The sequence below is a fragment of the Ranitomeya imitator genome, chromosome 2 (assembly GCF_032444005.1).
Source record: "Ranitomeya imitator isolate aRanImi1 chromosome 2, aRanImi1.pri, whole genome shotgun sequence".
In the NCBI taxonomy this organism is placed as follows: Eukaryota; Metazoa; Chordata; class Amphibia; order Anura; family Dendrobatidae; genus Ranitomeya; species Ranitomeya imitator.
In genome coordinates, this window is record NC_091283.1 from 150,303,079 (window position 1) to 150,375,167 (window position 72,089).

Genomic DNA, 72,089 nt, shown 5'->3' on the forward strand with positions numbered 1-72,089 from the left:
TAAAATTGAGCAATTGATTGTAAAGTAACTGAGTAGATAGATATATATATTTGCTTTTGTGTAAGTATATGTGATTTAAAGGAATATATATATGATTTAAAGGAGTATATATGGTTTAAAGGAGTATACATGCAAGTGAGATCTACATGATATACATATTTCTATCACAAGCCCCCCTTAGATATCACTTGCCCTAAGCCTAGCCTCCTGTCCCAAAGCGCTGCAACTCTTTTGTGCTGCCGGCGAACTGACGAAAGCCTAATGCTTACGCCCTACACCGTACAGACTTTCGCAATGGGCAATCAGGAGATCTGTCCCTAGACGGGGGTAGAAACATGCATGGTCTCATATTGGCGACTCTGTTCGATCAGTTCCACATATTCGTCGTCATCAGGGTTGGAGGAGCCATCAGGTGGGTGAATCTGAATTCGGATAGGTTCGTCCAGGAGGAGATGCGGCATCAGGTTTGTTGTTTCCTTGACTGTCTTTTCCATCATCAGGATCATTCTGGCTTAGGCGTATCTTCTGGTACGGGAGCCTTCTTGCAGTGCGATGCGTGGATCCAAGTGGGCCTTCCCTCTAGTTTCACAGAGGTTGGTGTCGTCAGCAGCACTTGGAAGGGACCGTCAAATCTGGGGTCGAACGTTCTCCTCACAAACTTCTTCACCAACACCCAGTCTCCTGGTTTCAGGGAGTGTGAACCGGGTACCGATCCTGGATCTGGTAATGAAGAGAAAACTCGAGAATGGATGTTAGCAAGTTTCTTGGTGAGTTCAATTACATAAGCAGACAAAGTATCATATTGCATTGTCAACTGCTGGGGGAAGAATACCCCTAACCGAGGGCTGGACCCAAACAGAATCTCATGAGGTGACAACTTTTCTGGGCCCCGGGGAGTGTGCCTGACACTAAACAGTGCGATGGGGAGTGTTTCATGCCATGGTTTGCGTGTCTCTTGGGCAACTTTTAACATCCTGTTTTTAGGTGTCCCATTCAGTCTTTCTACTTTCCCGCTACTCTGGGGGTGGTAGGGAGTGTGTAGGCCTAAGTCTGACCCTACTGCTGACCAGATCTCCCTTGTGAGGTTTGCTGTGAATGCGGGCCCCTGATCACTCTATCACTTCTGGGACCCTGTATCTGCACATGATCTCTGAGAGTAGCTTCTTTGCAGTAGTCTTTGCTGACTTATTCCTCACTGGGAAAGCTTCTGGCCATCCTGAAAATACGTCCACGACCACAAGGGCATTTTGGAATCCTCCACTTGGCGGCATCTGGATGTGGTCTATCTGGATCCTCTGGAAGGGGTACAGCGGTCTGGCGAGATGATGTGTGGGAACTTTCTCCATTTTTCCAGGGTTGCATTTGCCGCAGGTCAGACAGCTGCTAGTGAACTTGGCTGTTAGGGTGGAGATCCCTGGAGCGAACCAGTAAGCACCAATCAGATCATTCTTCTGTGTCTTTGATCTGTGCGTGGGCCCATGTGCCCACTGGACCACCATAGGGTACATGCTTCGGGGTAAACAGGGTTTGTAGTCCATTGAGTATACCCTTCCTTCTTGATGTGTTGCACCCTTCCGTATCCAATTCTCCTTCTCCTCCTTTGGGGCTTATTCTTGCAACTTCTTGAATAGATCCCAAGACGTCATCTCATCTGGTGTCTTGTCCTCAGTTGCCACGTAGTAGCCGTCCGGCTCTACGACCTCTCCCATTTCTCCATACTGTCTTCCTTTGGCGGCTTCTTTGGCTGCCATATCCGCCATGTTGTTGCCCCGTGCCTCTACTGTGTTCAGTTTTCCATGTGCTTTGACCTTCAGTACTGCCACCATTTTTGGGAGTTGGAGTGCGCTCAGTAGGTCTTTAATAGCTCCATGATGCTTTACGGTTGTTCCACTTGCTGTGATGAAGTCTCTTGCAGCCCAGATGGGTCCGAAGTCGTGTGCTATGCCATGCGAATACCTTGAATCGGTGTAAATGTTCACAGTTTTGCCTTCTGCAATCTGGCAAGCCTTCGTCAGCGCTATCAGTTCTGTTTCTTGGGCTGACAGGCTAGGTGGCAGACTCCTGGACCACAGGATTTCTTGTTTGCTGGTCACTGCACATCCCGTGTGAAATCTTCCTTCATCATCTGCAAATCTGGAGCCATCTACATAGAGGATCAACTCTGGGTTGGCCAGTGGCTCTTCTGCCACATTGGGTAGTCCTGCTGTTTCCTGTTGCATGATGCTGAAACAATCATGATCATCCGGTCGGAGCAAATCCAGATCGTTGTGGAAGGTATCATGCAGATTTTGATCTGGAAGGTTCGTATCTGTATCCCCCCTTGGGAGTGGGAGTAGAGTGGCCGGATTGAGGACTGTACATCTGGAGATGGTGACGTTGTCAGGCAGTAGTAGGGAGCACTGTAGACGAAGATGTCTTGCGGTGGAGAGATGTTTTGGCTGGGTTTGATTGAGAATTGCTGAGATGTCATGTGGAGCCAGGATTTCCAGTGGATGTCCAAGAATGATGTCAGCTGTTTTGTCCAGGAGGGCGTGTGCTGCAAATACTGCTCTCATGCAGGAGGGGGCTCCCCTTGCCACTGGATCCAGGCGAGCTGAAAAATAGCCTAGAGGTCTCTGTCTTCCCCCGTGAGTCTGTGTCAGGACTCCAGTAGCATGGCCTTCTTTCTCCATCAGGTAGAGACGGAACGGCTTCTCGTAGTCAGGTAGGCCTAGCGCTGGCACTGAGACTACTGAGTCTTTTAGCTTCTTGAACGAACTGAAGGCCACATCTGTTAGCAGGAACGGAGTTACGTTAACGCAGTCATACAGAGGTTGCATTAGGACTGAGGCATCAGGGATCCAGGTTCTGCAGTACGATACTAGACCAAGAAAAGCTTGTAGTGCCTTTGGAGATGTTGGGGGAGCCATCCTCTCCACTGTGGTCTTCCGGTCATCTGTCAGGTGTTTAGTCTGGTGAGCAATGCAGTGCCCAAGGAACGTAACTCGCTTTAGACACCACTGGACTTTGTTCTTTGAGACCTTGCAGTGTTGTTTCACCAGGTAGAGTAGGAGAGACACGGAATGTGCTTTACACGTGTCAAAGTCAACTGCACAAAGGAGTAGATCGTCCACGTACTGTAGCAGGGTCACTTCTGCATGTTCTGTGATCCAGTTGGCGAGAACTGTGGACATTGCTTTGGTGAATTGCAAGGGGCTGTTCTGGGCCCCCTGGGGCATCACCGCCCATGTGTACTGTGCCCCCTGATGCGTGAAGGCAAACAGGAACTGGTCATCTGGATGGAGGGGAACACTGAAGAAAGCATTTGCCAGGTCGATCACCGTGAACACTGTTGCTGTGGAAGGCACATTTGAGAGCAGGGTGTGTGGATTCGGCACAATTGGAGTTTCAAATACTGTAGCGTCATTCACCGCTCTTAGGTCATGTACCATTCTGAACTTGGCTGGCTCTCCTTTTACAGTCTTTTTCTTGACAGGGAAAAGCGGGGTATTGCAAGGAGAGGTGCAGGGGACAACGACCCCTATTTCCAGGAACACCTTCAATTGGTCTGAGACGGCTTGACTCTGTGGGATGGACAAGGGATACTGGGCCTTACGAGGATATGGAGTACCTGGCTTGAGTGATACCCGCATCGGGGCAACTTGAAGTTTTCCCACATCTTGGGGTCCCTTAGACCATAGACTTTCTGGTACTACGTCCAGTACCTCCTTGGGTAGGCCTTCATGGGTTGTTTGAGGTTCCTGTAAGGCTGCCAGCATGACTGACTCTTCCTGGGTCAGAGGTGAAGAAAGGGTCACGGTCCCATCTTCCTGGAACACTATGGTTGCTTTTAGTTTCTGTAGAAGGTCTGCCCCCAGTAGGTTGAGTGGGCAGGTTCTTGACACCACAAACTGGGACAGGATAGAGTGTCCTGGCTGAGTGCACACGCTCAGGGGCTTTGTAAGCTGAGAATTTCTGACTTGACCGTCAATGCCTACACAAGACACAGAGGATTCTGATAGGTAGGTAGGGTCAGGGAGTTCCACATGTCTCATCACACTTCTGGCTGCACCAGTGTCCACAAGAAAAGACCTGACAACGCCATCCACTTTCAGGGTAATTTGAGGGGTTGGTCCTGCTGAAGGGGTTTTGCATGTCAGGAGCGTGGTGTCTTGCGGACCTGGCTTGCCCCTGTCCTATGGATGGGGCGCTTCACTGTCCACCTTGTCTGCTCCTCGGCTTGCTCCTCTGGGCAGGGTCTTGGGTTGTGATGGAGCTCTGCACCGGCTCTGGTAATGACCCAATTTGCCGCAGTTGAAACATCTGACGTTCCTTCTGTCTCGGTATTGCGGTGGCTCTTCAGAGTCTATGGCCGCCATAAGGGGTGTTGTCTTCTGCACTCCTGGTTGGGACTCGATCCCTTTGGCTACGGTGAGCAGGGTGTCCATTGCTATTGACCTGTACTCGGGCCTAGCCACTATCAGTGGCTTCTTGATTGGTTCTCTGAGTCCATGCACAAAGGCCTGTGCCAACATCTGTCTGTGTATCTGATCATGAATGGTGAAGCCCAGGTCCTGGAAAACCTGCATTACTCTGCCATGGAACTTCTCCACAGTCTCTGTCTTCTCCTGACTCATATCATGTAAGCTGAGGGCCTGTCCAGCCAGCCTGCCTTTGGCCCATTCTCTGAGTTGTTCAATCATCTTCGGCCCTGACTCCCAGGCATGTACGTCTAAGTCTGCTGAAAGTTTGAAGTGTTCTTTCATGATTGGCCAGAAGGCATCACCTGCCTTTATCTCCATCACGGCCCACAGATCATTCCAGGTGGCTGCATATGTGCGCTGGTTCTGCTGCATTCTTCTGTAGAATGGCATGGGGTGCATCTCTGGATCTGGAAGATTGTTGAGGATACTGGTCACCTGACTTGGGGTGAAGTGCACATAGTGTAATGGTGGTGCTTCTATCTGCCCCTGTCTCCTCGGTGCCCGTGGGTTTTTCTTTCTAGTACTGGGTAGCATGTATGAAGTCCCCTCTTCATCCTCATCAGGGGAATAGTTGTGATAGAGTGCACTGGGGTCATGCAGTGGCTGATAAGTGGTCTTGGATATTGTCTTTTTGTGAGAGGATGTGTACCCACCCTGCTGAGGCTGTGGAGGATTATAGTTCCATTGTGGTGTGAATGTTGGCTGCTCTGACCGGGGATACTGATCACCATCTGATGGTGATGCCTGTCTCCCCCCCCCCGTCCCCGGACCTGAGCTGCCTGCTGCTGGGTTTGCCTGGGGGAAGCCTGCTGCGGCTTGGGGGGTGCCTTCTACTGGGGGATCTCCACCTTCCTCCCCCGATACCATGACTGTCAGAGGCTGGGCTGTATTGGGAACATAGAATGTGCCTTGTGCTGTGAGCACTGGATACAGAGACATCACACTGCCTGGACTCGGCACCTGCCCGACAGGCAGCAGATCAGGAGAAGGAGAGTGTGACACACAATGAGATATGAGGTGCGCAGAAAGCGGAGATGAAAGATGGGAGGGATTAACTGAGTGAGGAAAAGATGGGTGATTTAGAGGAATGTGAGAGTGCTTCAGAGAGAGAAAGAGAGAGGAGGAGGTGAAAAGTATGTTGAAGGAGGTGGGTGTGGTGTAGGAGGAGGAGATGAAGAAGAAGAAGAAGGAGGTGGGTGTGGTGTAGGAGGAGGAGATGAAGAAGAAGAAGAAGAAGGAGGGGTTGATGAAAGGCGTATAGGAGGAGGTGTGGAATAATGAGAAGGGTGAGGAAGAGAAGGGGAGGAGAAAGAGGTGGAGAAGTAAGAGGAGGAGGAGAGGGCAGTGCAGAAGACGGAGAGGAAAAAGATGGAGGAGAAAGACAAGAAGAGAATTCCTTCTTCTTTGATGCAGCCCGTGCCGGCATTGTCAGAGTAACAGTGCCATCTCCTTGTACCAAGTTTGGGCTGGGCGCACCACATGCTGAGCAAGTCTCCCTGTACAATGGATTCTGCTGGGTGCAGACTGCACACACCCAATATTTTTCATCCCCATATGGGGGAGGTGCTGATGGTTTAACACCTTTCCCTACTTTGTACACATAAAAATCACTTCCTTACTCCTTCACATATCTTTCGGTGCTCCCCAAATGTTGTAAATCTGTAGCCACCTTATACCATGCTGTTGCAGTGGGCAGCAAGTTAGTATCAACTAGCTTTCCTTTCTTTCTTTTTAAGACATCATGCCACTCTGCAGCTCTAAGCCTGCCTCCCTTATGGATTTCACATACTTTCATGAGCTGCCTGCAATTCTTCACATATCTGACACCTTAGTGCTCTGCTACTATTTGAGGAGCCGTTTTCTCATCAGGAAGCAAAAGGCTCTCCTGTTGCTTGGCCAATCTATTCCCCATTGCAAAAAGAGAAATAAAAAACACAACAATAAAAATCTAAAGGAGGTAAGTATATAAAAACACGAAAAATAGAAGAAAAAGGGAGCTTTCAAAACATTGATGCAAGATGTTGAAATCAAAACATAAAAGAACCATCAAAAACTCGGTACACGATCCAAAACTGAGGATCTTTACAGAAAAGGAAAAAAAAAAAAAAACAAAAAAAAAAACATTTTAAACAAAAAAAGTGAAGAGGCAGAAAAGAAAAGAAACTTTGAAAAACTTAAAAAAAGGTCTAAAAACTTAAAAATGCAACAAAAAAACAGAAAATAAAATTAAAACGGCTTCTCCCCCCCCCCTTTTTTTTCTTTTTCTCCGTACTCTGCGCTCAAATGCAATCAGAGACACACTTCCCCTTTTTATCAGCAGCTGCTGTTTTACCCAAAAATCACGTATGTCACATAAAAAATGATAGATATCATTTAGTTTCACCTCTTCAAATAAATGTCATACCATAGCCAGATATATGCAAAAACAGAAAACTTAGCAACAAAAAGAAGAGGAAAAAAAGACAAAAAACGGTGGTGACCGTGTGATTTACAATGCATATATTTCTCCTAACTGCATGGAGGAGGGGAAGTTCTAAATAGAGAACAGACGGGGAGAGAGAGGAAAAAAAAACTTCTTTTTCAATTCTATGCAGTTAAGCAATAGTACGTGACATTAAGAGACAAAGAACATTGACATCCAGGAGATTCGATACCCTCTTTATTATTCTGTGACACGTGCAGGGTGCGCTGGGAAACAGACTACTGCCAATCGCACCGAGCACACCTATGCCCGGGCCACCTGAGTGAGAAACACAACAGATGGGAATTCTACTACCCCGGTCCGACCTATCTAACTAGATAGTCGGCACTACGGGAATCTGCAGTAGCCCTCTAAGTTATCACTACCCGTGCCTGGAGCCTGGGACCACCTGCCCCGGGACTACCTGTCCCTCCTATGCACGGGAATCCTGCAATAACTTATCGAGTGATTTGACTTCCTGCGGTCTGTTACCCAGCAACCACAAACAGTCACTGTTCCTTGCTTCTCCCGGATGTTACACAAACACAGAACATATAAATGGCACACAGCAGACACCTTGACTTATATCCCAGGGTTTAGGTTCAGACTCGGACTTTTTACACTACCTGGGAATGCGGTGGTGACCACACCTGACCGGCTAAAGGTACAGACCCGGACTGGGCACAGGGGACATTCATGTAAGATGATAGAATTTTCTTACCTTACTCTGATGGAGCTGCAGTCTCCGTCCCGTGGGCCAAGGCCGTGGCCGGCACCCTCGTCTGTCCGGTCAGCAGGATCCCCTCCTGTGATATCTTCGTCGAGCCGTTGGGCGCCATTTGATATGGAAATTTGGGTTGGATAAACCTACCCGTGTGTGCTGCGGCCGCTCCCAATTATTATTTCTGAGCCCTTAAAGAATGAGTCTGACATGTGGTGACAGCTTGACATTCAATCAAAGACCGAAGATTTATTTCCTGATACATAGTTTTTATAATAACATATAGAAAGGAGTGGTTTGGGCGGTTAGTTAATTAACATACAATTCAGTTATTGGTTATCTGATATATATGGAACATTGTGATTAATGCGCATATGACTGCTGATTATGCAACTAAAATGTAGCTCTCGGTATTTAGGGCAAAGTTGAGGCATCTGACCAGGACTTAGTACATTTGGCACTGTTGATCTGCCATTTCAAAAGACTCAGCGGTATCAGTCCCGAACATCTGGTCCAACTTCCCGTTTTTTAAGGTGTTTGAGACATAGCGGAAAGTACCGAGCACAATCTGGCCTAGCTCATGTGGTAAAATTGAGCAATTGATTATAAAGTAGCTGAGTAGATAGATATATATATATTTGCTTTTGTGTAAGTATATGTGATTTAAAGGAATATATATATATGATTTAAAGGAGTATATATGGTTTAAAGGAGTATACATGCAAGTGAGATCTATATGATATACATATTTCTATCACACATGTCATCTGTGGGGCGCCAGGGTGTGGGAACACTACAGCTCGTTGCCACAACTACCACCCTGGCCGCCTTACATGGGAACTCTTTGTTCTGTGTAAAGTATATTAGAATTATACATCATGTTCAGCTCATAGATTATCAGGATAGCACTGCTTGGTCAGCACTCATTCTGTTTCTCAGTAATGGTGGTGCTCATTTTTAATGGGTTACATAGGATCAGTTTGACCTAGATGCATCTACAGTGAACAGTTCTGCATGATTCGGATAGACTTTAGTTTTCCTATGAACATACAGTTGGTTGAGAAAGTATTCACCCTACTGGCTTTTTACCCATTTTGTTACATTACAACCTGTGTGTAAATATTATAGTAATTGATTTGTGTGTGAGGAATCCGCACTAAATAGTCTTGGCAAGTAAGAAACATAAAGGCATCAATTAAATTTATGGGATCAAATAAATAATTGTCATGTGCATATGTTTTCACCCCTTTTGCTATGAAGCCCCTAATTGCTGCAAGCAATTCCCTTCATAAGTCACATGCTTAGTGACAGGACGTCCACCTGTGTGCAATCTAAGTGCCACATGTCTGTCAGTATATACACACCTTTTCTGAAAGGCCACAGGGGCTGAAACACCATTAATCAATTACCATTAATCACAATTAATCTGCCTAGAAAGGGCCTTCCACCAAATCGCTCAGCCTGGGCAAGGAGGGCACTAATCAGAGAGGCAGCACAGGGACCAAAGTTAACCCTGAAGGAGCTGCAGAGTTCCCAAGCAGTGACTGGAGTATCTGTCCATATGACCACAATAAGCCGCATACTCCATAGTGGTGGCCTTTATGGAAGAGTGGGCAGAAAAAGAGCCTTCACTTACACACAAACATTGTAAGGCTCATTTTGAGTTTGCCAAAAGGCGTGGGAGACTCCCCAGATGTATGGAGGAAGGTGCTTTGGTCAGATTAGACTAAAATTGAACTTTTTAGCCACCAAGGTAAACGCTATGTCTGTAGCCAAACCAACATAGCTCATCACCCCAAGATCAACATCTCCACAGTGAAACATGGTGCTGGCAGCATCATGCTGTGGGGAAGTTTTTCAGGAGAAGGGACAGAGAAAATGGTCCGAGTTGAGGGGAAGATGGATGGTGCGAAATACAAAGATATTCTTGAGCAAAACCTGTTTCATTCTGTCAGTGATTTGAGATTGGGACAGAGGTTCACCTTCCAACAAGATGATGGCTCAAAGTATACTAGTAAAGCAACACTCGAGTGGTTTAGGGTTATAATTATGGTGATATTACTTCCTGCAGCAAAGTGCAAAGGGGGACAGCCATGAGGTCCAGTGTGCCCCCAACACATGCCAACATCTATGTGGCTGTCTTCGAGGACAGGTTTGTCTCCAGATCGTGTTGCCGAGGATGATTGAATCTTTGCCTTGGAGTCAATTAATTAGATTGAGTAGGATAGTATCTGATGAGTCAAAAATTGACGAGAGACTAGAGGGGATGTACAATAAATGTATTTCAAAGGAATACCCTGTAGTGGAGGTGACTAAATTTAACGCTAGGGCTTTGGTCTGTAATTGAATTGCAAAACGCTGCGGAATATGTTGGCGCTATATAAATAAAGATTTATTATTATTATTGGACCTAAAACGTAAGGACCCTTTGAAAGACAGGTGTCAAACTTAGAAAACAGTGAGGATTCCGTTTGTATCCACCTATTGCTCTATTCGTGGAGCGATGATTGAGATACTTAGGAAACACTGGTCACTTTTATCTAAGGGAAATCTGACAATTGAAAATGTTAATCTTCCACCCCTTTTGTTTTATAGACGTGGCACTAATTTGAAGGGCAGATTCGTTTTGTTTGACATTGTATTTATTTTTTTATTAGAACCAAACATTAACCCCTTAATGACCGCCAACACTTCTTTTTACTGACCTGAGATATAACAGACTAGCATCCACATACAGGTGACAATCCAGCAGCTGTCGGCTGTACACTATAGCTGACAACTTGCTGCATCAGCCACGATCAGTGTTGGCTGTTGTGAATTCTGTGGCTGAGTTCACTTCTGTGGTCACAAGTGGTATTGCAGTCTCTGGGCTTCCTCCCTCAGGTGTTTTGGTGAGCTCGTTGGCTGCCTTGCTATTTAGCTCCACCTGAGTCTGTCTTCCTTGCTCCTTGTCAATGTTCCAGTGTTGGATCTGAGCTACTGCATCTTTCCTTGGGCCTGCTGCTCTGCTAGATAAGTGCTTCTAGTTTGTTTTCTGTTTTTTTCTGTCCAGCTTGCTATTGTCTTTTGCTGGAAGCTCTGAGAAGCAGAGGGGTGCACCGCCGTGCTGTTAGTTCGGCACGGTGGGTCTTTTTGCCCCTTTGCGTGGTTTTCGTTTTAGGGTTTTTTGTAGACTGCATAGTTCTCTTTGCTATCCTCGCTCTGTCTAGAATATCGGGCCTCACTTTGCTGAATCTATTTCATTCCTACGTTTGTCTTTTCATCTTGCTAACAGTCATTATATGTGGGGGGCTGCCTATTCCTTTGGGGTATTTCTCTGAGGTAAGTCAGGCTTGTATTTCTATCTTCAGGCTAGTCAGCTCCTCAGGCAGTGCCGAGTTGCATAGGTAGTTGTTAGGCGCAATCCACTGCTGCTTATAGTTGTGTGAGGATAGATCAGGTACTGCAGTCTACAGAGATTCCACGTCTCAGAGCTCGTCCTATTGTTTTTGGTTATTGCCAGATCTCTGTATGTGCGCTGATTACTGCACGCTGTGTTGCCTGATTGCCAGCCATAACAGTACAAGGAGCCACACCAATGATTCCCAATAGAGGGAAAAAAGAAATCCTGACATCATTTTTTTTTCTTAGCTCTGTCTTCAGTCTTTTTTTTCCCCTAGACATTAGAGTGCTTCAGGACACAGCTGTGGACATGGATATTCAGGCTCTGTGCTCCTCAATGGATAATCTCGTTGTAAATGTACAAAAGATTCAAGATACTATTGATCAGAAATCGATGCTAGAACCAAGAATTCCGATTCCTGATTTGTTTTTTGGTGACAGAACTAAGTTCCTGAGCTTCAGAAATAATTGTAAGCTATTTTTGGCCTTGAAACCTCATTCTTCTGGTAATCCTATTCAACAGGTTTTGATTATTATTTCTTTTTTGCGCGGCGACCCACAGGACTGGGCGTTTTCTCTTGCACCAGGAGATTCTGCATTGAGTAATGTTGATGCATTTTTCCTGGCGCTCGGATTGCTTTACGATGAGCCTAATTCAGTGGATCAGGCTGAGAAAAATCTGCTGGCTTTATGCCAGGGTCAGGATGATGTAGAAGTATATTGTCAGAAATTTAGGAAATGGTCAGTACTCACTCTGTGGAATGAATCTGCACTAGCGGCTTTGTTCAGAAAGGGTCTCTCTGAAGCTCTTAAGGATGTAATGGTGGGATTTCCTATGCCTGCTGGTTTGAATGAGTCTATGTCCTTGGCCATTCAGATCGGTCGTCGCTTGCGCGAGCGTAAATCTGTGCGCCATCTGGCGGTACTGCCTGAGAGTAAACCTGAGCCTATGCAGTGCTACAGGACTATGACTAAAGTAGAACGGCAAGAACACAGACGTCTGAACAGACTGTGTTTCTATTGTGGTGATTCTACTCATGCTATTTCTAATTGTCCTAAACGCACTAGGCGGTTCGATAGCTCTGCCGTTATTGGTACTGTACAGTCCAAATTCCTTTTGTCCATTACCTTAATGTGCTCTTTGTCATCGTATTCTGTCATGGCGTTTGTGGATTCAGGCGCTGCCCTGAATCTGATGGATTTGGATTATGCTAAACGTTGTGGATTTTTCTTGGAGCCTTTGCGGTGTCCTATTCCGTTGAGAGGAATTGATGCTACACCTTTGGCCAAGAATAAGCCTCAGTACTGGGCCCAGCTGACCATGTGCATGGCTCCTGCACATCAGGAAGTTATTCGCTTTCTGGTACTGCATAATTTGCATGATGTGGTCGTGTTGGGGTTGCCATGGCTACAAACCCATAATCCAGTATTGGATTGGAACTCTATGTCGGTAACCAGCTGGGGTTGTCAGGGAGTACATGGTGATGTTCCATTTTTGTCTATTTCGTCATCCATTCCTTCTGACATCCCAGAGTTCTTGTCGGACTTTCAGGATGTATTTGAAGAGTCCAAGTCTGATGCCCTACCTCCGCATAGGAATTGTGATTGTGCTATCGATTTGATTCCTGGTAGTAAATTCCCTAAGGGTCGTTTATTTAATTTGTCCGTACCTGAACACACCGCTATGCGCAGTTATGTGAAGGAGTCCCTGGAGAAGGGACATATTCGCCCATCGTCGTCACCATTGGGAGCAGGGTTCTTTTTTGTAGCCAAGAAGGATGGTTCGCTAAGACCGTGTATTGATTACCGCCTTCTTAATAAGATCACTGTTAAGTTTCAGTATCCCTTGCCATTGATTTCTGACTTGTTTGCTCGGATTAAGGGGGCTAGTTGGTTTACTAAGATTGATCTTCGTGGTGCGTATAATCTGGTGAGAATCAGGCAGGGAGATGAATGGAAAACGGCATTTAATACGCCCGAGGGTCATTTTGAGTATCTGGTGATGCCGTTCGGACTTGCCAATGCTCCATCTGTTTTTCAGTCTTTTATGCATGACATTTTCCGTGAGTATCTGGATAAATTCTTGATTGTTTACTTGGATGACATTTTGATCTTCTCAGATGATTGGGAGTCTCATGTGAAGCAAGTCAGAATGGTTTTCCAGGTACTGCGTGCTAATTCCTTGTTCGTGAAGGGATCAAAGTGTCTCTTCGGTGTGCAGAAAGTTTCATTTTTGGGGTTCATCTTTTCCCCTTCTACTATCGAGATGGATCCGGTTAAGGTTCAGGCCATCCAGGATTGGACCCAGCCGACATCTCTAAAAAGTCTGCAGAAATTCCTGGGCTTTGCTAATTTTTATCGTCGCTTCATCTGTAATTTTTCTAGCATTGCCAGACCATTGACCGATTTGACCAAGAAGGGTGCTGATTTGGTTAATTGGTCTTCTGCTGCCGTGGAAGCTTTTCAGGAGTTGAAGCGTCGTTTTTGCTGTGCCCCTGTGTTGTGTCAACCTGATGTTTCTCTTCCGTTCCAGGTCGAGGTTGATGCTTCTGAGATTGGTGCAGGGGCGGTTTTGTCACAGAGAGGTTCTGGTTGCTCAGTGTTCAAACCATGTGCTTTCTTTTCCAGGAAATTTTCTGCTGCTGAGCGTAATTATGATGTGGGCAACCGAGAGTTGCTGGCCATGAAGTGGGCATTCGAGGAGTGGCGTCATTGGCTTGAGGGTGCTAAGCATCGCGTGGTGGTATTGACTGATCATAAGAACTTGACTTATCTCGAGTCTGCCAAGCGCTTGAATCCTAGACAGGCCCGTTGGTCGTTATTTTTTGCTCGTTTTGATTTTGTGATTTCATACCTTCCGGGCTCTAAAAATGTGAAGGCGGATGCTCTGTCTAGGAGTTTTGTGCCCGACTCTCCGGGGTTATCTGAGCCGGCGAGTATCCTCAAGGAAGGAGTCATTGTGTCTGCCATCTCCCCTGATTTGCGGAGAGTGTTGCAGAAATTTCAGGCTAATAAACCTGATCGTTGTCCGGCCGAGAAACTGTTCGTCCCTGATAGGTGGACTAGTAAAGTTATCTCTGAACTTCATTGTTCGGTGCTGGCCGGTCATCCAGGAATCTTTGGTACCAGGGAGTTGGTTGCTAGATCCTTCTGGTGGCCATCTCTGTCACGGGATGTGCGTGCTTTTGTGCAGTCCTGTGGAATTTGTGCTAGGGCTAAGCCCTGCTGTTCACGTGCCAGTGGGTTGCTTTTGCCCTTGCCGGTCCCGAAGAGGCCTTGGACACATATTTCGATGGATTTCATTTCTGACCTTCCCGTTTCTCAAAAAATGTCGGTCATTTGGGTGGTCTGTGATCGCTTTTCTAAAATGGTCCATCTGGTGCCCTTGGTTAAATTGCCTTCCTCCTCTGATTTGGTGCCTTTGTTCTTCCAGCATGTGGTTCGTTTACATGGCATTCCTGAGAATATTGTTTCTGACAGAGGTTCCCAGTTTGTCTCGAGGTTCTGGCGAGCCTTTTGTGGTAGGATGGGCATTGACCTATCTTTCTCCTCGGCCTTCCATCCTCAGACTAATGGCCAGACCGAACGAACCAATCAGACCTTGGAAACATATCTGAGATGTTTTGTTTCCGCTGACCAGGATGATTGGGTGTCATTTTTGCCGTTGGCTGAGTTCGCCCTTAATAATCGGGCCAGCTCGGCTACCTTGGTCTCTCCATTTTTCTGCAATTCTGGGTTCCATCCTCGTTTCTCTTCAGGACAGGTTGAGTCTTCGGACTGTCCTGGTGTGGATTCTGTGGTGGACAGGTTGCAGCAGATCTGGACTCAGGTAGTGGACAATTTGACCTTGTCCCAGGAGAAGGCTCAGCTTTTCGCTAATCGCAGACGCCGTGTGGGACCCCGACTTCGTGTTGGGGATTTGGTTTGGTTATCTTCTCGTCATATTCCTATGAAGGTTTCCTCTCCTAAATTTAAACCTCGTTTTATTGGTCCGTATAGGATTTCTGAGATTCTCAATCCGGTGTCTTTTCGTCTGACCCTCCCAGACTCCTTTTCCATACATAATGTATTCCATAGGTCGTTGTTGAGGAGATACGTGGCACCTATGGTTCCATCTGTGGAGCCTCCTGCCCCTGTTTTGGTGGAGGGGGAATTGGAGTATATTGTGGAGAAGATTTTGGATTCTCGTGTCTCTAGACGGAAACTCCAGTATCTGGTCAAATGGAAGGGTTATGCTCAGGAAGATAATTCCTGGGTTTTTGCCTCTGATGTCCATGCCCCAGATCTTGTTCGTGCCTTTCATGTGGCTCATCCTGGTCGGCCTGGGGGTTCTGGTGAGGGTTCGGTGACCCCTCCTCAAGGGGGGGGTACTGTTGTGAATTCTGTGGCTGAGTTCACTTCTGTGGTCACAAGTGGTATTGCAGTCTCTGGGCTTCCTCCCTCAGGTGTTTTGGTGAGCTCGTTGGCTGCCTTGCTATTTAGCTCCACCTGAGTCTGTCTTCCTTGCTCCTTGTCAATGTTCCAGTGTTGGATCTGAGCTACTGCATCTTTCCTTGGGCCTGCTGCTCTGCTAGATAAGTGCTTCTAGTTTGTTTTCTGTTTTTTTCTGTCCAGCTTGCTATTGTCTTTTGCTGGAAGCTCTGAGAAGCAGAGGGGTGCACCGCCGTGCTGTTAGTTCGGCACGGTGGGTCTTTTTGCCCCTTTGCGTGGTTTTCGTTTTAGGGTTTTTTGTAGACTGCATAGTTCTCTTTGCTATCCTCGCTCTGTCTAGAATATCGGGCCTCACTTTGCTGAATCTATTTCATTCCTACGTTTGTCTTTTCATCTTGCTAACAGTCATTATATGTGGGGGGCTGCCTATTCCTTTGGGGTATTTCTCTGAGGTAAGTCAGGCTTGTATTTCTATCTTCAGGCTAGTCAGCTCCTCAGGCAGTGCCGAGTTGCATAGGTAGTTGTTAGGCGCAATCCACTGCTGCTTATAGTTGTGTGAGGATAGATCAGGTACTGCAGTCTACAGAGATTCCACGTCTCAGAGCTCGTCCTATTGTTTTTGGTTATTGCCAGATCTCTGTATGTGCGCTGATTACTGCACGCTGTGTTGCCTGATTGCCAGCCATAACAGTACAAGGAGCCACACCAATGATTCCCAATAGAGGGAAAAAAGAAATCCTGACATCATTTTTTTTCTTAGCTCTGTCTTCAGTCTTTTTTTTCCCCTAGACATTAGAGTGCTTCAGGACACAGCTGTGGACATGGATATTCAGGCTCTGTGCTCCTCAATGGATAATCTCGTTGTAAATGTACAAAAGATTCAAGATACTATTGATCAGAAATCGATGCTAGAACCAAGAATTCCGATTCCTGATTTGTTTTTTGGTGACAGAACTAAGTTCCTGAGCTTCAGAAATAATTGTAAGCTATTTTTGGCCTTGAAACCTCATTCTTCTGGTAATCCTATTCAACAGGTTTTGATTATTATTTCTTTTTTGCGCGGCGACCCACAGGACTGGGCGTTTTCTCTTGCACCAGGAGATTCTGCATTGAGTAATGTTGATGCATTTTTCCTGGCGCTCGGATTGCTTTACGATGAGCCTAATTCAGTGGATCAGGCTGAGAAAAATCTGCTGGCTTTATGCCAGGGTCAGGATGATGTAGAAGTATATTGTCAGAAATTTAGGAAATGGTCAGTACTCACTCTGTGGAATGAATCTGCACTAGCGGCTTTGTTCAGAAAGGGTCTCTCTGAAGCTCTTAAGGATGTAATGGTGGGATTTCCTATGCCTGCTGGTTTGAATGAGTCTATGTCCTTGGCCATTCAGATCGGTCGTCGCTTGCGCGAGCGTAAATCTGTGCGCCATCTGGCGGTACTGCCTGAGAGTAAACCTGAGCCTATGCAGTGCGACAGGACTATGACTAAAGTAGAACGGCAAGAACACAGACGTCTGAACAGACTGTGTTTCTATTGTGGTGATTCTACTCATGCTATTTCTAATTGTCCTAAACGCACTAGGCGGTTCGATAGCTCTGCCGTTATTGGTACTGTACAGTCCAAATTCCTTTTGTCCATTACCTTAATGTGCTCTTTGTCATCGTATTCTGTCATGGCGTTTGTGGATTCAGGCGCTGCCCTGAATCTGATGGATTTGGATTATGCTAAACGTTGTGGATTTTTCTTGGAGCCTTTGCGGTGTCCTATTCCGTTGAGAGGAATTGATGCTACACCTTTGGCCAGGAATAAGCCTCAGTACTGGGCCCAGCTGACCATGTGCATGGCTCCTGCACATCAGGAAGTTATTCGCTTTCTGGTACTGCATAATTTGCATGATGTGGTCGTGTTGGGGTTGCCATGGCTACAAACCCATAATCCAGTATTGGATTGGAACTCTATGTCGGTAACCAGCTGGGGTTGTCAGGGAGTACATGGTGATGTTCCATTTTTGTCTATTTCGTCATCCATTCCTTCTGACATCCCAGAGTTCTTGTCGGACTTTCAGGATGTATTTGAAGAGTCCAAGTCTGATGCCCTACCTCCGCATAGGAATTGTGATTGTGCTATCGATTTGATTCCTGGTAGTAAATTCCCTAAGGGTCGTTTATTTAATTTGTCCGTACCTGAACACACCGCTATGCGCAGTTATGTGAAGGAGTCCCTGGAGAAGGGACATATTCGCCCATCGTCGTCACCATTGGGAGCAGGGTTCTTTTTTGTAGCCAAGAAGGATGGTTCGCTAAGACCGTGTATTGATTACCGCCTTCTTAATAAGATCACTGTTAAGTTTCAGTATCCCTTGCCATTGATTTCTGACTTGTTTGCTCGGATTAAGGGGGCTAGTTGGTTTACTAAGATTGATCTTCGTGGTGCGTATAATCTGGTGAGAATCAGGCAGGGAGATGAATGGAAAACGGCATTTAATACGCCCGAGGGTCATTTTGAGTATCTGGTGATGCCGTTCGGACTTGCCAATGCTCCATCTGTTTTTCAGTCTTTTATGCATGACATTTTCCGTGAGTATCTGGATAAATTCTTGATTGTTTACTTGGATGACATTTTGATCTTCTCAGATGATTGGGAGTCTCATGTGAAGCAAGTCAGAATGGTTTTCCAGGTACTGCGTGCTAATTCCTTGTTCGTGAAGGGATCAAAGTGTCTCTTCGGTGTGCAGAAAGTTTCATTTTTGGGGTTCATCTTTTCCCCTTCTACTATCGAGATGGATCCGGTTAAGGTTCAGGCCATCCAGGATTGGACCCAGCCGACATCTCTAAAAAGTCTGCAGAAATTCCTGGGCTTTGCTAATTTTTATCGTCGCTTCATCTGTAATTTTTCTAGCATTGCCAGACCATTGACCGATTTGACCAAGAAGGGTGCTGATTTGGTTAATTGGTCTTCTGCTGCCGTGGAAGCTTTTCAGGAGTTGAAGCGTCGTTTTTGCTGTGCCCCTGTGTTGTGTCAACCTGATGTTTCTCTTCCGTTCCAGGTCGAGGTTGATGCTTCTGAGATTGGTGCAGGGGCGGTTTTGTCACAGAGAGGTTCTGGTTGCTCAGTGTTCAAACCATGTGCTTTCTTTTCCAGGAAATTTTCTGCTGCTGAGCGTAATTATGATGTGGGCAACCGAGAGTTGCTGGCCATGAAGTGGGCATTCGAGGAGTGGCGTCATTGGCTTGAGGGTGCTAAGCATCGCGTGGTGGTATTGACTGATCATAAGAACTTGACTTATCTCGAGTCTGCCAAGCGCTTGAATCCTAGACAGGCCCGTTGGTCGTTATTTTTTGCTCGTTTTGATTTTGTGATTTCATACCTTCCGGGCTCTAAAAATGTGAAGGCGGATGCTCTGTCTAGGAGTTTTGTGCCCGACTCTCCGGGGTTATCTGAGCCGGCGAGTATCCTCAAGGAAGGAGTCATTGTGTCTGCCATCTCCCCTGATTTGCGGAGAGTGTTGCAGAAATTTCAGGCTAATAAACCTGATCGTTGTCCGGCCGAGAAACTGTTCGTCCCTGATAGGTGGACTAGTAAAGTTATCTCTGAACTTCATTGTTCGGTGCTGGCCGGTCATCCAGGAATCTTTGGTACCAGGGAGTTGGTTGCTAGATCCTTCTGGTGGCCATCTCTGTCACGGGATGTGCGTGCTTTTGTGCAGTCCTGTGGAATTTGTGCTAGGGCTAAGCCCTGCTGTTCACGTGCCAGTGGGTTGCTTTTGCCCTTGCCGGTCCCGAAGAGGCCTTGGACACATATTTCGATGGATTTCATTTCTGACCTTCCCGTTTCTCAAAAAATGTCGGTCATTTGGGTGGTCTGTGATCGCTTTTCTAAAATGGTCCATCTGGTGCCCTTGGTTAAATTGCCTTCCTCCTCTGATTTGGTGCCTTTGTTCTTCCAGCATGTGGTTCGTTTACATGGCATTCCTGAGAATATTGTTTCTGACAGAGGTTCCCAGTTTGTCTCGAGGTTCTGGCGAGCCTTTTGTGGTAGGATGGGCATTGACCTATCTTTCTCCTCGGCCTTCCATCCTCAGACTAATGGCCAGACCGAACGAACCAATCAGACCTTGGAAACATATCTGAGATGTTTTGTTTCCGCTGACCAGGATGATTGGGTGTCATTTTTGCCGTTGGCTGAGTTCGCCCTTAATAATCGGGCCAGCTCGGCTACCTTGGTCTCTCCATTTTTCTGCAATTCTGGGTTCCATCCTCGTTTCTCTTCAGGACAGGTTGAGTCTTCGGACTGTCCTGGTGTGGATTCTGTGGTGGACAGGTTGCAGCAGATCTGGACTCAGGTAGTGGACAATTTGACCTTGTCCCAGGAGAAGGCTCAGCTTTTCGCTAATCGCAGACGCCGTGTGGGACCCCGACTTCGTGTTGGGGATTTGGTTTGGTTATCTTCTCGTCATATTCCTATGAAGGTTTCCTCTCCTAAATTTAAACCTCGTTTTATTGGTCCGTATAGGATTTCTGAGATTCTCAATCCGGTGTCTTTTCGTCTGACCCTCCCAGACTCCTTTTCCATACATAATGTATTCCATAGGTCGTTGTTGAGGAGATACGTGGCACCTATGGTTCCATCTGTGGAGCCTCCTGCCCCTGTTTTGGTGGAGGGGGAATTGGAGTATATTGTGGAGAAGATTTTGGATTCTCGTGTCTCTAGACGGAAACTCCAGTATCTGGTCAAATGGAAGGGTTATGCTCAGGAAGATAATTCCTGGGTTTTTGCCTCTGATGTCCATGCCCCAGATCTTGTTCGTGCCTTTCATGTGGCTCATCCTGGTCGGCCTGGGGGTTCTGGTGAGGGTTCGGTGACCCCTCCTCAAGGGGGGGGTACTGTTGTGAATTCTGTGGCTGAGTTCACTTCTGTGGTCACAAGTGGTATTGCAGTCTCTGGGCTTCCTCCCTCAGGTGTTTTGGTGAGCTCGTTGGCTGCCTTGCTATTTAGCTCCACCTGAGTCTGTCTTCCTTGCTCCTTGTCAATGTTCCAGTGTTGGATCTGAGCTACTGCATCTTTCCTTGGGCCTGCTGCTCTGCTAGATAAGTGCTTCTAGTTTGTTTTCTGTTTTTTTTCTGTCCAGCTTGCTATTGTCTTTTGCTGGAAGCTCTGAGAAGCAGAGGGGTGCACCGCCGTGCTGTTAGTTCGGCACGGTGGGTCTTTTTGCCCCTTTGCGTGGTTTTCGTTTTAGGGTTTTTTGTAGACTGCATAGTTCTCTTTGCTATCCTCGCTCTGTCTAGAATATCGGGCCTCACTTTGCTGAATCTATTTCATTCCTACGTTTGTCTTTTCATCTTGCTAACAGTCATTATATGTGGGGGGCTGCCTATTCCTTTGGGGTATTTCTCTGAGGTAAGTCAGGCTTGTATTTCTATCTTCAGGCTAGTCAGCTCCTCAGGCAGTGCCGAGTTGCATAGGTAGTTGTTAGGCGCAATCCACTGCTGCTTATAGTTGTGTGAGGATAGATCAGGTACTGCAGTCTACAGAGATTCCACGTCTCAGAGCTCGTCCTATTGTTTTTGGTTATTGCCAGATCTCTGTATGTGCGCTGATTACTGCACGCTGTGTTGCCTGATTGCCAGCCATAACAGTTGGCACCGTCCATATCTCTTTAACCCCTTAGATGCTGCTGTCAATAGAGACAATATCATATAAATGGTTAACATAGTGTGGGGGCTTCCTCTTTATCCCCAATGTCACCCTGAGATCATAATTGTGTGGTCCTGATGTTTGCCATGGCAGTTCACATCCAAATAATGGCCTTAGGGAATGTATCCCCTGGAATGTAGCCACCTGGCTTCCACACTTTCTTTCCTGTGACACCCCCACCCTTATCATGGGTGATTTCAACATCCCTATTGCCTCTCCCCTCTCCCCATCGGCTTCTCACCTTTTGGCTCTAACCTCCTCTTTCGGCCTCTCGCAGCATACTAACTCGCCAACACATGAAGATGGAAACTCCCTTGACTTGGTCTTCTCCCGGCTTTGCTCAGTGGATGATTTCACAAACTCCCCTCTCCCACTCTCTGACCACCACCTTCTTTCATTCTCTATCAAGAACTGCCATCCCGCTCAGGTCACCCCCACTTTCCACACTTATAGAAACATACAGGCCATTAACACCCAGGAACTTATGAAGAACTTGCAGTCCTCATTGGCCCCAATCTCCTCCATCTCATGTCCTGATTCTGCATTGAAGCATTACAATGAAACCCTGCAAAGTGCTCTGGATGAAGCTGCTCCTCCTATACATAAAACAACTCGGCACAGACGGCAACAACCGTGGCACACGCTGCAAACACGTTTCCTGCAGCGGTGCTCCAGGTGCGCAGAACGTCTGTGGAGAAAATCTAATCTACCCGAAGATTTCATCCATTATAAGTTCATGCTAAAGACATACAATTCTGCCCTTCACCTCTCCAAACAAACCTACTTCAACACCCTCATCACCTCCCTGTCCAATAACCCTAAACGTCTCTTTGACACGTTCCAGTCCCTACTCAACCCAAGAGTGCAGGCCCCAACCACGGATCTCCGTGCTGACAATCTGGCCAATTACTTCAAAGAAAAAATTGACCATATTCGACAGGAAATCATCTCCCAATCTCTTCATACCATGCACTGTCCTCCCTCCCCCACTGCATCTAGTTCACTCTCTGACTTTGAACCAGTTACAGAAGAAGAAGTAAGCAGGCTCCTTGCATCTTCTCGCCCGACCACTTGCACCAGTGACCCCATTCCGTCACATTTCCTCCAGTCCCTTTCCCCGGCTGTCACCTCTCACCTAACAAAAATATTCAACCTTTCCCTCACTTCCGGTATTTTTCCCTCCTCATTTAAGCATGCCATCATACATCCATTACTTAAAAAACCATCCCTCGACCAAAACTGTGCCGCTAATTATAGACCTGTCTCTAATCTTCCCTTCATCTCTAAACTCCTCGAACGCCTGGTCCACTCCCGTCTTACCCGCTATCTCTCAGATAACTCTCTTCTCGACCCTCTTCAATCTGGTTTCCGCTCTTTACACTCTACTGAAACTGCCCTCACTAAAGTCTCTAATGACCTACTAACAGCTAAATCTAATGGTCACTACTCCATGCTAATTCTCTTGGATCTCTCTGCAGCATTTGATACTGTGGATCATCAGCTCCTCCTCACTATGCTCCGCTCCATCGGCCTCAAGGACACCGTTCTCTCCTGGTTCTCCTCCTATCTCTCTGACCGATCCTTCACTGTATGTTTCGCTGGTTCCTCCTCCTCTCACCTTCCCCTTACTGTTGGGGTTCCTCAAGGATCAGTCCTAGGCCCCCTCCTCTTCTCTTTGTATACTGCCCCTATTGGACAAACAATCAGTAGATTTGGCTTCCAGTACCATCTCTATGCTGACGACACCCAACTATACACTTCTTCTCCTGATCTCACGCCTGCCTTATTAGAAAACACCAGTGATTGTCTTACCGCTGTCTCTAGCATCATGTCCTCCCTCTATCTGAAACTAAACCTGTCAAAAACTGAACTCCTCGTGTTTTCTCCCTCTACTAACCTACCTTTGCCTGACATTGCCATCTCCGTTTGCGGTTCCACCATTACTCCAAAGCAACATGCCCGCTGCCTTGGGGTCATCCTTGATTCTGACCTTTCATTCACCCCCCACATCCGATCACTGGCTCGCTCTTCTTACCTGCATCTCAAAAACATTTCTAGAATTCGCCCTTTTCTTACTTTCGACTCTGCAAAAACTCTTACTGTTTCACTTATTCATTCTCGTCTGGACTATTGTAACTCTCTACTAATCGGCCTCCCTCTTACCAAACTCTCCCCGCTCCAATCTGTCCTGAATGCTGCTGCCAGGATCATATTCCTCACCAACCGTTACACCGATGCCTCTACCTTGTGCCAGTCATTACACTGGTTACCCATCCACTCAAGAATCCAGTACAAAACTACTACCCTCATCCACAAAGCACTCCATGGCTCAGCACCACCCTACATCTCCTCTCTGGTCTCAGTCTACCACCCTACCCGTGCCCTCCGCTCCGCTGATGACCTCAGGTTAGCATCCTCAATAATCAGAACCTCCCACTCCCGTCTCCAAGACTTTACACGTGCTGCGCCGATTCTTTGGAATGCACTACCTAGGATAATACGATTAATCCCCAATCCCCACAGTTTTAAGCGTGCCCTAAAAACTCATTTGTTCAGACTGGCCTACCGCCTCAATGCATTAACCTAACGATCCCTGTGTGGCCTATATTAAAAAAAAAAAAAAAAATTAATTAACTGGTTCATGCAGCTTTACATGAACACCCAAGCCTTACACTATGGCTGGTCCGAATAACTATAGCAATTGTTACCATCCACCTCTCGTGTCTCCCCTTTTCCTCATAGTTTGTAAGCTTACGAGCAGGGCCCTCACTCCTCTTGGTATCTGTTTTGAACTGTATTTCTGTTATGCTGTAATGTCTATTGTATGTACAAGTCCCCTCTATAATTTGTAAAGCGCTGCGGAATATGTTGGCGCTATATAAATAAAAATTATTATTATTATTATTATATCCACAGTCAGTAAACGCTGCGGATTGGACACTGCGTACAGCCGCAGCGTCCAATCCGCAGCAGCCAGATGTTACAGCATAGAGGAGGGAATTTTATGAAATCCCATCTCCACTAAACGTGCAGGGAGGCCTCCCGTTTGCTTGCGTATACGCACATTGGGCGCGTCGATCTAGAGAGCAGCATGTCAATTTATCTTGTGGAGATGCTACGTCTCCGCAAGATAAATATCACAGTCCAGTGTATAGGACGCGGTGATTCCGCACAATTCAATGAACACATGCGGAATTCACCGTGCGTGCAAAAACCGGAAGCGCTTTTGATGGAGCGGACATATGCTGTGTCCAAAGCGCTGTGAATACTGACCGTGGAAACATACCCTTAGGCTGCCGTCACACTAGCAGTATTTGGTCAGTATTTTACATCAGTATTTGTAAGCCAAAACCAGGAGTGGAACCATTAGAGGAAAAGTATAATAGAAGCATATGCACCACTTCTGTATTTATCACCCACTCCTGGTTTTGGCTACAAATACTGATGTAAAATACTGACCAAATACTGATAGTGAGACGGCAGCATTAGAGTTTGCTGGCTATAATGACCTGTTCAGAAGTTAGCGACATTTAGGTGGTAAAAATACATATTTTTCATTCCTGTCATGTCACTTTGCACTAATTCCTGAAAACCACCTGAAGGGTTAATAAACTACCCGACAAAAGTTTTCAATATGTCAAAGGGTGCTGTTTTTAAAATGGTATCACTTTGGGGGTTTTTCCAATATATACGACCCCCAAAGTCACTTAAAACATGGATGGGTCCCTAAAAAAAATACATTTTGTAAATTTCCATAAAAAATTACTGCTACATTTTTAAAGCTCCTAAAATGCTGACAAAATAAAATAACATTTTACAAATGGTGCTGATGTAAAACAAACATGAGGGAAATGTTATGTATTAATGTTTTGCTATGGTACAACTATCTGGATTAAAGGAACAATTATTCAAAATTTGAAAGTTGCTATTTTTTAACATATTTGTCAAATTTCTAATATCTACTATATAATTGTCTAAGGGTCACTTCCGTCTTTCTGTCCTTCTGTCTTTCTGTCTGTCACGGATATTCATTGGTCGCGGCCTCTGTCTGTCATGGAATCCAAGTCGCTGATTGGTCTCGCGCCCGCTGCCTGTCATGGCTGCCGCGACCAATCAGCGACGGCCCCAGTCTGATTAGTCCCTTCCCTGCAGTCAGCGCCCGGCACCCGCTCCATACTCCCCGCAGTCACCGCTCACACAGGGTTAATGCCAGCGGTAACGGACCGCGTTATGTCGCGGGTAACTCACTCCGTTACTGCCGCTATTAACCCTGTGTGACCAAGTTTTTACTATTTATGCTGCCTATGCAGCGTCAATAGTAAAAACATCTAATGTTAAAAATGATTAAAAAAAATTAAAAAATCATTATATACTCACCTTTCGCGACGCTCCGGTGACCGCTCCAGGCAAGCGGCAGGTTCCGGTGCCACGGACAGTATGGGAGAAGGACCTGCCATGACGTCACGGTCATGTGATAATGACATCATCACAGGCCCTGCGCGCCGGCGCGAGGACCTGCCATGACGTCACGGTCATGTGACCGAACTACAAGGGGCCCTCGGAAGGTAAGTATATGTTTATTTTTTATTTTTTAACCTGTGTCATACGTGGCTGGGCAATATACTACATAGCTGGGCAATGTACTACGTGGTTGGACAATATACTACGTGGTTGGACAATATACTACGTGGCTGGGCAATATACTGCGTGGCTGGGCAATATACTATGTGGCTGGGCAATATACTACGTGGCTGGGCAATATACTACGTGGACATGCATATTCTAGAATACCCGATGCCTTAGAATCGGGCCACCAGCTAGTATAATATATAAAGCTGAATGTATGTATGTGTGTGTGTGTGTGTGTGTGTGTATGTCCGGGATTGGCATCTGCACCGTCGCAGCTACAGCCACAAAATTTTGCACAGTCACACGTCTGGACCCCGAGAGTGTCATAGGCTATGTTGTGAGGCGAAATTTTAACCCCGCGCGTTCCAATTCACCAAACAATTTTGCCCCTATCTACATAATGGGGAAAAAATGAAAGGAAAAGTGTTGGAGGCAAATTGACAGCTGCCAGATGTGAACAAGGGGGACTTAAAGAGTGAGAGCGATGGCGCCAAAGAGTATATACCGTACAGTTGCTAAGGTGGGGTCCCGACATGGGATACTCACCACACACAGGGATATGAACACATACAAAATGCGCCACACACTACCACGTGCTTGAACACATATACCACCCTCAGCACACATTTCACCACATACACCAACCTCGCCACATAAAAGTCGAAACACAAAAGTCGCCGGTCAAAACTCGCCACGCGCAAAACTCGCCGCATGCAAAACTAGGCTCACGCAAAACTCGCCACACGTGCAAAACTCACCTCATGGAAAACTCGCCACACGCAAAACTTGCACACGCGGAAAAATTGCCACATGCACGAAAGTTGCAACACATGCAAAAGTTGCCTCACACAAAACTTGCACATACTGAAAATGCACCACACATAAAACTAAAAATCTAATTAATAAGCAGACAAACTACAAGAGCAACAAATGTACCATATAGGAAATACGGCAGCTGTCAGTCACATGACCTGTCTATTATGTGTATGTGTGAGCTTCCTGTTGGCTGGAGATTTATCAGGCTGCCAATTTAGCTTACAAATACTGAGGTAAAAATACTGACCAAATAACGTGTGAATGCGGTCTAATATAGGAGGAGATGACATACAGATATATACTATATACAGGGGAGATGACACACAGATATATAATATATACAGGAGCGATGACAGGTATATACTATATACAGGAGGAGATGACACACAGGTATATACTATATACAGGAGATGACATACAGGTATATACTATATAAAGGAGGAGATGACACACTGGTATATACTATATACAGGGGAGATGACACACAGGTATATACTATATACAGGGAAGATGACACACATGTATATACAATATACAGGAGGAGATGACACATAGGTATATACTATATACAGGAGGAGATGACACAGGTATATACTATATACAGGGGAGATGACACACACATATATACTATATACAGGGGAGATGACACACAGGTATATACTATATACAGGAGGAGATGACATACAGGTATATACTATATACAGGAAGAGATGACACACACATATATACAGGGGAGATGACACACAGGTATATACTATATACAGGAGGAGATGACACACTGGTATATACTATATACAGGGGAGATGACATACAGGTACATACTATATACAGGGGAGATGACACACAGGTATATACTATATACAGGGGAGATGACACAGGTATATACTATATACAGGGGAGATGACACACACACATATATACTATATACAGGGGAGATGACACACAGGTATATACTATATATATAATTTTGGTTTTCATCCTCGCTTTTCTTCTGGACAGATTGAGCCTTCTGATTGTCCTGGTGTTGATTCTGTGGTGGACAGGCTGCAGCAGATTTGGACTCATGTGGTGGACAATTTGACGTTGTCTCAGGAAAGGGCTCAACGTTTTGCTAACCGCCGTCGGTGTGTTGGTCCCCGGCTTCGTGTGGGGGATTTCGTTTGGTTGTCTTCTCGTCATGTTCCTATGAAGGTTTCTTCCCCTAAGTTTAAGCCTCGGTTTATTGGTCCTTATAAAATTTCTGAAATTATTAATCCGGTGTCTTTTCGTTTGGCTCTTCCAGCCTCTTTTGCCATTCATAATGTTTTCCATAGATCTTTGTTGCGGAGATATGTGGTGCCCGTTGTTCCCTCGGTTGACACTCCTGCCCCGGTGTTGGTTGAGGGAGAGTTGGAATATGAGGTTGAGAAGATTTTGGATTCTCGTTTTTCGAGGCGGAGGCTTCAGTATCTTGTCAAGTGGAAGGGTTATGGCCAGGAGGATAATTCTTGGGTTGTTGCCTCCGATGTCCATGCCACCGATTTGGTGCGTGCTTTTCATTTGGCTCGTCCTGATCGGCCTGGGGCCTCTGGTGAGGGTTCGGTGACCCCTCCTCAAGGGGGGGGGGGTACTGTTGTGAATTCCGCTCTTGGGCTCCCTCCGGTGGTTGTAAGTGGCACTTTTGTGAGTTCTGCTCTTGGGCTCCCTCTTGTGGTTTCAAGTGGTATGGCTGCTCCTTGGAGTTAGCTGTCATCAGCTGCCTCCACTTATCGTCTCTTCTGCTCGGCTATTTAGGCCTGGCTGTTCCTTCAGCCAGTGCCACTTGTAAATGGTTCCTGGTTGGATTCACATCTCTTTGGATTTCCCTGTTATCCTGACCAGTTCAGCAAAGCTAAGTTTTTGCTTGCGCTTTTCTGTTCACAGATTGTGGACTTATCCGTTCAGTGCTTTCTATGTTTGTCCAGCGTTATCAGTATGAATTAATTCTGTCTTGCTGGAAGCTCTGGGAAGCAGATTTACCCTCCACACCTTTAGTCAGGTGTGGAGATTTTTTGTAAACTCTTCGTGGATTTTTGTAGTGTTTTATACTGACGGCACAGTATTCCATCCTGTCCTATCTATCAAGCTAGACTGGCCTCCTGTGCTCATCCTGGTTTCATTCTGTGTATGTCTTTTTCCTCTCCACTCACAGTCATTATTTGTGGGGGGCTAATCTATCCTTTGGGGATTTTCTCTGAGGCAAGATAGTTTTCCTGCTTCTCTCTTTAGGGGTAGTTAGCTCTTAGGCTGTGACGAGATGCCTAGGGAGAGTTAGGAGCATTCCACGGCTACTTCTAGTGTTGTGTTGAGCTTAGGGACTGTGGTCAGTACAGTTACCACTTCCTTCAGAGCTCGTTCCATGTTGCTCCTAGACCACCGCATCATAACAGCTGTGGTAGCCATGCTGGTTCAGTATGCCTTCAATTTTGAATAAATCCCCAACAGTGTCACCAGCAAAGCACCCCCACACCATCACACCTCCTCCTCCATGCTTCACGGTGGGAACCAAGCATGTAGAGTCCATCCGTTCATCTTTTCTGCGTCGCACAAAGACACGGTGGTTGGAACCAAAGATCTCAAATTTGGACTCATCAGACCAAAGCACAGATTTCCACTGGTCTAATGTCCATTCCTTGTGTTCTTTAGCCCCAAAAAGTCTCTTCTGCATGTTGCCTGTCCTTAGCAGTGATTTCCTAGCAGCTATTTTACCATGAACAAAGTCCCCTCTTAACAGTTGTTGTAGAGATGTGTCTGCTGCTAGAACTCTGTGTGTCATTGACCTGGTCTCTAATCTGAGCTGCTGTTAACCTGCGATTTCTGAAGCTGGTGACTCGGATAAACTTATCCTCAGAAGCAGAGGTGACTCTTGGTCTTCCTTTCCTGGGGCGGTCCTCATGTGAGCCAGTTTCTTTGTTGCGCTGTTTTCCCAATTTTTCGGACTGACTGACCTTCATTTCTTAAAGTAATGATGGCCACTCGTTTTTCTTTACTTAGCTGCTTTTTTCTTGCCATAATACAAATTCTAACAGTCTATTCAGTAGGACTATCAGCTGTGTATCCACCAGACTTCTGCACAACACAACTGATGGTCCAAACCCCATTTATAAGGCAAGAAATCCCACTTATTAAACCTGACAGGGCACACCTGTGAAGTGAAAACCATTCCCGATGACTACCTCTTGAAGCTCATCAAGAGAATGCCAAGAGTGTGCAAAGCAGTCATCAAAGCAAAAGGTGGCTACTTTGAAGAACCTAGAATATAAGACATAATTTCAGTTGTTTCACACTTACATTTTCATTTGACCAGCTTGATTTTCCTGAAATTGCCTGCGCCCCCGACAACCAATATGTGAAAATTTTGCACAGGCCAACTAGTATTACTTAGTATTAGAAAACAGAGGATAATACAGTCTATGGTTTATGGGGAATATAAAATGATGCAATTAAAGTGGTCTTTTCCCCTATTCGTCCAGGAATATACACATCTTTCTCCCTTTTCATCCCAGATGCTTATGTGACAAACCCACCCCTCAGGTTGATTCTGGTTTGGTGAGATAAAACACTGTATATTAAGAGAACGCATGAGAGTAGAAATAAGCTGATGCCCTTTTCTATAAACAGCACCACTCTATAAAAAGCTGCAAAACAATCTCCTGACGCAAAAATGAAATAACAGCGCTGGTACTGAGTGCTGAATTTCTGAAGGTGCCCAAGCAAGGCCAAAGAGAAAGTGGACATGGCTCCTCATTTGCAACAGGAACGGCAGATTAATAGATAACTGTCTCGTTCGAGGCACATCTTGGAGTTCATTAGCATCGTATTTTCGGCAAGCATGCACCTTGTGAGGGGCAAAACACAGACAACGCTACCTGGCGTCATCACGCTGGTCTTGATTAATCTACCTCACTGCATTTACCAGTAAAGAGTACAGTAAAAGTGATCAGCGGCAGCGCAATCTGCAGTGGAAGGAACAGGTTAATACGTTTCACACGTCGCCCAGCAGCCGTACATTTCAATGTTCTCTGGATCCTTCTAGTATCAGAGTCTTTTATCACCGCACATTCCTCCAGGTACAATGCATCAGAGAACTGTCAGCGGCTCTGCTATAATCAAGCTCTCCTCTGCTGTCTACATTCAGATAACCCAGCTTCACTTTCCATTTTTACATCCATCTGCAAAGGAACAATTTATTAACTGTCCTGTATAAATCCATCATGACTGCACTTTTGGTTTTAATATGGAACTGAATTCAGAATGGCCTGTAGGAATATACAACAGCTCTTTACATGGGACAAGACCCCTTATTGACAGGAGCTTCTGGCGCTGCTTATTATTATAGATTGGCAAAGCGAAGAAAAAAGATTGTACAATTTACACCAGTTGTGCCACTATCCTGTAGTAGCCTATGGAAGGTCAAGACTGCTCCATTTTTAGTTACTGGGGGTAAATTATATTCTTGGATAGGACAGAAGGGCTACCTCATGGCCTTGTGACTATTGAATAACTAACGTGACGTTTCCAGTAGCTAGATGCACAATCAGTTCTCTATCTCGTAAAAATAATTTTCATAAGTAGTTCAATAGGGCGAAATAGTTGATTTTCTATTAGCTGGTGAGGACTGGATTGCTGGTAATAATGCATGCTTTTCTAAAGTTACAAGTCTACTATAACATCCTATACCGTATGTACCTGATGCAGAGATGTTAGCTGAACTGGCCATTCTAAGCCCAAAGAATTGTCCCGTTTAGGCCACGTGCACACGTTGAGTATTTGCTGAGTCTTGTACCTCAGTATTTGTAAGCCAAAGCCAAGAGTGGGAAAACATGCAGAAGTGGTGACGTGTTTCTATTATACTTTTCCCCTGACTGTTCCACTGCTCATTTTGTCTTACAAATACTGATGTAAAAGACTCCCCAAATACTCAACATGTGCACATGGCCTTACCCCTGTAAAGTCTGGTTAACCCCATGATGCCTTTTAAATCCAAGACAGAGAAGCCAGGTGCATCCCATGGTTGATATCTAAATGGGGGACCTTCTAGGGACTGGCATATGAAACCCCACATAGACCCTTGAATGGGAAGAGCATCCATTATTCTTAGCTCTGAGCAGATTCACAATGTTCCTATAAAACGAGTGACTGCCGGACTGAACCACAAATAAATAATAATGTTGCCATAAGGCACTGAGAGGCCAACTAAATCCTCCTGGCCGATGATAAGATCCAGATAATTGTTATTGTGAGGTGTCATCATAAGCACATCCAGCAGTGCGAACCTCCACAGTTTACTGCACACTTGTCAGGATTCATATGTCGGCCAGGACAATGCTGAGTAAGTTTGCCCCTTTTTATAGTGACAAAACCTCAGCTATGGCTATGTAGGAATATTCCACTCTCCTGGATACACAATACTGTTACAAGACTGAACAAATTACAAGACTGAACAAAGAGCACCGAATATCTGTTACCGCTTGTTTGGGGGCTTCTTTAATTCAACGACGATTACAATCAGATAACGGGAGCGTGGAATTTGCTCCTAATTGAATGAATTAGTTGATATAATTATCTGGAGATAACATTACAGAATAATGATAGTATCATGTCATGATTGGGCCAGCTTAAAGGTACCTTCACACATAACGATATTGTTAACGATCGTTACTTTTTGTGACGTAGCAACGATATCGTTAATAAAATCGTTATGTGTGACAGCGACCAACGATCAGGCCCCTGCTGGGAGATCGTTGGTCGCTGAAGAAAGTCCAGAACTTTATTTCGTCGCTGGACTCCCTGCTGACATCGCTGGATCGGCGTGTGTGACACCGATCCAGCGATGTCTTCACTGGTAACCAGGGTAAACATCGGGTAACTAAGCGCAGGGCCGCGCTTAGTAACCCGATGTTTACCCTGGTTACCATCCTAAAAGTAAAAAAACAAACAGTACATACTTACCTACCGCTGTCTGTCCCCGGCGCTCTGCTTCTCTGCACTCCTCCTGCACTGGCTGTGAGCGTCGGTCAGCCGGAAAGCAGAGCGGTGACGTCACCGCTCTGCTTTCCGGCCGCTGTGCTCACAGCCAGTACAGGAGGAGTGCAGAGCACAGCGCTGGAGGACAGACAGCGGTAGGTAAGTATGTACTGTTTGTTTTTTTTACTTTTAGGATGGTAACCAGGGTAAACATCGGGTTACTAAGCGCGGCCCTGCGCTTAGTTACCCGATGTTTACCCTGGTTACCGGCATCGTTGGTCGCTGGAGAGCGGTCTGTGTGACAGCTCTCCAGCGACCAAACAGCGACGCTGCAGCGATCCGGATCGTTGTCGGTATCGCTGCAGCGTCGCTTAATGTGAAGGGGCCTTAATGGGTTTATAATAGATTTCCAGTTATTTGTGCAATGTTTTTAGTGCCTCAAGGAGCACAAATAAATCTTATCACCAGGGGATGGGATGCATTTTATAAAATGCTGGGGTCTCAATGGTTCTACCCCATCCTGAGATTGCAAAGTAGCTTCATTAGAAAGAGCAGAATTACAGTGAAAGTTATGACCTGGGACTTTTATGGGTAATGGGGGTTCCCTGTAGTCTTCCAATGCCTAATAACCATTGCTATTCCCCAAATATTTTTCCAAGCATTCAAGAGTAAAACTACACCAATGGGATGTAAAGTTAACATTTTCCAAAACTGATTTTAGAAGACACCACCTCTTCATTTTTGTTAATAAAATCAAGTGGCATGTGTCTAGATCTTGGGCACGAGCTTCTGGACAATAGATGTACTGTAATAGAGTGCAGGGTTGAGTATGTCACCACGGAACAGACAGACCAACTTTTGAAGGGGATTTATTAACAGGGGTAAAATTCTCCTCGCAGGGAGGAAGCAGGGGGTTAGCAAAGATAATGCAAGCAGTATAACAGTACACAACAAGTTAACTGAAGCTATGAAACAGCTAAGCAGAATAGAAATGGAAAACGAGTGTTCTTGTAACTTATCAGTCCAGGGAAATCCTGACTGGAGGGTCCTTATTCCAATGTGGGTACAGTCACCATCAGCACTTGAAGAGTCTGAAGTCTTTCCTGTCTTCTGAGAACTGGAGACTCCGGGGTTAAACCTTTGCAGTCTGTTCTTCTCAAAGTGAAACTGGAACCAGGAAGTAGCACAGTCTGGTCACTGCTGCAGGAGTCTCTGTATGTTAGCCTGGCAGATTCTCTGAAGTAAAGATGTCACACACTGGGCAGTTACTTATCACACTCAGGGATCTTTGCTTGTCACTGCGGTCACCGGTCACTGTCTCTGCGCTGTCAGGGGAAGAGTCTTCTCTGATTCAGGAGGCTTCCGAGTCTACACCCTCACATACAGCCTTCACTATGGTGGGTATCTCAGCCTCAGTGTCCTCACGGGGAGCACTACCTTTAGGGGAGCACGGTGCTGCAGCCTGCCCTCTCTTTGGCGCGCTGCCCTCTCTGTGCTCTCCTGCACTTTTTCTGACCACACCCCTCTCTCTTCCCAGCAGTCACCTGGTCCCCTCTGTCCAGGGCAGAAAGTCTTCCCCCCAACAACCCAGCTGTATGACCAAATGGTTCCAGGCAAGGAGCAGGGAAAGCATTCCATCCCTGCAAGCGCTGAATCGGGCCATAAATTAGGACGATTGTGATGTGTTTGGCCGGGTATGGTTTACAGCTCCGAGGTTTATGTAGAGAAGTGATCAGCTGTCAGGAGCCCTCTTGCTTTATAAGGAAATTTTATACTGGGGAATATGGATGACAAGCACTTGAGATCAAAACGTTCATAAATATTCAGTGTCCTATTTTTTTTCTTTATCTTTTGGCCTTAGATCTCATGACATGATGTGTGCTGGGGCTTCAAGGACATTTTGGAGGCAAATTATGGCAATGCTATATGCAATGATGTATTAAAGTATTTGTGTTTCATTTGCCATTAAATTACAGCAATAAAATAATAACATTGGATTAATAATTTGCAAATAAACAAAAGAATAAAATGAAAATAGTGATATTATAGCCGGAGAAGAAATGCAACTAGATAAAAGTCAAAGAGAATTTCCTCCTACCTCCCTCGGCAAAAAAAATAGAAGTAACAGTTAATAAGTCCTTGGGTCATCCTCTTATATCCAGCTGGTAAAAATCCCATTATGTCACTAATAAACTAATGCTAAAAGTACCGTCACACTAAGCGACGCTGCAGCGATACCAACAACGATCCGGATCGCTGCAGCATCGTTGTTTGGTCGCTGGAGAGCTGTCACACAGACCGCTCTCCAGCGACCAACGATGCCGGTAACCAGGGTAAACATCGGGTTACTAAGCGCAGAGCCGCGCTTAGTAACCCGATGTTTACCCTGGTTACCATCGTTAAAGTAAAAAACAACCACTACATACTTACCTACCGCTGTCTGTCCCCGGCGCTGTGCTTCTCTGCTCTGGCTGTGAGCACAGCGGCCGGAAAGCAGAGCGGTGACGTCACCGCTCTGCTTTCCGGCTGCCCGGCGCTCACAGCCAGTGCAGAGAAGCGGAGCGCCGGGGACAGACAGCGGTAGGTAAGTATGTAGTGGTTGTTTTTTTACTTTAACGATGGTAACCAGGGTAAACATCGGGTTACTAAGCGCGGCCCTGCGCTTAGTAACCCGATGTTTACCCTGGTTACCAGCGAAGACATCGCTGAATCGGTGTCACACACGCCGATTCAGCGATGTCAGCGGGAGAGCCAGCGACGAAATAAAGTTCTGGCCTTTCTTCCCCGACCAGCGACATCACAGCAGGGGCCTGATCGCTGCTGCCTGTCACACTGGACGATATCACTAGCCAGGATGCTGCAACGTCACGGATCGCTAGCGATATCGTCCAGTGTGACGGTACCTTAAGACAAAAACTGACAGACAAGGAAGAAACAAATATTATGTCTCCCACAGAAAGTCACCAAGCTCCAGACTCCTGAACAGAAGATCAGTCTAGCTGGTCTGGTGAGGATAAGCCGGTGGGGATCTGATACTTGCACTAGTGATTTTGTCCCAGGCCACACTTTAAACTATGCTTTTCTTGGACACATCAGCAGTGTTGGGCTGGGAATATACGCACGTATAACTTCTTTTCATTCAGAAAAGTGGGACGATTTTTTTCTCTCGTCATCCATATGCTATCAGAGTTCAATCATTTTTTTTCTCAGCAGCTATTTGTCTTTTATAGGACCATTTACAGTTTCCTATGTTACAGACTTTTAATGAATCTGTACAAATCAGATGCCGTGCTGATGGTCCATATGGCATCTGATTTTTTTTTCCTCAACCGATTTCGGAGTGAAATCTGCTGCGATTTTTATTCTCGAGTCAGATTTGTACTGCCTCACTGAATAACATTGGTCCGAGTGCAATCCTTTTTTTTTTTAACAGGTAACACTCGTCCGGGCTATACACTCATGTGATTGAGCCCTTAGAGTTATATTAATGCTTTTGGCATCATGAATAACGCGACAGGTTACCTTTATAAAAGTAAAAAAAGGAATGCAAACAGCTTTATATTTTACTCCAGTCGCATCCAAGCCGTATTCACAATTCTACAGGTTTCCTGTTACACTAGATAAATGCATTGTGCCAGTTTGATAAAGTGAAAGTGTCACATGGCTGTTTACATCCAAATCTGACAGATTCCAAAAAGCAACCAGTGGACTTTTACAATTAGCTTTGGATGTGACTGGAGTATAACAAGTCACTTATCTCAGATCAATAAAGCAACATTTTTGTAAAACTTTTTTACTGCAATAATTTGGGACAAGTTTACCGGAGCAACACTAACCAAACAAACAAATATTTGTTATTGCCTTGTTTATAAAACTAATTTACCCAAATATTAACCTCTTAACGACCGCCAATACACCTTTTACCGGCGGCATTTAAGGGTACTTATTCCTCAGCGCCGCTTTTTATTGGTGCTGAGAAATAAGGGTATAGCGCCCACAGCATTGGGAAATCTCCAGAGTTAGGCTGCCGTCACACTAGCAGTATTTGGTCAGTATTTTACATCAGTATTTGTAAGCCAAAACCAGGAGTGGAACAATTAGAGGAAAAGTATAATAGAAACATATGCAACACTTCTGCATTTATCACCCACTCCTGGTTTTGGCTTACAAATACTGATGTAAAATACTGACCAAATGCTGCTAGTGTGACGGCAGCCTTATGGCTACCGGGGGTAGTTGAGACAATGGAGAACATGATCAAGGCTGGTTTTTATGGTCCCCTGTCATGTGATCGACGTTATTCATCGAATAACGGCGATCACAAAAAAAATGTCCAATTTACAATGAATTTCTCTCTCTGATAGGATCTAGCATATCAGAGAGGAGAGAAATGGGGTCCTCCGAGCAAACCAGATACCTCTGCCACCCCAGGGCCCTCCTGCTCAGTCCCCCGGCCCACTGCATCATCTTCCTGGAAAAAGAGGACAGGCGCATGCGCAGTGCGCCCGCCGCGATCTGTCGGCTTGTACCCGACAACAATAAAATATTTTTCCTACTGGTTCTTTTTGATCACTGTCATGGATCCTGTTACAGTGATCAACACAAAAAAATAGTAAATCAAATCCCTCTTTGTTACCCCCTTAGTTAGAAAAAAATTATAACATTTAATTTTTTTATTTTTCTACTCTTTGCAGTTAGGGTTGGGGTTAGGATTAGGGCTGTGGTTAGGGTTGGGGTTAGGGCTGTACTTGTGTTAAGGGTTAGGGTTGTGTGAGGTTTGGGGTTAAGCTTATGTTAGGGTTGTCTTAGCGTCGAAGTTAGAATTCTTTTTTTTTTTCAAAAGTAAAAAAAAAAAATCTTGACGATATGACGACTAGTTTTGAGTGCAAATGCTTGATACTCGAGTTTGCATCGGGTGCTCAGGTATGCACGGAATATCGCAGATTCCAGCATGTTTTTTTGGGGTGTGTAACAGCCACAAAACATGTGGGACATGGACTAGAGCATGTCACTCGAGCACCCACGATATTTGGTGCATACCCGAATGCCTGATGTGAGCACTTGCACTCAACACTAATGATGACATATAAAATATGACAATCTAATGTGATCAAATTCTGTGTCATACATGTGGGTCCAACATGCTCACTATACCCCAGATAAAATCCTTGAGGGGTGTGGTTTCCAACATGGGGTCACTTGTGCGGGGTTCCACTGTTTAGGCATATCAGGGGCTCTCCAAACATAACATGGCGTCCACCTTTGATTCCTGCCAAAAAAGTCAAATGGCGCTCCTTCCCATCTGAGCCATGCTGTGCGTACAGACATTGGATTTCCCCACATATGGGGTATCAGCATACTAAGGAGAAATTACACAGCAAATTTTGTGGTACATTTTGTCTTGCTATCCTTGTGAAAATAAAAAAGTTTGGGTCTAAAGTAATTTTTTTGTGAAAAACGTTAAATGTTAATTTTTTCCTTCCACATTTCTTCAGTTCCTGTGATGCAACTGAAGGGATAATAAACTTCTTGAATATTGTTTTGAGCACCTTGATGGGTGCAGAATTTATAATGGTGTCACTTTGCGGTACTATCTGTCATATAAACCCCTCAAAGTCTTTTCAAATGTGATGTGGTCCCTAAAAAAATGGTTTTGAAAATGTTGTTGGATCGCTGGGCTACTTTTAATCCTAACAAAAAACAATTATGTTTCCAAAATTTTACTGATGTAAAGTAGACATGTGGGAAATGTTATTTATGAACTATTTTGTGTGACATAACTCTCTGATTTAAGGGCACAAAAATTAAAAGTTTTAAAATTGCTAATTTTTTTCATAAATAAACGCAAGTCATATCGAATACATTTTTTACCACTATTATGCAGTACAATATGTCTCACAACCAGTGGGATCCGTTGAAGTGTTCCAGAGTTATTACCACATAGAGTGACAGTGGTCAGAATTGTAAAAATTGGCCCAGTCATTAAGGACAAAATTGGCTCAGTCACTAAGGGATTATATTAAAGGGAACCTGTCACCCCCAAAATCGAAGGTGAGCTAAGCCCACCGGCATCAGGGGCTTATCTACAGCATTCCCCCCCGATGGGCGATGGACGTTGCAGTCCGGGGCTTCCCATCTTCTTACGATGACGTCCTCTTCTTGCATTCACACTGCGGCTCCGGCGCTGGCGTACTTTGTCTGCCCTGTTGAGGGCAGAGCAAAGAACTGCAGTACACAGGCGCCGGGCCTCTCTGACCTTTCCCAGCGCCTGCGTACTGCAGTACTTTACTCTGCCCTCAACAGGTCAAAGTACGCCTGCACTGGAGCCGCAGCGTGAATACAAGAAGAGGACGTCTTTGTAAGAAGATGGGAGGTCCCGAACCGGACCGCGACGCCCATCGGACCCGGACCGCAGCGGGACCGCCCCTGGGTGAGTATCATCTAACCTCTTTTTCTCATCTTTCAGGATACATCGGGGGCTTATCTACAGCATTCCAGAATGCAGTAGATAAGCCCCTGTTGTCGGTGGGCTTAGCTCACTTTCGATTTTGGGGGGTGACAGGTTCCCTTTAACATGAATGGTAAAGAACGTATCAAAAAAATAAACACCAAAATTGCATTTTTTTGCATTTGACATGCTATGAGATTGAGATGCCACTGCTATGAGACACTTGCCATGAGACGTCAATGCACATGTAGCTGCAGTAGGAGCTAGGGTCGGCTGACCCCCTTTCCACACTGGCCCTGTAGTGGTCATCATTACACTCCAAGCTGCAGGGAGGACTTGTAGCTTGAGTGTCAATGTACAGAGTTGTTAATCCAGCCCTTGATGTGTCTGCAGTGAAAGCCACCATTATATTCAAGATCAAGGGGGAAATAAGGAATGTTAAATATTTGCAAATGCAAAATGATCAGGACTCCAGATAAACTTTATCTCTATGGCTGGTGTAGGGGTTGAGTACTCTGGCAGTTTTTCCCATTTTCCAGTACATTGAATGTTAAAATGAACAGCGTCATTCAAAACTACAAGTCCTCCCACAAAGAATAGCCTTCATACAGCTATGTGGAGGGAAATATAAAGCTATAGCTCTAGGAAGAAGAGGACTAAAAAGCAAAAACAAAAAAAATCGCCATGTACGGACGGGATTTCAGTCTATCCAAAATGTCCCACCTGTCTTTTTTTTCTTTTGGGGAATGGCTAGGGGGGGTTCCACTTACTTTCAACTATTTCATCAATTGCAACTTTTTAAATGTCTCATTTTTTTTGCGCTAATGTATTCTATCTCCCTCCCTGGAGTGATTTTACTTACATCTGGCATTTTTGAGCGAATTTTTCAACATTGTAGCAGAACATGCAACTTTTTTGCACCAAAAAGTAGCAAAGAAAAACCCATTAAAACCCAAAGTGAATAGTTGCTTTTGCCCAAAATCTGTGAACCACATGAATCATTTTGAAGAATTTGTCACAAAAAACTCATGGATACCACAAGACAAAAAAAAAAAAAGGGACTTTAAAGACCACCCCTCCCCGCAAATGATGCATTGGGCCCTCAATGTCTTCAGCATAGTATGTTTGTCATGTGGTAAGCTAAGCCTAACGCCGTAAGGCTAGGTTCACATTGCGTTAGGGGAGTCCGCTTAGCGCATAGCGCTACGGACTGCGCTAACGCAATGTCCCAAAAGGGATCGCGTTTGCCGATCCCGCTAGCGCAGATGCCCGATCTGCGCTAGCGAGGAACGGACCGCGAACGCTGCAAGCGTTCTTGTTAAAACGGTAGATCCGATTGTAAGTCTGAGTGGGCACTGGTGGTGTCCTTTGTCTGACGGAGCTGGAACTGCATGGTGGTTTTTAGTTATAATATGAACAGAGGCTTAGGGGCATTTAATAAGGTTTTTGTGACTTTCTTGTTTCGTAGTTTTTGGCATTAGTCCCACACATTACATGTCTAAAGTCTGCAGATGCCTGAGTCCCGGCTGCCCCTTTACCCACCTGTGTAAACATCATTGTGCTGCAGGACTCGCAGTGCCAGTAACATCAGATTGTGCAGAAATAAATAGACCACACTGCACTGAAGAGTATGGAGCACGTTCTGCTTGTGCGGATTTACAGGCGCTGCGGTTGCTATGACAACATCCACTTAACCTATAATAAATGATTCCTAATTGAACAGTGGATAGTACAACACACTGATCCCTTCCAATCTTTAGTGCATATGGGTAATAGCAGTATTTATATTCCAGTTTTTATCATCAAGTTTTAACAGAGCAGCTACTAAGATGCAGCATTTTATCACAGAGCATGATTTGGCCACAGGTTTTGGTAGAGCAAGTGTCTGGAGTAGAAACAGAAGCGAAAACTCCACTCCATCTTCAGGACCAGAGATTGAGTAGTTTATGGAGTCTCGTGCTTTTTAAAGATGTGAGCTATTCATATCTTGGAGAAGGCATGCATTATTACAACCAAGCAAGAGCCACGATAAAGACTTCTTGTAAGAATAAGGCACTGCTGGGTAGGGTTGAGCGAAACGGGTCGTTCATTTTCAAAAGTCGCCGACTTTTGGCAAAGTCGGGTTTCATGAAACCGGATCCGACCCCTGTGCGGGGTCGGCCATGTGGTACGCGACTTTCGCGCCAAAGTCGCGTTTCAATGACGCGAAAAGCGCCATTTCTCAGCCAATGAAGATAAACGCAGAGTGTGGGCAGCGTGATGACATAGGTCCTGGTCCCCACCATCTTAGAGAAGGGCATTGCAGTGATTGGCTTGCTGTCTGCGGCGTCACAGGGGCTATAAAGGGGCGTTCCCGCCGACCGCCATGTTACTGCTGCTGATCTGAGCTTAGGGAGAGGTTGCTGCCGCTTCGTCAGAAGCAGGGATAGCGTTAGGCAGGGTCCATTAACCACCAAACCGCTTGTGCTGTAGCGATTTCCACTGCCCAACACCACCTTCGGTGTGCAGGGACAGTGGAAGCTACATTTTTTTTTTTTTCCCCTCAGCGCTGTAGCTCATTGGGCTGCCCTAGAAGGCTCCCTGATAGCTGCATTGCTGTGTGTACGCCGCTGTGCAAACCAACTGCATTTTTCAAAGCACAAATCCTCTTGTTCCTTCCTTTCTGCACAGCTATCTTTTTTGTTTGTCCACACTTTTTATTTAATTTGTGCATCAGTCCACTCCTTATTGCTGCCTGCCATACCTGGCTGAGATTACTGCAGGGAGATAGTAATTGTTGGACACTCCCTGTTTTTTTTTTTTTTTTGTGGGAGATTAAGATTGACATTTCTGCTAGAGTGCCATCCCTGTGTGTGCCATCTCTCACTCAGTGGGCCATAGAAAGCCTATTTATTTTTTTGCTTGATTTGGGTTATAAAATCTACCTGAAAAAATCACTACATAAATCAGTGGGAGAAAAATATTGGCCTCAGGGCTTGTGTGCCACTCTTGACTCCTGTGTGTGCCATCTCTCAGTCAGTGGGCCATAGAAAGCCTATTTATTTTTTTGCTTGATTTGGGTTCTAAAATCTACCTGAAAAAATCACTACATCAATCAGTGGGAGAAAAATATTGGCCTCAGGGCTTGTGTGCCACTCCTGACTCCTGTGTGCATCATCACTCACTCAGTGGGCCATAGAAAGCCCATTTTTTTTTTTTTTTTGCTTTATTTGGGTTCTAAATTCTACCTGAAAAAATCAATAAATCAATCAGTGGGAGATTAATATTGGCCTTTGGGCTTGTGTGCCAGTCCTAAGCGTGCCATCTCTCTCTCTCAGATAGTGGGCCATAGAAAGCCTATTTATTATTTTTTTTATTGGGTTTATAAATTTTCCCTGGAACAAAAAAAAAAAAGTGGGAGATTAATATTGGCCTCTGGGCTTGTGTGCCAGTCCTGAGCGTGCCATCTCTCTCACAAATAGTGGGCCATAGAAAGCCTATTTTTTTTTTTTTTTTTTGTTTTATAAATTCTCCCTGAAAAAAAAAAGGGAGATTAATATTGGCCTTTGGGCTTGTGTGCCAGTCCTAAGCGTGCCATCTCTCTCTCTCAGATAGTGGGCCATAGAAAGCCTATTTATTTATTTTTTTATTGGGTTTATAAATTTTCCCTGAAAAAAAATAAAAAGTGGGAGATTAATATTGGCCTCTGGGCTTGTGTGCCAGTCCTGAGCGTGCCATCTCTCTCACAAATAGTGGGCCATAGAAAGCCTATTTATGTTTTTGGTTGATTTGGGTTCTAAATTCTACCTGAAAAAATCAATAAATCAATCAGTGGGAGATAAATATTGGCCTCTGGGCTTGTGTGCCACTCCTGACTCCTGTGTGCGTCATCTCTCACTCAGTGGGCCATAGAAAGCCTTTTTTTGTTTTATTTGTTTTCTAAATTCTCCCTGAAAAAATCATTTTATTTTATTTGGTTTCTAAATTCTTCCTGAAAAAATCATTTTATTCTATTATTTTTTTTTCCTAAAGTCTCCCTGAAAAAAAAACAAAAAAAACAAATCAGTGGGAGATTAATATTGCCCTTTCTGCTTGTGTGCCAGTCTTGACTCCTGGGTGTGCCATCTCTCTCTCTCTCTCCAATTGTGGGCCATAGAAAGCCTATTATTTTTTTAGCTTGATTTGGGTTCCAAAATCTACCTGAAAAAATCACTACATCAATCAGTGGGAGATAAATATTGGCCTCTGGGCTTGTGTGCCACTCCTGACTCCTGTGTGCGTCATCTCTCACTCAGTGGGCCATAGAAAGCCTTTTTTTGTTTTATTTGTTTTCTAAATTCTCCCTGAAAAAATCATTTTATTTTATTTGGTTTCTAAATTCTTCCTGAAAAAAATCATTTTATTCTATTATTTTTTTTTCCTAAAGTCTCCCTGAAAAAAAAAAAAAAAAAAAATCAGTGGGAGATTAATATTGCCCTTTCTGCTTGTGTGCCAGTCTTGACTCCTGGGTGTGCCATCTCTCTCTCTCTCTCTCTCCAATTGTGGGCCATAGAAAGCCTATTATTTTTTTAGCTTGATTTGGGTTCCAAAATCTACCTGAAAAAATCACTACATCAATCAGTGGGAGATAAATATTGGCCTCTGGGCTTGTGTGCCACTCCTGACTCCTGTGTGCGTCATCTCTCACTCAGTGGGCCATAGAAAGCCTTTTTTTGTTTTATTTGTTTTCTAAATTCTCCCTGAAAAAATCATTTTATTTTATTTGGTTTCTAAATTCTTCCTGAAAAAATCATTTTATTCTATTATTTTTTTTTTTCCTAAAGTCTCCCTGAAAAAAAAAAAAAAAACAAATCAGTGGGAGATTAATATTGCCCTTTCTGCTTGTGTGCCAGTCTTGACTCCTGTGTGTGCCATCTCTCTCTCTCTCCAATTGTGGGCCATAGAAAGCCTATTATTTTTTTAGCTTGATTTGGGTTCCAAAATCTACCTGAAAAAATCACTACATCAATCAGTGGGAGATAAATATTGGCCTCTGGGCTTGTGTGCCACTCCTGACTCCTGTGTGCGTCATCTCTCACTCAGTGGGCCATAGAAAGCCTTTTTTTGTTTTATTTGTTTTCTAAATTCTCCCTGAAAAAATCATTTTATTTTATTTGGTTTCTAAATTCTTCCTGAAAAAATCATTTTATTCTATTATTTTTTTTTCCTAAAGTCTCCCTGAAAAAAAAACAAAAAAAACAAATCAGTGGGAGATTAATATTGCCCTTTCTGCTTGTGTGCCAGTCTTGACTCCTGGGTGTGCCATCTCTCTCTCTCTCTCCAATTGTGGGCCATAGAAAGCCTATTATTTTTTTAGCTTGATTTGGGTTCCAAAATCTACCTGAAAAAATCACTACATCAATCAGTGGGAGATAAATATTGGCCTCTGGGCTTGTGTGCCACTCCTGACTCCTGTGTGCGTCATCTCTCACTCAGTGGGCCATAGAAAGCCTTTTTTTGTTTTATTTGTTTTCTAAATTCTCCCTGAAAAAATCATTTTATTTTATTTGGTTTCTAAATTCTTCCTGAAAAAATCATTTTATTCTATTATTTTTTTTTCCTAAAGTCTCCCTGAAAAAAAAAAAAAATCAAATCAGTGGGAGATTAATATTTACATTTGTGCTTCAGTGACAGTCCTGCGTGTGTGGCATCTCTCTCATTTGTTGCCACCAACAACAGAGTGTGTAACATTGTGCCTGATTTTCGTTGTGGTCTCACACACCTGTAAAGGGGTAGCTAAATCATACTGAAGTTATAGCTCACCGTGTAAGTTGTGTGACAGCAACAAATACCGTTAGTTTGTTTACGTTTTTAAAACAATGAGGAAGTCTGGTGGAAGAGGTCGTGGCCGGGGGCGTTCATTGTCAGCTGGTAATGAGGGTAGTGGTAGTGGTGGAGCATCAGCTGGTCGTGGGAAAAAAAATATTGCACCTAAGTCTGGAGCTGTGGAGCCAGGTTCGTCGTCTGGCTACACAAGGCCTCGAACGCTCCCTTTTCTGGGAGTAGGGAAACCGCTTTTAAAGCCGGAGCAGCAAGAGCAAGTTTTGGCTTATCTTGCTGACTCAGCCTCTAGCTCTTTTGCCTCCTCTCGTGAAACTGGTAAATGTCAAAGCAGCGCGTCGTTAGTGGATGTTCACGGTCAGGGACAAGTCGCTTCCTTGTCCTCTTCAGCAAAAACAACAACAGAGAAGAATGCAGCAGGCGACACAACGGGTTACTCCATGGAGCTCTTTACACATACCGTCCCTGGCTTACAAAGTGAAGCAGTTAACAGTCCATGCCCATTACAAGTTGAATCTGACATGGAGTGCACTGATGCACAGCCACAGCCAGACTACTATGCTGGTCCTTTGACTCAGACCACAACATTGCCCTCGCAGGGTAATGATCAAGAATCAGACCCTGATGAGACTATGTTGCCCCATCACGAACGCTATACCACCGACCGACACGGTGACACAGACGAAGTTGCACACGAGCTACAAGAAGAGGTAATAGATGACCCAGTTCTTGACCCCGATTGGCAGCCATTGGGGGAACAGGGTGCAGGCGGCAGCAGTTCTGAAGCGGAGGAGGAGGGGCCGCAGCAGGCATCAACATCGCAACAGGTTCCATCTGCCGGGCCCGTATCTTGCCCAAAACGCGTGGCAAAGCCAAAACCTGTTGGAGGACAGCGTGGCCATCCGGTTAAAGCTCAGTCTGCAATGCCTGAAAAGGTATCCGATGCTAGAAAGAGTGCAGTCTGGCATTTTTTTAAACAACATCCAATTGATCAGCGCAAAGTCATCTGTCAAAAATGTTCAACTACCTTAAGCAGAGGACAGAATCTGAAAAGTCTCAATACAAGTTGCATGCATAGACATTTAACCACCATGCATTTGCAAGCCTGGACTAACTACCAAACGTCCCTTAAGGTTGTAGCACCCTCGGCCAATGAAGCTAGTCAGCAACGCAACATCCCTTCCGGCAGTGTAGGGCCACCATTTTCCGCACCACCTGCAGTATCTGTGCAGGTTTCTTTGCCAGGCCAAAGCAGTCAGGGTCAGGGAATCACCAGTTTCGTAGTAGGAAACACTGCATCTAGGGCACCGGCGGCAACAATACCATCTCCCACCGTCCACCGGCACCCCCGCTAGTTCCACGATCTCCAGCTCTCCAGTCCAGCTCACCCTACATGAGACTATGGTTAGAAAAAGGAAGTACTTAGCCTCGCATCCGCGTACACAGGGTTTGAACGCCCACATAGCTAGACTAATCTCGTTAGAGATGATGCCCTACCGGTTAGTTGAAAGCGAAGCTTTCAAAGCCCTGATGGACTACGCTGTACCACGCTACGAGCTACCCAGTCGACACTTTTTTTCCAGAAAAGCCATCCCAGCCCTCCACCAGCATGTTAAAGAGCGCATCGTCCATGCACTCAGGCAATCTGTGAGCACAAAGGTGCACCTGACAACAGATGCATGGACCAGTAGGCATGGCCAGGGACGTTACGTGTCCATCACGGCACACTGGGTGAATGTTGTGGATGCAGGGTCCACAGGGGACAGCAAGTTTGGGACAGTTCTGCCTAGCCCACGGTCTAGGAAACAGTTGGCTGTAGCCGTTCGCACCCCCTCCTCCTCCTCTTCGTCCTCCTGCAGAAGCGAGAGCTCGTCCACAGACCGCAGTCGCACAACCACTCCATCCGCAGCTGCCACTGTTGCACACCAGGTCTCCCATTATGGGGCAGCTACTGGCAAACGTCAGCAGGCTGTATTGGCTATGAAGTGTTTGGGCGACAACAGACACACCGCGGAAGTTCTGTCCGAGTTCTTGCAGAAAGAAACGCAGTCGTGGCTGGGCACTGTAGATCTTGAGGCAGGCAAGGTAGTGAGTGATAATGGAAGGAATTTCATGGCTGCCATCTCCCTTTCCCAACTGAAACACATTCCTTGCCTGGCTCACACCTTAAACCTGGTGGTGCAGTGCTTCCTGAAAAGTTATCCGGGGTTATCCGACCTGCTCCTCAAAGTGCGTGGACTTTGCTCACATATCCGCCGTTCGCCCGTACATTCCAGCCGTATGCAGACCTATCAGCGTTCTTTGAACCTTCCCCAGCATCGCCTAATCATAGACGTTGCAACAAGGTGGAACTCAACACTGCACATGCTTCAGAGACTGTGCGAACAGAGGCGGGCTGTTATGTTTTTGTGGGAGGATACACATACACGGGCAGGCAGTAGGATGGCAGACATGGAATTGTCAGGTGTGCAGTGGTCGAAGATTCAAGACATGTGTCAAGTCCTTCAGTGTTTTGAGGAATGCACACGGCTGGTTAGTGCAGACAACGCCATAATAAGCATGAGCATCCCCCTAATGCGTCTGCTGATGCAAAGTTTGACGCACATAAAGGATCAGGCGTCTGCAGCTGAGGAAGAGGAAAGCCTTGATGACAGTCAGCCATTGTCTGGCCAGGGCAGTGTACAGGACGAGTTAGCGGGCGAAGAGGAGGAGGAGGACGAGGAGGATGATGGGGATGATTATATTTTTAATGAGGAAGCTTTTCCGGGGCCACTGGAAATTGGTGGCACGGCAAGGCCGGGTTCTGGTTTTTGGAGGGACACAAGTGACGTGGATTTGCCTGAAACTGCCCCTCAACCAAGCACAACCGCAGATTTGAGAACTGGAACTTTGGCCCACATGGCGGATTATGCCTTACGTATCCTCAAAAGGGACACACGCATAACTAAAATGATGAACGATGACGATTACTGGTTGGCCTGCCTCCTTGATCCTCGCTATAAAGGCAAATTGCAAAATATAATGCCACATGAGAACTTGGAACTAATATTAGCAACCAAACAATCAACTCTTGTTGACCGTTTGCTTCTGGCATTCCCTGCACACAGCGCCCGTGATCGTTCTCACACGAGCTGCAGGGGCCAGCAGACCAGAGGAGTTAGAGGGGCAGAAATCAGAAGTGGCATTGGCCAGAGGGGTTTTCTGACCAGGTTGTGGAGTGATTTTGCTATGACCGCAGACAGGACAGGTACTGCAGCATCAATTCAAAGTGACAGGAGACAACATTTGTCCAGTATGGTTACAAACTATTTTTCATCCCTTATCGATGTTCTCCCTCAACCGTCATTCCCATTTGATTACTGGGCATCAAAATTAGACACCTGGCCAGAATTGGCAGAATATGCATTGCAGGAGCTTGCTTGCCCGGCAGCTAGTGTCCTATCAGAAAGAGTATTCAGTGCTGCAGGTTCAATACTAACAGAAAAAAGGACTCGTCTGGATACCCAAAATGTAGATGATCTAACCTTCATTAAAATGAACCACAACTGGATTTCGAAATCTTTTGCCCCACCTTGCCCGGCTGACACCTAGCTTTCCTATGAAAAGGTCTTGCCTGTGGACTATTCTGAATGCCTTTTCCAATCTCGTAGTTTTCTGCACCTGATTGTCCAGCATACGACATGTTTACACCTCACTAAATGGCCAAACTCCCCACATGGGGCCGTGGTATCGACACTTGGCGACAGCACCCGTGAGAGTGCTGTTTGTCTGAAGAGGTGGGTGTGCCCGCTTTTGGTCGACGGCACTGCCACTGGGTCCCTCCTAGTACAATAAAGTGTCTCTGGCGGTGGTGGTGCGCACCCAACGTCAGACACACCGTTGTAATATGAGGGGCCCTGGGCCTGTACCGCCGGCCACAAGACAGTTCCCCCCCCCCCAGCTCAAACAGTGCTCTACCACTTGCAAAATTATCTCACAGCTCCACCAATGTTTAGTCTATGCGCTGACATCCTTCAATGCCTGCCACTGACAATACCATTGTATTGACATTTTTGTTATGTTAGGCCTTCGAAGCCTGTCTGCGGTCACTCCTTCCACTATGCCTCCACTGACCACACCACTGCTGCCCGTGTACCCCTGGAACCAATTTAAAATTGCCTACAGCCATGTGTTATTATTTTAGGCCTTCGATGCCTGTCTGCGGTCACTCCTTACAATATGCCTCCACTGACCACACCACTGCTGCCCGTGTACCCCTGGAACCAATTTAAAATTGCCTACAGCCAGCCCAATTTTTTTATTTTAGGCCTTCGATGCCTGTCTGCGGTCCGTTCTTTCTACTACTACTACACTGACCAGGCCACTGCTGCCCGTGTTCCCCTGGAACCAATTTAAAATTGCCAACAGCAATGTGTTATTATTGTTAGGCCTTCGATGCCTGTCTGCGGTCACTCCTTCCACTAGGCCTCCACTGACCACACCACTGCTGCCCGTATACCCCTGGAACCAATTTAAAATTGCCTACAGCCAGCCCAATTTTTTTATTTTAGGCCTTCGATGCCTGTCTGCGGTCCGTTCTTTCTACTACTACTACACTGACCAGGCCACTGCTGCCCGTGTTCCCCTGGAACCAATTTAAAATTGCCAACAGCAATGTGTTATTATGTTAGGCCTTCGAAGCCTGTCTGCGGTCACTCCTTCCACTATGCCTCCACTGACCACACCACTGCTGCCCGTGTACCCCTGGAACCAATTTAAAATTGCCTACAGCCATGTGTTATTATTTTAGGCCTTCGATGCCTGTCTGCGGTCACTCCTTACAATATGCCTCCACTGACCACACCACTGCTGCCCGTGTACCCCTGGAACCAATTTAAAATTGTCTACAGCCAGCCCAATTTTTTTATTTTAGGCCTTCGATGCCTGTCTGCGGTCTGTTCTTTCTACTACTACTACACTGACCAGGCCACTGCTGCCCGTGTACCCCTGGAACCAATTTAAAATTGCCTACAGCCATGTGTTATTATTTTAGGCCTTCGATGCCTGTCTGCGGTCACTCCTTCCACTAGGCCTCCACTGACCACACCACTGCTGCCCGTGTACCCCTGGAACCAATTTAAAATTGCCTACAGCCAGCCCAATTTTTTTATTTTAGGCCTTCGATGCCTGTCTGTGGTCCGTTCTTTCTACTACTACTACACTGACCAGGCCACTGCTGCCCGTGTTCCCCTGGAACCAATTTAAAATTGCCAACAGCAATGTGTTATTATGTTAGGCCTTCGAAGCCTGTCTGCGGTCACTCCTTCCACTATGCCTCCACTGACCACACCACTGCTGCCCGTGTACCCCTGGAACCAATTTAAAATTGCCTACAGCCATGTGTTATTATTTTAGGCCTTCGATGCCTGTCTGCGGTCACTCCTTACAATATGCCTCCACTGACCACACCACTGCTGCCCGTGTACCCCTGGAACCAATTTAAAATTGCCTACAGCCAGCCCAATTTTTTTATTTTAGGCCTTCGATGCCTGTCTGCGGTCCGTTCTTTCTACTACTACTACACTGACCAGGCCACTGCTGCCCGTGTACCCCTGGAACCAATTTAAAATTGCCTACAGCCATGTGTTATTATTTTAGGCCTTCGATGCCTGTCTGCGGTCACTCCTTCCACTAGGCCTCCACTGACCACACCACTGCTGCCCGTGTACCCCTGGAACCAATTTAAAATTGCCTACAGCCAGCCCAATTTTTTTATTTTAGGCCTTCGATGCCTGTCTGCGGTCACTCCTTCCACTAGGCCTCCACTGACCACACCACTGCTGCCCGTGTTCCCCTGGAACTAATTTAAAATTGCCTACAGCCATGTGTTATTATTTTAGGCCTTCGATGCCTGTCTGCGGTCACTCCTTCCACTAGGCCTCCACTGACCACACCACTGCTGCCCGTGTACCCCTGGAACCAATTTAAAATTGCCTACAGCCAGCCCAATTTTTTTATTTTAGGCCTTCGATGCCTGTCTGCGGTCACTCCTTCCACTAGGCCTCCACTAACCACACCACTGCTGCCCGTGTACCCCTGGAACCAATTTTACAGTGTCTACAGCCTAATTTTGTTATGTTAGGCCTACTACGCCTGTCTGCGGTCCCTCCTTCCAATACTCGTCCACTGACCACACCACTGCTGCCCGTAGACCCCTGGAACCTATTTTTAATTGCATAGAGCATCCTTTTTTTAATAGTAGGCGTACAAAGTCTGTCTGTGGTCCACTATTGAAATTGTCCTCCACTGCCCAGAGCACTGCTGCTTGTGTACCCCTGTAACTTTTTTAAGCTGCAGTGAGCCACATTTTTGGGTTAAGTCCTACTACCTGTGTCTGTCTGCGCCACTCAATTCAGCTGTGTTCCTTTGAAAAAAGCTGAGCGTCAATAGTCTTGTTTTCAGCCTCTAGGAATTTTAAAACTGCATTGGGGGTACAACTTTGGTAGGGCCTACTAACGGTGTCTGCCTACCCAAGGTGTGCCCCAGGTTTCCTCGCCATTGCTTCGATCTTAATGCTCTCGTTTAGTAGTTGTTGGAAACTACACTGCATTAGGCCTACAAATTGGGTATGGGGTGGAGAGAGAAGGTGTGTTCCACTCCAAGGTGTTCTCCAGGTTGCCTTTCCTGAGCTTCGATCTTCCGGCTCTCGTTTAGTAGTTGTTGGAAACTACACTGCATTAGGCCTACAAATTGGGTATGGGGTGTAGAGAGATGGTGTGTTCCACTCCAAGGTGTTCTTCAGGTTACCTTTCCTGAGCTCCGATCTTCCGGCTCTCGTTTAGTAGTTCTTGGAAACTACACTGCATTAGGCCTACAAATTGGGTATGGGGTATATAGAGATGGTGTGTTCCACTCCAAGGTGTTCTCCAGGTTGCCTTTCCTGAGCTTCGATCTTCCGGCTCTCGTTTAGTAGTTGTTGGAAACTACGCTGCATTAGGCCTACAAATTGGGTATGGGGTGTAGAGAGATGGTGTGTTCCACTCCAAGGTGTTCCCCAGGTTTCGTCCACATTGCTTCGGTCTTCCGACTCTCGTTTAGTAGTTGTAGAAAACTACACTGCATTAGGCCTACAAATTGGGTATGGGGTGTAGAGAGATGGTGTGTTCCACTCCAAGGTGTTCTCCAGGTTGCCTTTCCTGAGCTTCGATCTTCCGGCTCTCGTTTAGTAGTTGTTGGAAACTACGCTGCATTAGGCCTACAAATTGGGTATGGGGTGTAGAGAGATGGTGTGTTCCACTCCAAGGTGTTCCCCAGGTTTCGTCCACATTGCTTCGGTCTTCCGACTCTCGTTTAGTAGTTGTAGAAAACTACACTGCATTAGGCCTACAAATTGGGTATGGGGTGTAGAGAGATGGTGTGTTCCACTCCAAGGTGTTCCCCAGGTTTCGTCCACATTGCTTCGGTCTTCCGGCTTTCGTTTAGTAGTTCTTGGAAACTACACTGCATTAGGCCTACAAATTGGGTATGGGGTGTAGAGAGATGGTGTGTTCCACTCCAAGGTGTTCTCCAGGTTGCCTTTCCTGAGCTTCGATCTTCCGGCTCTCGTTTAGTAGTTGTTGGAAACTACACTGCATTAGGCCTACAAATTGGGTATGGGGTGTAGAGAGATGGTGTGTTCCACTCCAAGGTGTTCCCCAGGTTTCCTCGCCAATGCTTCGATCTTCATGCTCTCGTTTAGTAGTTGTTGGAAACTACACTGCATTAGGCCTACAAATTGGGTATGGGGTGTAGAGAGATGGTGTGTTCCACTCCAAGGTGTTCTCCAGGTTGCCTTTCCTGAGCTTCGATCTTCCGGCTCTCGTTTAGTAGTTCTTGGAAACTACACTGCATTAGGCCTACAAATTGGGTATGGGGTGTAGAGAGATGGTGTGTTCCACTCCAAGGTGTTCTCCAGGTTACCTTTCCTGAGCTCCGATCTTCCAGCTCTCGTTTAGTAGTTCTTGGAAACTACACTGCATTAGGCCTACAAATTGGGTATGGGGTATAGAGAGATGGTGTGTTCCACTCCAAGGTGTTCTCCAGGTTGCCTTTCCTGAGCTTCGATCTTCCGGCTCTCGTTTAGTAGTTGTTGGAAACTACACTGCATTAGGCCTACAAATTGGGTATGGGGTGTAGAGAGATGGTGTGTTCCACTCCAAGGTGTTCCCCAGGTTTCCTCGCCAATGCTTCGATCTTCATGCTGTCGTTTAGTAGTTGTTGGAAACTACACTGCATTAGGCCTACAAATTGGGTATGGGGTGTAGAGAGATGGTGTGTTCCACTCCAAGGTGTTCTCCAGGTTGCCTTTCCTGAGCTTCGATCTTCCGGCTCTCGTTTAGTAGTTCTTGGAAACTACACTGCATTAGGCCTACAAATTGGGTATGGGGTGTAGAGAGATGGTGTGTTCCACTCCAAGGTGTTCTCCAGGTTACCTTTCCTGAGCTCCGATCTTCCAGCTCTCGTTTAGTAGTTCTTGGAAACTACACTGCATTAGGCCTACAAATTGGGTATGGGGTATAGAGAGATGGTGTGTTCCACTCCAAGGTGTTCTCCAGGTTGCCTTTCCTGAGCTTCGATCTTCCGGCTCTCGTTTAGTAGTTGTTGGAAACTACGCTGCATTAGGCCTACAAATTGGGTATGGGGTGTAGAGAGATGGTGTGTTACACTCCAAGGTGTTCTCCAGGTTGCCTTTCCTGAACTTCTATCTTCAGGCTCTCATTAAATTGTGGTTAAACGGAACAACTGCATTTGGCGTACTAGTTGGTTTGGGGCCTACTATCGGTGTCTGCCACTCCTTGCTGTTCTCCTGGTTTCCTGTCCTGAAATTCCATTTTCAGGCTCTCGTTAAGTAGTTGTTAATGTTAGACTGCATTTGGCCTACTAGTTGGGTTGGGGCCTACTATCGGTGTCTGCCACTCCTTGCTGTTCTCCTCCACTGAACAAAGCTGTGCCGCCTGTTTACTACGGTTGTCAATTTTGAACTGCATTTCGACTACTTACTGATTTGGGCCTACTCTCTGTGTCAGCCTCTCATTCCAGTTGTCCTCCACTGCAATGCCCCCTGGTTAGTCCTGTGTTACCAATTTTGAACTGCATTTAGCCAACTTTATTCTTTGGGCCTATATCTGTGTTTCCTCCTCATCCTGCCCATTGCCCAGCCAGTGATAGATGAGTCTGCTGGTACATTGACCCATAACGCAAAATTCCCCGTGCACGCTACACAGCAAGATTGTGACCCTGCTGAAAGTCAGGCTCCTCTTCCCGCATACCATACCACCTTACACGGGGACAAAGAGGAAGGTGCAGATGAAAGTGCAGGTTCCTTCATCAGGTGGGGGGAGGAATACTAGTTGGCGACGTCACTGGCACAGGGCCTCTCATAGTACGCAAAAGTGTTGCTGCCGATGGGAGGCGCCCCCGCCGTGCAAACACACCGCTGTACTTTGAGGGGCCCTGTGCCTGTGCCAATGCCAACGAGTGGGCCCCCCCTGCTTGCTCAGGATCACAGCACTTGCAAAGTTGAAATACTTACCTCTCCCTGCTCCACCGCCGTGACGTGGTCCAGATTTACTGGGCCCACTAATTACTTGAACCAGCCCTACCCCCCACAACTTTAGCCAAATGACCCCCAATTTCAAATGCCTTCCAATTATTATAAGGTAAATTACGATTGACAAGCTTCTTTAACAAGAATGGATGTTTTTGCCATTAAAATGGGCAGTGTAGGTGTTTTCCTGGCCTCCACTCACTGCCGACTATGCTCCCCCATTGACTTGCATTGGGTTTCGTGTTTCGGGCGATACCCGACTTTTCGCGATAATCGGCCGATTCCACTCGACTCGACTTCTAAGATAGTCGGGTTTCACGAAACACGGCTCGACTCTAAAAAGGTCAAGGTCGCTCAACCCTACTGCTGGGTGGTAGACCTTTCATCTGGATGCGGAGTTAAGAACCGTACATACTAGGAAATTTCCTTGGGTAGTTATCTGAGAAGTTGGTTGTGACTATTGATGGCATAGGAAAATTTAGCTAAAAAAAAGCCATGTGTTATGGGTTTTCCGAGACAGAAAGGAGTCAGAAGATCGCAGCACCTGATTTCTCCTACTCCTGCACTGACTAGAAGCACTGCTCCTCCATATTACACAGTGAAAATTTATTTAGGCAGTGCAGGGTATAATCTTCTCAGTTGAGATCTCCTGGAGCATTGGGGCTCTCAGCTGTGCACTGTTAGCCACTCCCATCTCCTATAAAAGCTGGGTCCTGGCTAGCACTCATTGTCGGCGTTAGTTTATGCTGAATGGCTGGAGGTTGATGGTGGTTATTGGAGAAGGCGGTTGGTGGATACATCTGTGACTATTGCTAGGTTTTGAGTGTATAGATACAGATTGGGATAATTGTGGTAAATTTCTGCGCTGCCGAATCACTAGAATTCCATAATTATTAGTACATGTGGCTTTATTATTCTACGCGTTTCAGAGTTGAAGACTCCTTCATCAGAAAACACCACAGGAACATGTCAATACAGTTTACACCATTCTTTAAATAGACAAACAGTTCAAATAACAGCACCAAAATGGTCACCTGATCAGCAGAGTCAAAGTTCATTGACAAGACACATGATGAGCACATAATGAATAGGTCACAATGAATACTGTAAACAATTAGAATTGATTAAAAAACATTATGATAGATTAGCTTATCATTATTTTTATTGTTTTATTATAGTATCTGGGTGTTACCATAAGGAAAAGGAGAAAGAGAGAAAAACAAAATGATGAACAGAATGAAAAACCAGGGGGCGAGAACCCAAAGTCCCGAAAGAGAAATGCATTAGGCCGGTTTCACACGTCAGTGGCTCCGATACGTGAGGTGACAGTTTCCTCACGTACCGGAGACACTGACTCACGTAGACACATTGAAATCAATGTGTCTCTGCACATGTCAGCGTGTTTTCACGGACCGTGTGTCCGTGTTCAAAACACGGAGACATGTCAGTGTTCGTGGGAGCGCACGGATTACACGGACCCATTAAAGTCACGTTGTCCGTGTGCAGTCCGTGTGCCATGCAGGAGCCAGCGCTACAGTAAGCGCTGTCCCCCCCACATGGTGCTGAAGCCGCGATTCATATCTACTCTGCAGCAGCATTTGCTTTAGAGAAGATATGAAAAATCCTTTTTTTTTTTTTTGTTTCTCGTGTTTAAAATAAAGATCCCTGTCCCCAGCCCCCTCCCACCCACTGTGTGCCCGCCCGCTGTTATTGAAATACTCACCCGGCTCCCTCGCAGTGTCCTCTCCTGGCCGCAGCTTCTCCTGTATGTGGTCACGTGGGGCCGCCCATTACAGAAATGAATATGCGGCTCCACCCCTATGAGAGGTAGAGCCGCATATTCATGACTGTAATGGGGGGTCCCACGTGACCGCTCATACAGAAGAAGGTGCGGCGCGTTGAGGACATTGCGAGCGAGCCGGGTGAGTATTTTATTTACATCGGTGGGGCGCACAGGGGGTGGGGATTTTTCATATCTTCTCTACAGCAAACGCTGCTGCAGAGAAGATATGAATGGCGGCTTCAGCACCAGATGCAGGGGACAGCGCTTATCTCTAGCGCTGTCTCCTGCACGGTGCATGTGGTACCCAGTCGGCATATGGGCGGCACACGTGTGCCACACTGATGTGCCACAGAAATGCACGGGCACACGGACACGGATAATTCGGTACCGATTTTTCCGGTACCGGAATTATCTGGACGTGTGAGACTGCCTTTGCAGAGAGTGCATTTCAAGGGAGACAAGGTTTGTTGCAGCCACAATAAATATGCAATTAATAACTGATTTTTTAATACAATTTATTCTTAATAAATTATTCTTAATAAAATTCATATATGTAAATAATTTTTTTTTATAACCCTTCTTATTAGTTTCTAGAAAATTAAAATATTTTTTATTAATGGTGGCACTTTAGAAGAATATTGTTAATAAAAATTTTACACATATATTTTCCGCTGACATCTGTTAATCCAGATCCTCTTGATGGAAATCCTCATGTCTGCATATTGATTGTGGCTGCAACAAACCTTGTCTCCCTTGAAATGTACTCTCTGTAAGGCCGGTTTCACACGTCAGTGGCTCTGTTACGTGAGGTGACAGTTTCCTGACATACCGGAGACACTGACTCACGTAGACACATTAAAATCAATGTGTCTCTGCACATGTCAGCGTGTTTTCACAGACCGTGTGTCCGTTTGAAAAACACGGAGACATGTCAGTGTTTGTGGGAACGCACGGATCACACAGACCCATTAAAGTCAATGGGTCCATGTAAAACACGTACCGCACACGGATGCTGTCCGTGTGCAGTCCGTGTGCCGTGCAGGAGACAGCGCCACTGTAAGCGCTGTCCCCCCCGCATGTGGTGCTGAAGCCGGAATTAATCCCTTCTTCCCAGCAGCGTTCGCTGGAGAGAAGGAATGAAAAATCTTTTTTTTTCTTTTCCCTTAAAAATAGAGTTTGTGCGTCCCCTCCCACCTCCCATCCCCTGTGCGCCCCCCCCCCCCCCCCGCTTGCCAGGAAATACTCACCGACACCCAGCTCCAGTGATGTCTCCTCTCAGCAGCTGCAGCCTGTGCTGTGTGAGCGGTCACGTGGTCCTGCTCATTACAGTGAGGAATATGCGCATATTCCTCACTGTAATGAGCGGGACCACGTGACCGCTCACACATGGCCTGCTGCTGGCGCTAAGAGGAGACATCGCTGGAGCTGGGTGTCGGTGAGTATTTCCTGGCAAGCGGGGGGCGCACAGGGGATGGGAGGCGGGAGGGGACGCACAAACTTTATTTTTAAGGGAAAAGAAAAAAAAAGATTTTTAATTCCTTCTCTCCAGCGAACACTGCTGGGAAGAAGGGATGAATACCGGCTTCAGCACCGCACGCAGGGGACAGCGCTTAACTGTAGCGCTGTCTCCTGCACGGTCCGTGTGGTCCTCAGTCAGCACACGGGCGGCACACGGCTGCCGCACGTGTGCCACACTGATGTGCTACGTAAGCACACGGACACACGGACACGGATAATTCCGGTACCGATTTTTCCGTTACCGGAATTATCTGGACGTGTGGGACGGGCCTAATGCTTTCTCTTTCAGGACCTTGAATTTTCGCCCCGTTTTTTCATTCTGTTCATCTTTTTTTTTTTCTTTTTCTTGTTTTTCCTTATGGTAACACCCAGATACTATACTAAAACAATAAAAATAATGATTGATTAACCTATCATAATGTTTTTTAATCAATTCTAATTGTTTATTCATTGTAACCTGTTCATCATGTGCTCATCAAGTGTCTTGTCAATGAACTTTGACTCTGCTGATCAGGTGACCATTTTGGGGCTGTTATTTGAACTGTGTCTATTTAAAGAATGGTGTAAACTGTATTGACATGTTCCTGTGGTGTTTCCTGATGAGTCTTGAACTCTGAAACGCATATAATAATAAAGCCACATGTACTAATAATTCTGGAATTCTAGTGATTCAGCAGCACAGAAATTTACCACAATTATCCCAATCTGTGTCTAACAGCTGGTCCTTCCTGGACTCTTGGATCTGCTGCAGGGAATCCTTTCAATGCTTCAACTCAGTTACATCTGGTGAGTGCAATCCTATGGATTAACCTTTTAGGCAGGGCCGTATTTGCCACTAGGCACTTGAGGGCACGTGCCTAGGGCGGCGGGATGCGGGGGGGCGCCCTTGAGCTAGGTTTTTTCCTTTTTTTTTTTTTTTTTATTTTATAAAACTCCGGGGTCAAGTTTCCGCCCCCCCTCCTCCCTCCCCCCTTCCCGCCCCCCCCTCCTCCCTCCTTCCCGCCCCCCTCCCTCCCTCCCTGAAGACGTAATACTCACCTTCCTCCAGCGGTGGCTGCAACTGCGTCTCAGCGCCGTCCTGTCTTCAGCGGTCACATGGTACCGATCATTAAGGGTGATGAATATGCGCATATTCATCACCCTTAATTAGCGCTACCATGTGACCGCTGAAGACAGGAAGGAAGACGCTGAGATGCCAGGAAGTTCTGTGCTGCGCGCCGGTGAGAGGTAAGTATGACAGGGAAAAAAGTGGGGTGCCGTGCACACAGGGGAGGAGGATGGGGAGCCATGCATACAGGGGAGAAGGATGGGGAGCCGTGCATACAGGGGAGAAGGATGGGGAGCCGTGCATACAGGGGAGAATGATGGGGAGCCGTGCACACAGGGGAGAAGGATGGGGAGCCGTGCATACAGGGGAGAAGGATGGGGAGTCGTGCATACAGGGGAGAATGATGGGGAGCCGTGCACACAGGGGAGAAGGATGGGGAGCCGTGCATACAGGGGAGAAGGATGGGGAGCCGTGCACACAGGGGAGAAGGATGGGGAGCCATGTACACAGGGGAGAAGGATGGGGAGCCGTGCACACAGGGGAGAAGGTTGGGGAGCCGTGCACACAGGGGAGAAGGATGGGGAGCCGTGCACACAGGGGAGAAGGATGGGGAGCCATGTACACAGGGGAGAAGGATGGGGAGCCGTGCACACAGGGGAGAAGGATGGGGAGCCGTGCACACAGGGGAGAAGGATGGGGAGCCGTGCATACAGGGGAGAAGGATGGGGAGCCGTGCATACAGGGGAGAAGGATGGGGAGCCGTGCATACAGGGGAGAAGGATGGGGAGCCATGAACGCAGGGGAGAAGGATGGGGAGCCATGAACGCAGAGTGGGAGGATGGGGGAGCCATGAACGCAGAGTGGGAGGATGGGGGAGCCATGAACGCAGAGTGGGAGGATGGGGGAGCCATGAACGCAGGGGAGAAGGATGGGGGAGCCATGAACGCAGGGGAGAAGGATGGGGAGCCATGAACGCAGAGTGGGAGGATGGGGGAGCCATGCTTGCAGGGGAGAAGGATGGGGGAGCCATGAACGCAGGGTGGGAGGATGGGGGAGGCATGAACGCAGTGTGGGAGGATGGAGTATAAATATGGAGTATAAATACTGGGCCCTATAAGGGGGACACAGTGTGAGAGGACAGTGTGAAGAGGGGACTGGTATAGAAAGGAGAGGACAGTGTGAAGAGCATGTACCATAAGAGGGACAGTGTGGGGGTCATACTTTGTGCAGACAATATAGTGAGGGGCAATTTTTTATTTGGGAGCATTATAATGACACTTGTATCTTTAAGGGCGTCATGTGGAGACTTTCTGCAAAAGAGCGGCGAAGATGGAAGTCTGCAGAGACGGCTGTGGATGAGAAAACTCATCATGGGATCTGGACAAGATGAAGAAAAGGAGAACGGCTCCAGAGGCGACGTCATCTATCAGGTACCTGGATGTAAATGTTATTTGTGATGCTAACTCTCATGTTTTTATATATGTTAGGAGATTTAAAGGGACACTGTCACCTGAATTTGGAGGGAACAATTTTCAGCCATAGGGGTGGGGTTTTCGGGTGTTTGATTCACCCTTTCCATACCCGCTGGCTGCATGCTGGCTGCAATATTGGATTGAAGCTCATTCTCTGTCCTCCGTAGTACATACTGTACCTGCACAATCTGCAATCTTGCCTTGCGCAGGCGTGTACTATGGAGGACAGAGAATGAGCTTCAATCCAATATTGCAGCCAGCATGCAGCCAGCGGGTAAGGAAAGGGTGAATCAAACACCCGAAAGCCCCGCCCCTATGGCTGAAAATTGTTCCCTCCAAATTCAGGTGACAGAGTCCCTTTTAAAGGGGATGTCCAGGCTTGTGATGAGTCTGCAGTCATTCTTTGTGACTGCAGACTTCTGAATTCTCACAGTGCACACTGCACGCTGTCAGGATTCTCTCATGCTGGGGATTTACATTAATGCGATCACGTGCTGACTAGACATGCGTGACCTCCGTCAATGAAAATGAACTGAGCGAGGCCGGGCACATCTAGTCAGAATGTGGTCAGAAGTCTACAAATCACATACTTGTGCTGACATGACCGTCCACCGGCAAGGGAGAATCCTAAAAGTGCAGTGCATGCGTTGTGAGAATTCAGAAGCTGCGATGTCAGGATTCAGCTCTGCAAGTTCCAGTAGTCGTCACATGGACACGTCACTCATATGCGATTTTTCAGACTTAGGGTGTGTGTCCACGTTCAGGATTGCATCAGGATTTGGTCAGTATTTTACATCAGTATTTGTAGCCAAAACCAGGAGTGGGTGATAAATACAGAAGTGGAGCATATGGTTCTATTATAGTTTTCCTCTAATTGTTCCACTCCTGGTTTTGGCTACAAATACTGATGAAAAATCCTGACCAAATCCTGATGCAATCCTGAACGTGGACACATACTCTTATGGTCCTGTGACATCGAGCTTCTCTTCTGCTTCTCTTAGTTTTTCACTGAACATTGAGAGCATTAGGGAGAGGAGCTCGTGGGCACATGACTGAGTGTGCAAATCACATATGTCCTTGGCGGAGGGGGGGCACCAAAATGAATTCTTTCCCCGGGTGCCAGAAACCCTAGATACACCTCTGCTGGTATGCTACTGCGAGCGGTGATTACCGGGTGCGGTGGAGGGAGGTCTGTGCACAGGCAGTGAGGCAGGGACTGAGGGTGTGCACAGAGAGGATGGAGACCCGGAGACTGCCCGTCCCAGTCTACGCCGTAGCCTAGAGCCCTCATTATCATAGGAATATGGCAGTTAATAAATTGCTTTTCTGAAGCTTTATAGTGTAGTTTTAGGTCAGGGAGGGTTGGATAGGGATGAGCTAGCAAGGTGCAGGGACAGGTAATGATGGCTACTTGCGAACATGTGCGGCAATTGCGGTTTTGCACTTACGATGATACATAAAACACTGCTAGTAGTGTTTTTTCTCATTGCTGCAAGTACCGCATTTGCCGGATGGCGGCAAAACCGCAAGAGCCGCACATGTCTGTAAGTCCCATAGGGAATGAATGAGGCCGAACGCAGTGTTGCCCTAAGTGATCCATTACGCGGCAGATGCGGAAAAACTGTCGGATCTGCTGCAAAAGGCGACTTTCACATCAGCGATTTTTGCCAAAGTCACTGCCGATAGTGTCATACTCACCAAAGGGGGAGGCAGCACTAAAAGTGCCTAGGGCAGCAGAAACTCTAAATACGGCCCTGCTTTTAGGGTATGTGCACACGTTGCGGATTCTCTGCGGATCTGCAGCGGTTTTTGTGGTGCAGAAACGCTGCAGATCCGCAATTGATTTACAGTACAATGTAAATCAATGAGAAAAAAAAATGCTGTGCACACTTTGCGGAAAATCCGCTGCGGAAACACTGCGGTTTAAAAGAAGTAGCATGTCACTTCTGTTTGGTGAATATGCAGCGTTTTTGTACCCATTCCATTATAGAAAACCACAGGGGTAAAAAACGCAGCAAATTCGCAAGAAAACCGCAGCAAAAACGCACAAAAAACGCTGCAGCACCGCACAAAAAACACGACAAATCCGCAGGTGTGTTTTCTGCCAGGAGAGGCAGAATCCGCACCAGAAATTCCTAAGCCTAATCCGCAACGTGTGCATATAGCCTTAACCTTCTCAGATAAGACACTATTTGGCCTCTTTCCTTCAACAGTTTTCATAGGTTTTGAGTGTGTGATAATTCCTTATCTTCTCCTACTTTGGTTTAACCCCATTCTCCAAATTCACTCCCTGGTGCATTCCTCTGCTGCATGTTTGTATATTTGTTTGTCTTGTTGTTTTAATTTCCCCTGTTCCTATTACATTGAGAGAGAGAGAGACTTTTTCCGGATCTGAAAATCCTTCCGGGCATGCTCAGAGGGGAAAAATGTTATCCGTTGCTGGATTCCAGTGTACGACGGATCCTGCGTTCATAGACTTTCATTCGACAACGTATGCTGCAGGATCTGTCGCGACACGTTTTCCCGACGCAGACAAAAAACGTTACATTGAACATTTTTTCCAGACGACGGTCCGCCAAAACACGACGGATCCGTCGCACGACGGATGCGACGTGTGGACATCCTTCGCGATCTGTCGCTAATACAAGTCTATGGGAAAAAAACGGATCCTGCGGGCACATTTGCAGGATCCATTTTTTTCCCAAAACGATGCATTGCAACGGATCTGAGAAGATGGAAGTGTGAAAGTAGCCTTACTGTACACTAGTACTCCGCTCTTCCCTGGGTGGGGGAAGGGTATAGACTGAGGGCGGATTCAGGAGTTAAGGCAAGGTACGTGGCCTTAGCATCGGCACCATCAGAAGTAATCCGGGAAACAGAGCAAGCTACGGCGCACCTATTAGGGAAAGGACACCCGACAACAGGTTTGTGACATTAGCTCTGACCAAAATTGTTTTTTTTTATCCAGTATGGATCCTATTAGGGTTGAGCGAAATGGGTTGGCCAGATTCAGAAGTCGCCGACTTTTGGCAAAGTCGGGTTTCATGAAACCCGACCCGACCTCTGTGTGGGGTCGGCCATGAGGTCGGCGATCTTCTGATCTGGAATCAGAATTCCGATACCGAGTTCCGATATGTTTAAGATATCGGGAATCGATATCGGAATTCATATTTAAGTGTAAAATAAAGAATAAAAATAAAAAAATATTGATATACTCACCCTCGGACGTGCCCTGGTTCTCACCGGCAGCCTTCCTTCCTAAGAATGAGCGCCTGAAGGGCCTTCGATGATGTCGCGGCTTGTGATTGGTCGCGTGAGCGGTCACATCGGCGTCACGTGACCAATCACAAGCCGCGACGTCATCTAAGGTCCTTCAGGCGCTAATTCTTAGGAAGGAAGCGTCCGAGGGCGCGTCCGAGGGTGAGTATATTCCTAATAGGTATATACTCACCCTCGGACGCGCCCTGGTTCTAACCCGCAGCCTTCCTTCCTAAGAATCAGCGCCTGAAGGACCTTAGATGACGTCGCGGCTTGTGATTGGTCGCGTGACGCCCATGTGACCGCTCACGCGACTAATCACAAGCCGCGACGTCATTGAAGGTCCTTCAGGCACTGATTCTTAGGAAGGAAGGCTGCCGGTGAGAACCAGGGCGCGTCCGAGGGTAAGTATATCAATATTTTTTATTTTGATTCTTTATTTTACACTTAAATATGGATCCTAGGGCCTGAAGGAGAGTTTCCTCTCCTTCAGACCCTGGGAACCATTAGAAACCCAATGCACTGCATTGGGTTTCGTGTTTCGCCCGACCCCAACTTTTCTATTGGATCGGCCGATTTCACTCGACCCGACTTTTGAAAAAGTCGGGTTTCGTGAAACCCGACCCGATCCTATAAAAAGAAAAGTCGCTCAACCCTAGATCCTATCACTGCTCTGACAGAGAAACTACAGCAGCTCAGCCTGGAGGTGACAGAACTATGCATTGTCGTTTTGCAGCATCCTACCAGGTTTGGGGACCATGACTCCCAGGCAACCCTTAGTGGAGCCCAAGATCACTTTGCCTGACAGGTTCTCTGGGGGGCGTGATAAGTTTGTTGTTTTCAGGGAGGCCTGTAAACTATACTTTAGGTAATGTCTTTGTTCCTCAGGAACCGAGGAGCAAAGGGTGGGGATAATAACCTCGCTCCTTCAGGATGACCCCCAAGCATGGGCATTCTCTCTCCGGTCTGACTCCCAGTCGCTCCAGATGGTGGAATAATTTTTTCTGGCGCTGGGTAATCTATACCAGAGGTCCCCAACCGCCGGTCCGCGGACCAGGACCGGGCCGTTGAGGTTTTTCAGCCGGTCCGCGGCGCCGCTGACAGCTAGCTTCGCGGCCCTGCGCCTGGTCAGAGCACGCTCTGTGACAGCTCGCAGCTCCCGGCAGAGAACATTATGCAGGACGAGGGGGCAGCCCTCCTGCGCAGCATGGTGTGTTCCTGATGGGGTGGGGCGGCAGGCTCTCCTCACTGACACGCCCAGTGGCGTATCTAGGGGGGGGGCAGCCGGGGCATTTGCCCCGGGTGCAGCCGGCAGGGAGGGGCGCAGTCGGGCCGCCTCATTCGGCGGTCCGCAGTGTCTCCCCCCGGCGGCTGCATTCTGCCGTCCCCGGTCAGGGAGTCAGCTGTTCTCTGTGCCGACTGTCAAGCTGACAGCCGACACAGAGAAGCTGCAGAGCGCCGGATCCCAATGTGTGCAGAGGTGGAGGGGAGCCCCTGCAGGGTGGCTGCGGCAGGCAGGGAGAAATCCGTGCAGCTCCGCTGCCCAGCGATCTGTCTTCCTGCTTCCTCTCACACAGACGCGCCGCTGGATGACATCATCATTCAGCGGCCGGCTGTGTCAGAGGAAGGCAATGAGATGCTGTGGTAGAGTGCGAGGAGAGGTGAGAGGGGTGTGTGAATGTGTGTGTGTGTGTGAATGTGTGTGTGTGTGTGAGAATGTGAATGTGTGTGTGAGAGTGTGTGTGTGAATGTGTGTGTGTGTGTGTGTGTGTGTGTGTGAGAATGTGTGTGTGAGAATGTGTGTGTGAGAATGTGTGTGTGTGAATGTGTGAATCAAATTCTCATTATAAATGTCATAATTACATGATAAGTATGCACTAAGCTCCACCCCTCCATAACTCCACCCCCATATGACCAGAGCCCCACCCCTGCCCCACCCCCACCCCACCGGGCCATGGAAAACTGGTCTTGCTTAAAGCCGGTCCCTGGGGCAAAAAAGGTTGGGGACCTCTGATCTATACGACAACCCAACTGCGTCTCCCTGGCTAAGTCCACATTACGTCATTTTCAGGGAGACTGGCTGGCGGAGTAGCATTGCTCCGAGTTTTGGAGGTGGTTCACTGACACTAAGTGGAATGACCCCGCACTCCATAGCCAGTTCTGAGAAAGGCTCTCAGTATAAGACTCCAGTTTCCTTTGAGGCGGCCATGTCGCTGGCTATGCGGGTGGATCGCCATTTTCTGCAGAGACATAAAGAGACACCCCAATGTGCGGAAGTTCTGGGGCCAAGGGGAACCTGGTCTGAGTTATCTGAGGAGCCCATGCATTTAGGTGGGGTAACTCGTTCTAGAAAACAGTCTGTTGTTCGGCGCAAAGGGGGAGTATGTTTTTAAAGTGGTAGAAAAGGCCATTTCATGGCATGTGTCCTTCCCTATTTCACAGTAAACAGCTGCTGGAAAACTAAGGAGCCCGGGTTGCGGGGAGGTTAGCAACCCGGCTGTACGTATCTCCTCTGTGGGTAGGACACAATATTTTCTGTCGGCTGAAATCCATCTGGGCAACAATAAGGTGGTTATTTCTACATTTCTTCACAGTGGGGCGGGGTTTAACTTGATCGACCGTAGGTTCATCCTAGTCCAGGGCCTCAAACCACAATCACTGTCCAGAACTATACCCATAATCTTCATATACTCCGCACCCTTGAGACAGGGGTATTTCACTCAAGCCGTCGGAGAGTTATATCTACAGGTAGGGGCCCATGCACTCAGAAGGTGTTGACTTATATGCTAGAGGGTCTGTCCTCTCCTGTGGTTCTTGGACTTCCTTGGTTCACTCTGCACAACGCTGGGACAGATTGGCAGACTCAGGAGGTGGTAAAGTGGAGTGAGTATTGTTAAGGACACTGCTTGGGCACCCGGCGTGCAAGTGTGGATACCCAGTCTGTACCTAACTACCTGTGTTATGTCCCATGAATGAGACATTTTACAGACTGTCCTGTACATTTTACATGCTGTTTTGCAGTTTCTCATATTGTTTATTGTTGCTATGTGTTCCTGGGTTTTGCATAGCTCAAATCCTCCCTTTCCATGAAGTTTGTCCCTTCTGTCTCCCTGTCTCCCTCTGCTGGGTGTCATGTCACTTCCTTCTTCTTCTCCCTGTGTCTCAGTCTCCATCTTGGCTTCATTAGAGGCACATGTGCTTTCAGCTTGTCTGAAGAAAGTCTTTTTTACCTGCTGCTGCTGTTCATGCATTCAACAAGAATTCTTAAAGAAATCAAAGTCTCTTCTGGATTCTTCATAACATGTGTGCCGGCAGCTGAGTTAAGCTATCTGCGAACGTCGCCAATTGTAAGTAAGGTGAAGAGATTCAGCATCTCACAGAGCCATATTTGCAGCCACAGGCCCCGGGGACAGAATAACCTGTGTGACTTTGGGCATATATTCTTGGAGCAGGGGTGCCAAGATCTTCCTCCCCATCATCTTTATGACTCCGCCGTTAATCTTGTCCCTGGTTCCAAGCTGCCAAAGAGCAGACTATATAATATCTCTTGCCCAGAGAGACAGGCTATGAAGGGCTATATCGCAAACTTTGGCAAAGGGTCATATCAGACCATTCTCATCCCCCATTGCTGCGGGGTTTTCCTTTGTAAAGAAGATAGACTAGGGGGTTACACCCCTGCCTAGATGTCCGCGAACTCTATCAGATCATGGTCCGAGATCGGTATCTGCTCCCTCTCATCCTGGACCTCTTTAGTCAGATTGTAGGAGCAAAATGGTTTTCTAAACTGGATCTTAGGGGGCGTATAATCTCATTCATATTAAAGAGGGGGGATGAGTGGAAAACAGCTTTCAATATGCCTGAGTGACACTATGAGAACCTTGTGATGCCATTAGGATTGACGAATGCTCCCACCGTCTGTTAGAACTTTGTAAATTACATCTTCAGTCACCTGGTAGGTAGATTTGTTGTAATCTATCTTGATGACATATTCAGTTATTCACCTGACCTTGAGTCACATCAGGTACATGTCAGGCAGGTCTTACAGATACTCAGAGACAATAAATTATTTGTCAAATCAGAGAAATGTATGTTCTCGGTTGAGGAGATCCCTTTTCTAGGATATGTGTTATCGTCCACTGGTTCCTCCATGGATCCGGCGAAAGTCTAGGCGGTACTGCATTTGGATTGTTCTGAGGATTTGAAGGCATTAAAAAGGTGTTTGGGTTTCGCCAGCTACTACTGTAAGTTCATCAAAAACTTTTCCGTAGTGGTCAAACCTCTGACAGATATAACCAGGAACGGGACAGACCTTTCCAAGTGGTCCAGTCAGGCCAGGGAGGCATTCAATAACTTGAAGGAGTGTTTTGCATCTGCGCCTAATCTCATACAGCCTGACGTCACTTAGTCTTCTATTGTAGAAGTTGACGTGTCTGAAGTGGGAGTGGGTGCTGTATTGTTGCAGGGTGTGTCTCCTGGTAAATTGGCATCCATTTGCATACTTTTCTAAAAAAAAACTGCCATCTGTGGATAGAAATTATGACATTGTTTCATAGGGTGACGATAATTGTGAACCGATTCCTATACTACAAAAAGGGGTGGTTATTATGTCTATATGCTACGATCATGAAAAAGGTTGTTTATGCTCAGGGGGAAGCCCCTGCAGCCTGTTCGTTAGTTAAACTGTTTGGGCCTGTGAATTTCCTTCTGAAAGTTCTTAGTGAACATCATGATTCGGTCTTGGCATCCCGGTAATAAAGCCACAACAGATCTTCTATTTTAACGTTTTTGGTGGTCAGGGGTACATCAGGATATCCGAGAGTATGTAACCGCCTGCAGTGTCTGTGCATGTTCTAAAATCTCTTATACTCATAAGTCTGGGTCTCTCCAACCATTGGCAATTTCCAGAAGACCTTGGACTCCTTTATCGGTTGATTTGATCACTGATCTACCCATGTCGGCAGGTAATACTGTAATTTTGGTGGAGGTAGACATATTCAATAAAATGTCACATTTTATTGCGCTACCTGCTTTACCTAATGCTGAGACCTTGATGGAAATTTTCAGCAGTGAGATTTGAGAAATTTGAGCAGTGAGTAAAATTACATGGGATCCCTACCTATATTGTGTCTGACTGAGGGGTGCAGTTTCTTTTCAAATTTTGGAGGGCGTTTTGCACTCGTTTGAGGATCCACCTGTCATTCTCTTCAGCATTTCATCCACAGTCTAATGGGCAAACTGAACGAGTTAACAAGAATCCTGAGACTTATCATAGGCGTTTTGTGTCTGGGAATCAGAAGGATTGGGCTACCTACTTGCCTCTAGCTGAATTAGTGATAAATAATAATCATTGTCATGAGTCTATTGGCATGTGCCCGTTTTTCGGGGCATACGGGTTTTATCCTCAGTTCAGCTTATTTAATAAGAATTGTTCTTCTGGAATACTTGAAGATCGATTTTCATCATCAATTACGTCTGTGTGGCAAGGGGTTATTAATAATTTGAGGAAGATGGGGTCCAAATATAAGAGTTTGGCTGATCGGAGATGTTAGGTGGGTCCGGGCCTGTGTGTTGGTGACTTGGTATGTTTGTCCTCAAGGAACATTAGGTTGAAGGATCTCTCTTGAAGACTGGGTTCCAGGCTCATCGGTGCTTATAAGATTATGGCTGTCTTCAATCCTGTAGCATTCCGCCTTGCTTTGCTGTTCACTTTTAGGATCCATAATATGTTTCATCAATCTCTACTCAAAAAATACGCGCCCTCTGTACCATCACCGCTACTGCCATCTCCAGTCATTATATAAAGCAAAAATGACACAGACACATGATCCAAATTACCTGCAACATGTCAACCCATATCATGTGTCTGCTAGGACAACCAGACCTATCATCATTAGCTATACAAGAATACAACCGAAAAAAGATGATCAAATGGTCAAATTTCCAAAAAATCAGTATAAACTATATTAACAAACCATTAAAATTACATCACACCAAATTGGGACACAGCGTGACAATGGAACAATACATTCGCTCTGTGTGATACATAAGTGACCGACATCATCACGCGGCAAAGCAGCGAAACTACGTGATATATATGCACATATTTATTTTAGTCCTTTGTATGGACCGCTACCAGTTATGGCAACTGCATAATTTAATGGCTATTACCTAGTCTGCCAATATCTTGCAGCTACCAGCTGGTGCAAATAGAGAAATCACATCCGCATATCTAACTATCACTATCCAGCAAGGACCGTATAAACCGGTCAACAATATTACCTGCTGTTGTAGAGATACGGGAGTAAGGCTGCAGTCCGGGTAAATGCGTCCGCCCCGATGCGCGTTTCCGACCTTTTTCCTTTTTAAAGTCATTGTGGATGGAACTTTCAAATAGCCAAGATAATTAATTCTCGCTTAGTTCATCAATCACTTCAATATCTGGTACACTGGAAGGGATACGGTCCTGAAGAGAAGATGTGGGTATCCGCATCTGACGTCCATGCAGCCAGGCTGATCTGGTCTTTTGATGTGGCACACCCTGATAAACCCCGGTCCCTCGTAGAAGAGGGTTTACTGTCACAGGTTTAGGCCATGTTCACACGTTCCTGATTTCCCTGCTGTTTTTTCTGCACTAAAAACCGCAGCTCTTGGCAGAAAACGCAGGTGCGTTTTTTGGTGCTTTTTGGTGCGTTTTTTGATGCGTTTTTTGATGCGTTTTTAGTGCAGTTTTTTATGCAGTTTTCTCTGCAGAGTCTGTTTGTTTTCTAGGAAGTTTTTTTAGGGTTAAAATGGCTGAAAATACCCTAAACCTAACCCTACCCCTAACCCTAACCCTACCCCTAACCCTACCCCTAACCCTACCCCTAACCCTAACCCTACCCCTTACCCTAACCCTAGTTCTAACTGTAGTGGGGGAAAAAAAAAATTCTTTATTTTATTATTGTTACTACCTATGGGGGTGATAAAGGGGGGGGGGGGGGGGGCATTTACCTTTTTTTTATTTTGATCACTGTGAGGTTATCACAGTGATCAAAATGTGCCTGGAACGAATCTGCCGGCCGGCAGATTCGGCGGGCGCACTGCGCATGCGCCCGCCATTTTGGAAGATGGCGGCGCCCAGGGAGTAGACGGCCGGCCGGACACCGGGAGGCCCGGTAAGTATAAGGGGGGGGGGGGATTAGGGCACGGGGGGGGCGTCGGAGTACGGGGGGGTGGCATCGGAGCATGGGGGGGTGGGATTGGAGCACGGGGGGACAGCCACACTCCGCCCACGCACTTCCTGCTGCAGCGGTTCTGCACCACAAACCGCAGAAAACCTGCAGATATTTTTTTCGTCTGCGGGTTTTACTGCGGGTTTGACCTCACAACGGAGGTCAATGGGTGCAGAACCGCTGCAGTTCCGCAAAAAGAAGTGACATGGTACTTCTTTTTTACCGCAGCTATTCAGCGCGGCTTTTTTCGGGATTTTCCGCAATGTGGGCACAGCAGTTCCTGTTTTCCATAGGGTACATTGTGATGTACCCCGCATGGAAAACAGCTGCGGACCCGCAGCGGGAAAATCGCGGCGGTTCCGCATTAAAAAAAGGATTGTGTGAACATGGCCTTACTGAGATAGAGAGGAGCCAGAAGACCACAGAGTCTGATTTCTCCTACTCCTGCACTGATTAGAAGCACTTCACCTTCATATTAAATGGGGTAAGAAAATGGCAGTGCAGGGGTTAATCTGCTCAGTTGAGAGCTCCTGGAGCACTGGGGCTCTCAGCTGTACGCTGTTAGCCACTCCCATCTTCTGTATAAACTGGGTCCTGGCGTGGCTAGCACTCATTGTCAGAGGAGTAGCTTTTGCTGCATGGTTGTAGGTTGTTTTACGTGGTTATTGGAGAAGGCGGTTGATGGATATATCTGTGACTGTTGCTGGGTTTTGCGTGTGTGATAATTCCATAGAAAAATTAATGAATCCAGCAGGAATGTAATAAAATCAATGAATTTTTTTTTCATTTTTTTTAAAAAAGGAAAAAGTTATATCATATGGTACACCACTTGTAAATAAGTTATAATTTCTTACAGCATTATGCACATATGGCAGCGTTCTTCCGACGCGTTTCGACTGACGTCTTAATCATGGTGACTAATGATTAAGACATCAGTCAAAACGCGTCGGAAGAACGCTGCCATATGTGCATAATGCTGTAAGAAATTATAACTTATTTACAAGTGGTGTACCATAGGATATAACTTTTTCCTTTTTTTAAAAAAATGAAGAAATAAATTCACTGATTTTATTACATTCCTGCTGGATTCATTGATTTTTCTGTGGACTGAGTGCTCAACTTTTCCGTGCAGGAACAGATGTGGAATAGCCGATATTCAGGTGAGTTGACTATCTTTTGGTTTTCTGTAGATTTACATTTGATAATTCTATTTCTTCTCCTACCTTGGTTTAATCCCATCCTCCACTCCCTGGTGCATTCCTCTGTTGTATGTGTGTATAATTGTATGTTTTGGTATTTTTTGTTACCCCTGTTTGTATTGCCTTGTTAATCTGGTTGGTGTATTACAGTACACTAGTACTCCCCTGTTCCCTGGGTGGGGGAAGGGTATAGACTGAGGGCAGATTCA